A 62,316-nucleotide genomic window follows, 5' to 3' on the forward strand; every position below is an offset into this window, starting at 1 on the left:
GGGGGGGGGGGACACGCCCACCCCTGCCCTGCGCCAGACACGCACGCACGCCCCTGCCCTTCACCAGACAGGCACACAAACCCTGCCCTGTGCCAGACACGCACGCACGCCCCTGCCCTGCGCGGGACACACATGCACGCACATCCCTGCACCAGACATGCACGCAAGCCTTGCCCTATGCAGGTCATGCACACACGCCCCTGCCCTACACCAGACACGCACGCAAGCCCCTGCCCTGCACCAGACCACCCCTGCCCTGCACCGGACAGGCACGCAAGCCCTGCCCTATGCTGGACACGCATGCATGCACGCACATCCCTGCACCAGACACGCACGCAAGCCCCTGCCCTGCACCAGACAGGCACACAAACCCTGCCCTGCACCAGACCACCCCTGCCCTGCACCAGACACGCACGCAAGCCCCTGCCCTGCACCTGACCACCCCTGCCCTGCACCAGACCACCCCTGCCCTGTGCCAGACATGCCCGCCCGCCCCTCCCCTGCACTGCCCTCTGTGGGATGCAGGTCTCACCTCATATTTCTGCTGCTTCAGCTTCTCCATCAGGTCAAACTTCTCAGACTCCAGCTGGTGGATCCAGTCCGACAGCTCCTGGGCCTTCTCCCTGTCAGGGGCAGAAGGGTGGTCACGGACAGGGCCCGCCCACGGCCCAGAGGACGGTCCAGAGCCACACGGCCAGTGTCCTCTGAGTTGGGCATCATCGGCACCATTTTGTTAAGAGGTGAGGCCCCAATATTCAAAGTGAATGGAAGAAAGAGGTTTTAAGTCTCCGCCCCCTGTCTTCACATCCAAAAGTCGTATTTCCCAAGGGAGGAAAATGTCATGTCAGGGACTCAGGCTCTGGAGGCAGGAAGCCCCGGTTCAAATCCCGGCTCTGCTATCTTCTGGCAAAAGTGACTCCCCTAGGATTCTGTTTCCCTCTCCACAAAATGTACAGAAAAATCTGTGGCCACCTGCTCTCTGTCTCTTCTCCCTTTCTTCCTTAGACACAACCTTTGGCAACAGGCCCAGTTAAAAAGCTACTTTCCCGGGCCACGTGGGTGGCTCAGTTGGTTAAGCGCCCGACTTTGGCTCAGGTCATGATCTCGTGGTTCGTGGGTTCAAGCCCCGCGTCGGGCTCTGTGCTGACTGCCAGCTCAGAGCCTGGAGCCTGTTTCCGTCTGTGACTCCCTCTCTCTCTGACCCTCCCCTACTCACACTGTCTCTCGCTCTCTCAGAAATAAATAAAAACATTTAAAAAAATAAAAAAATAAAAAAGCTACTCTCCCAAATCTCCCTGTGCATGCTGGTGGGCGCGGCCAATGGGGTGAAGGCAGGCCATGGGGTATGGCTTCCAGGCAAGCCTTTGGGGCTCCTTCTTTGCCACTTCTTCCTGTTACTTGGATGTGAGACCTGGAGCTCCAGCAGCCACATTGGACCGAGAGGTGATTTTGAGGATGGAAATATCAGGCTAAAGATGGCGGAGGAGGCTAAAGTGGCTTTGCCACTGCCCTTTCCCCCGGGCACATTTTTATTGGAAAAATAGGAGTCTGGGTCTCCAGTGATTTTTTTTTTTTAATGTTTTTATTTATTTCTAGGAGAGAGAGAGAGAGNCTCCAGTGATTTTTGAAGAGGTCCCATGCCAGCTGTGGACTACCTGGTTGCAGATTGCTTCTGAGAAAAATCAGCCTCTGTGTTTTAAGCTGCTGTGAACAGATCTTTTTACTAGAGGCCAAACTTATTCTTTTTTTTTTTTTTTTTAAGTTTATTTACTTTGAGAGAGAGAGAGCGCGCGCGCAGGTGCACGTGTGAGAGTGGGGGAGGGGCAGAGAGGGGACAGAGGGGATCCCAAGCAGAGTAAGACGTGAGCACAGAGCCTGAGGCTGTCTGTGCTGACAGCTCTGAGCCTGAAGCCTGCTTCAGATTCTGTGTCTCCATCTCTCTCTGCCCCTCCCCTGCTTGTGCAGGGGAAATAATAAACAGACATTTAAAAAAGAAGAATTGAATGCTCAACCGACTGAGCCACCCAGCTGCCCCGAGGCCAAACATATCTTAACTGATAAAAATCTACTGCCTGGAGCTGTTACAGGATGAACTTCTGCCTGCAATGTGCTGGTACGCAGTTAGCCCTCAGTGAAGCTAGTGTTACTATTCATCTGATCATTGCTAGCCTTGCCCGTCTTCTCTCTCCCTAGCTACTGGCTTAGCCACTGCCCTCTCCTCCGGGGCACATTTTTATTGGAAAACATTTTATACACCCTCATACGACCTTTATCTAATGATACAGTGAGATAATGGGGCCTCAGCATTAGCGGACCCCAATTACAGGTGGGTGGGTGCCAGCGGACAGGGGCCAAAGGGCACAAGGGAAAACGAACGCCCGCTACATGTGATCTTACGCCCGGTGATACCGCGCTCACACGGGCAGAGCAGAGCGTGGGCTGTGGGCTGGAGCCATTCAAATGCCTCCCAGAGCTGACCCAGAGCTCTGTCCTCACACTCGTGGGAAATCCGCATGCGGAGAGTGGTTACATCAGGGAAATGGGCAAATGCTACAGTCTGGACTCGCCGCCCGTGGAGAACCTGCTGCTAAATGTCTACCATCACACCATTTTTTTTTAATGCTGTATTTATTTCTGAGAGAGAGACAGCGTGAGGAGGGGAGGGGCAGAGAGGGAGGGAGACACAGAATCTGAAACAGACTCCAGGCTCTGAGCTGTCAGCACAGAGCCTGACGCAGGGCTCGAACCCACGAACCGCAAGATCATGACCTGATCTGAAGTCGGACGCTCAACCGACTGAGCCACCCGGGCGCCCCACCATCTCACCATTTTTAACAGCAAGCCCTGGGGTCAAATCCCAGCTCTTACGCTAGCATGCTGTGCAGCCCTGGAAAGGTTACTTAACCTCTCTGTGCCTCAGGTGCCCCATCTTTAATGTGAGGATAATAATAGTCTCACCTCTGGGTCATAAGCCTGCAGCCATTCCCATCACTACCGTCACCTCACTGACCTTTCCCAGTGGACCACGTAGACTATCCTCCTCTCGTCGTTTTTACCAATAAGGAGAGTGAGGCTCAGAGAAATTACCTAACGTGCCTACGACCACACAGCGGGGGAGCGGGGCCCTGTCACCGAGCACGTGACATCAGAAAGTGAGTTCCAGACCCTCACTGTGCAGCCTCTGGGGTGGTGGGGGCGCCTGGCTTTACGAGCCCCGTCCCAGGCCAGAGCACAGCAAATTACCCATGGTGCCGCAGGAGGGAAGGTCCCCCGCAGCCTTCCCCCGGTGGCTTATCATGAGCGTGGGCTGCCCTGTGAACGGGAGGTGAAGCGGGGGTAGAGTCTGGGGGGGGGGCAGAGACGTGGCTGGAAAGTTCTCACCAGCATGTCTGGCTTCGATTCAGAGAAAAGACGGGGCCTTCCTGAGTTTCCACAGGACATCAATAAGGCAACATAATCTCCTAAATTTGGGTCAGCTGCTCTGTCTGGCCATGTTACCTCCCACACTCCACAGGTCCTGGTACCCACGAAAACGGGTCCTTATTGGTGACATGTTTCACAGGGAAGACAACAGGGGCTCAGAGAGGGGGAGACACTTCCCCAAAGTCACACAGCGTGAGGGCTCAGACCTGGGCTTCTGCCCTCCCAGAGGGGGGAGAGGGTCCCCTTATCTCTCTGTCTGTCCCCTTATCTCTCAAGCCCCTCCCACCCTGAGTCCCCCAGGCCACCTACCGGAGCTGGTCTTCTCCCATGTGGTCGATGTTCAGAGGCTTCTTACGCTCAGACAAGATGCGCAGTTTCATCTCCCGACCTGTCTGGCGCTTACCACGCTTTTGTTCTGCCTGAGGGTAGAGGGGAGGTGCTGAACTGTGGGACAGATCAGAATCCGGGGGGCTGAGCTCCTCACCTCCTGTCCCTACACCCAGGAAGCTGGATCCCAGGCCCCTCCTCCCTCAAGAACCAGGGATCTGGGTCCCTAGCCCCTCCCACCTCAGACCCAGGAGTCCTGACCCCCAGCCCCTCCTCCCTCAGACCCAGGAGTCCTGGCCCCCGGCCCCTCCTCCCTCAGACCCAGGAGTCCTGACCCCCATCCCTCCTCCCTCAGACCCAGGAGTCCTGACCCCCAGGCCCTCCTCCCTCAGACCCAGGAGTCCTGGCCCCCAGCCCCTCCTCCCTCAGACCCAGGAGTCCTGGCCCCCAGCCCCTCCTCCCTCAGACCCAGGAGTCCTGGCCCCCAGCCCCTCCTCCCTCAGACCCAGGAGTCCAGGCCCCCAGCCCCCTCTCCCTCAGACCCAGGAGTCCAGGCCCCCAGCCCCTCCTCCCTCAGACCCAGGAGTCCAGGCCCCCAGCCTCCTCCTCTCTGGGAATGCAGACCTAAGTCCCAGCAGACTGGACTCACCTTGACCAGGTAACCCCCAAAATGGGCTCCCATGTTGGATAGAACCTTCTTCTTTTTGGCATCATCCTCAGCCCGCTTCTTGGCCTCTTCCTCCTCCTTCCGCATTTTCTCCTCCTAAGGGAAGAAAGGGGTTAACCCCAAGGCCACCCTCTGGGGGAAGGGGTCTGAGATGGGGGTGGGGGAGGGCGGATCAGGTATGAGCTGATGGAAGCAACAATAAGACCCAACGCATGAGACAAAGTCCATGTCAAGAAAGGCAAGAATTCAGGCATTTTGCTCCTGGCCCTCCAGGCCCAGCCGTATGACCGCCTGCGAATTGAGGCCTTCTCCGCTCTGGTCCTTCGTGTGCCCCAAGCAAGAATTAAAAGCAGAAGGGATGTGCCTGCTTTTCTCTACATTTCTGTATCCTGAATGGCCAATGGTGAGCGTTGCTGTGTGGCCTCAGTGCAGATACTCACCCTCTCTGGGCCTTTGTCTCCCTTATGCTCATGAGACAAGAATATCGGTGTCAGAACATGGAGGAGGGGAACTGCTGATGGGGGTGAGGCACTTGGGCCGCTAAAAGGGGCTGAATGGCCTTGAGCCTGAGGAAGGGCCTGGAACGTCTAGTGAAGGTATCACCGTGTTTCAGAAAGTCCGCACTGCCTGCTCCAGAAAGAGTGGCTTGCAGAGCAAACCGTCTCNGCTGGCGAGGTGGGCACGGTGGGTTTTTGCACGGCCAGCACAGCACGCCCCACCCGAACCGCTTTCCTACCGCTGCTGTACTTTACCGACGGAGGGGCTTACACAGCGCACATTTATCACCTTACAGCTCTGCAGGTCAGAAGTCTGAAATGGGTCCTTCTGGCCACGTGTAGCAACGTGGATGGACCTTGAGGGTGTTAAGCTGAGCGAAGAAAGTCAGGCAGAGAAGGACAGATACCATATGTTTGCACTCGCGTGTGTAACAGGAGAAACTTAATGGAGGACCATGGGGGAGAAGAAGGGGGGAGATGGGCATGGAGGAGGGCACTTGTGGGGATGAGCACTGGGTGTTATATGGAAAGCAACGTGACAATAAACTATATAAAAAAAAAGAAGTCTGAAATGGGTCTTATGGGCTAAAATCCAAGAGTGAAGAGGGCTGCTCCCTTCCTTCTGGGGCCCCAGAAACACATTTTTAAAATGTGTATTTTTGAGAGAGACAGAGACAGAGCACAAGTGGGGGAAGGGCAGAGAGAGAGGGAGACACAGAATCCCAAGCAGGCTCCAAATTCTGAGCTGTCAGCACAGAGCCTGACACGGGGCTCGAACCTGCGAACCATGAGATCACAACCTGAGGTGAAGTCAGACGCTCAACCGGCTGAGCCACCCAGGCGCCCCTCAAGATCCCTAACTCAGTGGCACCTGCAGAGTCCCTGGGGCCACGCGGGGTACCGTAATCACAGACCCTGGGAACTGGGACACAAACATCTTCAGGAGACCAGTACTTTGCCAACCATGTCACTCTACTATTAATCTTTAAAAACGGTTATATGAGCCAATAAAATTCTCTTTCTGCTGAATCCAGTTTGGGTTTGGGTTCCAACAGGCAGATCCTTGACCAACAGACCACAAGGACCTCCTCGGGACCACAGAAAATATCACGACTGGGAAACAGAGCCTCCAGCTGCAGGGGTAACATTTGGTCTCCAAGAGGAGGGGAGGCACGCACCGCCAGCTTAGCCTGCCGCTCGCGCTCCTTCTCCGTTCTGAAGCGCTGTTGTTCAGCCCTCTCTGCCCTGCGCCGCTCCTGGGGGAGAGAGAAAAAGGAGGGGGTGTAGGGACCCCCCCCAAAGAAGGTCAAGAGCAGACATGAGCTAGTTTGAGTGTGACCACCGACTTAGGCACGGTTCCCAAAGATTCAGCCTCGAGTCTGCACCGGACGGGATCCAGCCCTGGCCCCCAGGGACGGCCCGGGCCCCCGGCCCCCGGGGTTGGGGGCGAACCCCACTTCCCTCCACTCACAATGCGCTCTTTCAGGGCAACGAGTTCCTCTTCCTCCTTCTTCCGCTGCTCAAAATGCACGTCGATGAGCGTCTGCAGCTCCAGCAGATCCTTCTCCATGCGCTTCCGGTGGATGTCCTGCAGCACGGAGGGGGGGGCGTCATTCCCAGGCAGTGCTGGGGAGGAGACGCCCCCCCAGGGCACCTCTGAGCAATGTTGGGGACGGGGCCCCTCCCGGCAGGGACGGGCTCGGACAGTTTAGGGAACCAGGAGCGCTTTCGCGATGTTTCCAGCAGGTGGCGCCAGCGGCCCATTCGGGTCATTAGGGAGCCTGTTCCTAATTTGCACAAAAGCACCCTGGGGACAGGCTTGTCCAGCCGCTTACATCGAAGTCCACACGTTCCCCTTCTGGGATCTTCGGGGGGATCAGCGGAGGGACCACAGGCCTGTTGGGTGGGAAGGGGAAAGACTGAGAGGCCTGGGCTCCCCGACGCGGCTGCCGGGCTGCCCACCAGCAGGTGGCTGGTCCCAATCCGGTGCGCCTGCCCGCGAAACACGCGGGTTTCCGAGACTTGGTTCCAACCAAAGAATGTAAAATAGTTCACTCACAAGGTTTCCTACCGATTACATGTTGAAATAATGAAATTTCAGATATAATGGGTTGAATAAAAAACGGTATTAAGATTAACTTTACCTGTTTTGCTTTTTAAAATTGAGCTGGTAAAAACTATATAGTTACATATGCGGCTTGCATTGTATTTCTANACTGGAATTGTCTGCTTTTTAAGACAGCACCTTCACCTGATTTCTTCCCCCTCCCCTGGCTGTCCCACCTCTGAAGGGAGCCCTTCTAACAGTTTTGCCCTTTCATTAATTCACAGGACACTCACGATCCATGTCCCTCACTCCTGTGACTTTGTCATTAATTACAGGGGACTCACCAATTCCGCCTCCAGCCGCGACTCCCTTCTAGGTCCCAGACTCAGGCTAACAGCAGCCTGCTGAACATTCCCGCCTTCTCACACATACGCCTTCACTGAGCTCATCGACCTCCCCAGGAAGGAGTGGGGTGCGCAGCCCAGATCCCAGACTGTGCTCCTTACCTCCTCCCTGCCTTTGCCCCAATGGCAAGTCCTGGCCCCTGTGCCTGGGAATCGCCCCAGTCTCCTCCCTCCTTTCCACCCTCTGTCCCCTGCCCCAGCTCAGGCCTCGGTCCCTCTCATCTGAACCTTCATGCCGGCCTCTTCCTGGCCTCCCAGCCTCGCTTCATCTTCCTTCCTGGCTTTAGTGGGGCATTTCTAACACCCAGACCTCACCCTTAAGACAAAGCCCAAGCAACTCAGCACTTGAAGCCCTTCTCCATCTGGCCCAGTCAACTCCTCCAGCAACCTCTCTCCTCCCTCACAGACATATGTCATGGTTCCCTGGCTACGTCATGTGCCTATTTGTACCCCTGGGCCTTTGCATATGCTGTTCCCTCTGCCTGCACTGCCCTTCCCCTGATATACTCCACCCCCCCTGAGGCCTTCCATCCTCCTGAAGCACACCTGTGCTCTCTCACTCAGGTTTATCTCCTCGGCTCAAAACCCTTCCAAGGCTCCCCAGGGCCCTGCCCCTCATGGCCCCGCCCCGTCTTGGACTCAGGCTCTAGCCACAATGAACTCGGTACCACTGGCCGCACCAACCCAGAGAACTCTACTTCTAGGATATTTCTTATGCTCACATTGCTGCCTCCTTGCATCTCCAAGCCCCAACGTCACTTCCTCCAGGACCCTCACTTCCTCCAGGACCCTCTGCCCCCACGAGCTTTCATGGCCTGCAGGGATCTGCCTAGTTTAGGGCCTCACCATCAGAATGAGCTGTCTCATTCTGTGTCTGTCCCCTGAAAGCCTGGCCTAGATCCAGCTGCCGCATCCTGTGTGCACTACACAACTGTCTCGCCTATGATAACTCTCCCGCCTCAGTCAGCCAGTGAACTCCTCATCCCCTAGGACTGGGGCACCACCTCCCCTGGGAAGCCTTCCCTGACTACCTAGGGCAAACACAGGGCCCTCTCTGTGCTACCATCACTGTGACAGGGTCTGACTCGCCAAACACCGCAGGAAGGTCTCTGGGATGAACGATGAAAGAAGGAAGGCCTATCCTTTCCGGTTTCAGTCGCCCTAGTTGGTTCCCTTCCTTTCTCACGCCGTCTCTGGTGGGGACACGTGTAGGGGGATAGACTTGGGACCCCCCCGAGGACCAGGAACACGTGTAGGGGGATAGACTTGGGACCCCCCGAGGACCAGGGACACGTGTAGGGGGATAGACTTGGGACCCCCCGCCCCAGGATCTCACCTTGGTTTAGGCCGCTCCTCTTCTAATGGGGAGAGACAAAGAAATAATTAGCACGAGTTCATGGGGGCAGGCCTGACACGCCCAGAGAGGACGCCCCCCTCAAGCTCCGCCCCCAGGAGCAGCTCTGGGGGAGAGGCATGAGTGGGGGGAGATGAGGGGGAAGGGAAATCAGGGTGGCCGTAATGGAGGAAGAGGGTCACACGCATCAGATATACATTCAGAACTGGTATGGGGATCCCCCTCCCACTTTACTGGGAACCCAGGGGTCCAAACCTCCAGACCTTCCTCCTACCACCGCCCCCCCCCCATTAAACCTAACACTGCACGATGTCCCCAGTCCCTCCCCCCTGGGGACGCGGGAATCCGGGCTAGCCCCCTCTGCAACTCAGGCCCCAACCTTTGAATGTATATGGAGGAAAAAATTAACAGACAGGGTCGGGGGCGAAGATGGGCGAGGTGGGGGTGCCTGTCCGCAAACATCCAACCCTTCTACAAGTATTCCTCCAGGCTGGGGAAGAAGGCTTGGGTGTCGGTCCCTTTAAGAAGGAAGGGAAAGGGTTAAAGCCTCAGCGAGGCCATTTCCCTTCGTGGACACCAGAGGGCGCGCGAGCTCTCCGGGGCTTAAAGGACCGGGCCTGGGCGGGTTACGGGGGCGCAGGGGGTCCTCGCTCGGGTCAGGGCCCGAGGAAATCGGTCTCGGCAAGCGAAGCAGCCGCGGTTACCTCGCTCTGCCACCGGCTCCGGCTCCCCGGCGGCCGGGNCCCCGACCAGCGCCCCCTCCCCACCCGGCCCCGCGGGGCAGCCCCAAGGCTGCAGACCCGCGGAGTCCAGGCCTCACCTTCCTCCTCCTCTTCCGCAGCCTCCTCCGCTGGAAGGGGTGGGGGCAGAGAACGCAGGGTTAGGGGGCCCGCGGAAGGCGCCGGAACCCCGGAGCGTGGGTGGGGGGCGTGGTAGGCCCCGCCTGCTCTCGCCTCCCGCGGGCGGGCGTGTTCCCAGGCCACCAAGGCCGGCCCACTCCGCACTCACCTTCGGGCTGCTCCCTGAGGACGGGGTAGGAGAGAGCGACAGGGACAGTTAGGTGTCTTGCAGGTGGGAGAGGGTCCCCACATCTCCACGCCCCCAGCCCTCCCGCCAGCCACTCACTCCTCATATTCCTGCTCCTCGGTGTCCGACATCCTGTGTGACCTAAGGAACAGAGAACATGGGAGTGAGGTGGGATCCCGATGGAGGGGGGGCTGGGGGCCTGGACTCCAGGGTCTGAGGGAGGAGANAGGGCTTTGGGCGGTGTGGTGGGGCACAGCCCCAAAGCCACAGCTCCTGCCCCTCAGTCACCACAGCTGTCCTCTTTTGTCTTATGACATGTCCATGGGAACCTGATCCGAGCAGGGATTAGGAGAAGGTATTTGGGAAGGGACCATGGCCTGAAGACAATAGCTGCCCCACCCCCAAAGGCTATTTTGGGGGGATGTCGTAGATGGTGAAACAGAGGACATTTCCTAAGAAGGGATTCAAGGGGGGAGACTCCTGGGTGATTTAGTCACAACCTCTCCCTCTCCCACCCCTCCCCCTCCCCTCTGGCTGGTTACCTCCCCACCTGTCCCCTCCTTTCCCCACCATGCACAGCTGTCCAAAGCAGCCCTGTGCACAGACCTCATCCTGACCCCAACATGGACATCACTCCATCTTTGAGATCCTCCAGGCCCCACAGTACCCAGGTTAAGAGCATCCCTAAGTCCTGATCCCCACAGACCCTGAGGCCCCAATTTATGATGTCCCTGGTTTCTGGGGACACACAAGTTCTCATGTGTCCGGATTCTGAGGCCCCTGTACTTGAGACTCCAGACTGTGGGCTCAGACATCCTCAGATCCTGACGCCCTGGGTCTTCAACACCTAAATTCTGAAGCCCCCAGTTCCAGACGTCCAAGCTCAGAGGCACAATTCATGATGTTCCGAGTCATGACATTGTCAATTCCGACTCCTGCAGTCATAAGGCCTCAGACCCCGAGACCCCAATTCCTGAACCCCCTAATTCCAAATCCCCAGTCCTCACACTCAGATTATCTAATGTCCAAGCCCATATAACCCTACATTTCTGAGGGTCTGAAGGAGTTCTACTCGGGGACGGCCCAATCTCGGCACCCCCAGATGCTGTAATTCCCAAATCCTAAAGCCTCCATCCTCAGTCCCCATGACGGCCGAGCCTCCCAAATTCCCAAGCCTTCATTCTGTGCCCCTCCACCTCCGTGGCTCCTCTTCACACCCCTCCCGTCTCCCACCCCTCCAGTCCCCTCCTCCGAGTCCCAAGTTACCTAAGGCTGGGTCTGCAGGGGCGGAGAACAGCGGGGCAGAGCCTGGCTGACCTAGCGGAAGCACCCCCGGGTTTATAGCTGAGGCTCAGCCCCGCCCCCCAGGGGAGAGGGAGGGGGAAGAATTCCTTTCTCCAACCAGGAGTCCCAGCTCAGGGGCTGCCCTGCCCCCATTCTGGCTCCACATTTAGGATCCTGGTGCCTCCTGGCTGCTTGAGGACCCCCTCCACCCCATCAACACGGCCCTGAACCCAGGCTGGGCCAGGCGACCCCCGATCTCTGGGCTCCCCACCTCCCGTACAGCACGCTGCATTCTCTCCTTTGCAGTCCCTGGGCTCAGCACACAGTAGGTCCTTCGAGAATACTTATTGACAAAAGGGGACCATGGGACACTTTGTCTAATGTGGCTCTTGTTCTGGTTTCTGGGTCTCTGGGCCTCCATCTGACACTGTCTGCCTCTCCTTTGTCTCTGTGGCTCCCATCTGTGGATCTCTGTCTCTGTCCATCTCTCTGTCTCCCCCCCCCCCCCCCCGCCCCTTTGTCAGCCACCAGGATTCCACGCTGGTGACAACAGACGCTAAAGCGGGGAAGCAGGTGTGGGTGGGGGGAGGGGAGAGGGTGTGGTGTCAGGCCCGCACGACCTCACACTCCCCCACCTCCATCTGACACTGATCTGTTTTGGGACTCCTCTCCCTGCCAGGCCGTGACCTTGAACTCTAGGGGAGCCAGCCCAGAGGGCGGGATTCCTTGCCCCTCCTGCCTCTCTCACTGTGTGCCCTCTCTGTTTCTATTTCTGTGCATTTCTCCGGGTGGGAGGGGGGGTGTCTGCATCTCTGTATTTTTCACTCTGCGCGTCTCTCTGTGCATTTTTGTCTCTGCATTTCTGTGGGTGTCTCCGCGAATCTGCCTCGCTTGATTCGTGTCTGTTGGTGACCTCATTTCTGGCTCTGGCTCCGTGTCTCTATCTTTCTAGCTCTTCCGGGGGTCTCTCTGTGTCTCTGCCATTGCCCCTATTTGGGGCCCTATTTCTGTCTCTTTCAGTGATCTCTGTGTTTCATTGAGTATGTCTGCCTCTACACCTTCCCTTTCTTTGCAGATCTTGCTAGGAATGTCTGTCTTTTCTCCCTCTCTTTGGGTCTCTGGCTCTGTGTGTCTGTGACTCGGTCTGTGTGTGTGTGTGTGTGTGTGTGTGTGTGTGTGTGTGTTTGGGCCTTGGTCTGGGCATCTCTGTGCACCCCCATTCCCACTCCCAGAGGAGTGGAGAATGCCCTGCACTGCACGCCCCTGCTGCCCCTGCTGTGTGGTGTGGCCCTAGGGGGCCCTCTCCTCAGTCTTCTCGCTTCCTCACACCGAAGCCCCCCCCTCCCCCGGCCCTGATCATAGACATGCAGCCATTCTTAGCTCAGAGAGAAGCTTTATTCCTCAGGGACACCTTCAGGGCCGGGGATGGCCGGCCCGCTCAGCCCTCAAACTTTTTCTTGCGGCCCTCCATGCCGCTCAGCGCATCGATGTTCTTCCGCCAGTCTCCCACCTCCCGGTTCTCCTGGGGGTGGGGGTGGGTTCAGAGGTTAGGGTCTCTCAGATCCTCCACCCACCCTGCAGCCACCCGGATCTCCTTGTCCCCTCGGGCGATCCCTCCAAACCTGCCCCCACGCACATCCTGTCTCCTTCACACACTCCTGGCCTCCTTGCTTCCTTCTCTTCCTGTTACACCCTCGGCTCCCCTTCTGCTCTACTCTTCTCTCGCGCGGACTCCCTGGTGTAGACCTCGGGCACTTTTTGACTCCTTGCTACTTCCTTCCTTCCCTGTGCAAGGTTCCTGCTGAGGACCCTTACCAGATGCTTCTCCCCCTGACTCCAAGTGCCACCTGCCCCGAGCTTAGGCCCTAGGAGTGNNNCCCCACCCTCTCCTCTGAGCACCCCTTTTCCGGGCACTAGCCACACTCACCTTCTCTGTGTCCTCCTTCTTCACCTGCTTGAGGTGGGCCCGCAGGTCTAAAGACTCCTTAGCCCTGGTACCCAGCAGAGCCTGCATCATGGCATCGGCGGAGATCCTCACCCTCCGCAGGGTGGGCCGCTTAAACTTGCCCCGAAGGTCGAAGATCTTCTGGTTCAGATCTGCGATCTGGGGGCAGCCAGGGGGGCAGTGGAGACACCCCCTCTTCCGCTACTCTTCCACCCTGCACTTCCCTCCTGTGTCTCTCCAGGCCTCATCCAGGCTCCCCCCGCCCCCCTGCTGCCACCGCCTTCAGGAAAACATCCTAGCTCCTCATCCAGGACGAGTCAGCCATCCTCGTCGTGGGCCCAGCCTCTCTCTGAAAACACCGCCACCGCCGGGTCCAGCCGCTGCACGCCTCCCACCGGATCCCGGCGCCCTGCCTGAGCTCACTCATCCACCCTCGATGCTCCGGCCGCACATTTCCACGAGCACGACTTCTGCCCTCCCGCCTCCGGCCTTCTGCATGCTGTTCCCTCTGCCTGGAACAGCCTTCCCTAACCAGTGCGTGCTCATTCTTCTGCCCCTCCCTGCCAGGCCCGCGGGTCTCTGGTGTCTGCCTCCTGAGCAGCTGCAAGAGAGGAGGCTGAGCCCACAGCGCCAGGTCCACACCCTGCCCTGGAGGCAAGCAGGCCGCCCCATGCCTCCCACCTCCGTGATGTTCTTGGTGACTTTGGCCTCCACGTCGTATCTCTCTTCGTCCACTTTGTCCACGCGGGCGTGGAGTTGTCGGCACAAGTNAGATGAGTAGTTTGAAGCTAGACTCTGGGGCAGTTCGAACAAAGGGTGCTAGGAGCCAGGGGTCCCGAGAATCTGACAGAATCGGGGCTGGAGAAACCAACCTCTAGAGCTCCGGGGGCTGCAGGCGGCTGCAGGCCGTGTTTCCGAACCCCTGAGGGGAAGGATTGGGACACTGGACCCCAAGGTCCTGAGCAGAAGTGGGAGGTAGTGAGTAGGCCTGTAAGTCATCGCAGGAATGGAGAACGGGACACTAGGGACCTCGGACCCCGGGCCGGGCCGCAGTCCCCGAGCGGCGGTACCTGCAGCTCCGCGAAGCCCAGCCCCGCCAACTCCAGGGGCGGGCAGCGCGTGCTCAGAGCGCGCCCCTTCTCCCCGCGCCGCTCCTCCGCTTCCCGCTCCAGCTCCTGCTTCGCGATCTGCAGCATCAGGGTCTGCGGAGGGGGGCCGGGGCCGGCAGCCCACCCAGGCGAGCGGATGAGGGTCGCGCAGTCCCGGGGAAGCCACGCGGGCCGGGACAGCCCTCCAGGCCCGGGCTCCCGCCGTCTTCTGGAGACACGCCCCCTCCAAGTCCTGTCCATCATCCCAAGGCTCCGCCCCCTATGGGAGGGGTCTACCCGCCACAAGGCCACGCCCACCACGCAAGCACAGCTCTCCAGCCCTGCCCCCAACCCGAGGACACCTACGCGCCCTCTCCAGGCCTATCCGCACCTTCAGCTGCAGCTTCCTCGAGGCGGAAATCTTGGACTTTTTCTGCCGGGGTGAGATGGAGCGAGGAGCAATCAGGGAGGGGAGGGGAGGCCGGGCGGTGGGAGCGGCCTCACAGCCCCTCCCTCAAGCCCGGCCCAGATTTGGCCCGCCTCCAACGCCTGCCCTGAGTCTACCCGGAGCCTCCCCCTCAGTCTCCTTCACCAATCCGAGCTTCTGACTGATTAGGCACCGCCCCCCATACCCCAAGCAATCGCAGTTCCCATGGGCAACGGTACTTGGCCCGTAGCTCTCACCGTTCCCGGCCCCGCCCCCTTATAAGCTCCGCCCCGAGGCACTCCACCCTCCTTGGCCCCTCCCGCGGCCAGCCCCCCGCCCCCGACCNCACAGTGTTTCCAGGGGCTGCAGCCTCCCGCCCCGGGCCCTGCCCGGCTGCGCCCTCCCCTGCCGCGCGCTTCCGGCCCGCTCCTGCTCTCACCGCATCTCCGCTGCTGGAGGAAGAGAGCCGAGAGCGGGGGGTCAACGGTGGGCCTGCGTCCTGTCCTGCCACACCAGCTCCCCCGTCCTCGGGGCCTAGGCGGTCTGATTCCCAAACTTACGTCGTACAGACACCCGGGAGTACTGTCCCCACCACCCTTCTCAGGCCGTGGGTCCAGCCTCGCAGGTCTCAACCTCTCAGGACCCCGGGAGATCGCCCCCCCTCCCACCGCCTCTGGCCTCGGATGTCCGGTTCCCAGGCTGCACTCACCCGTCCGCCATGCTGAGACTCAGGCCAGGGGTTGTAGGAGGCAGAGAAGGGGCAAGGGGCCCTTGGAGGGTCAATAAGGGGGCGTCCGGGGTGACCTTGAAGGCCCCCAGGGCCTTTGATCTCCTCCGGGCTGCTCAAGCTTCACGGAGGACGCTGAGATGAAGGGCGAGAACTGAGACTAAATATACTGCTGCCGCCTCCTCCCCCTGCCCAGGATGCGAGATAACTGGGGCGCGTGAGGGGTGGGGTGGGCCATGCTCCAGCTGGATCACCCTTCCACCTTGGCGGCCTGGGAATCCAGTCCCCTCTTCCTTCTGATCTAGGAGTCCTGGCCCCCAGCCCCTCCTCCCTCAGACCCTGGAGTCCAGGCCCCCAGCCCCTCCTCCCTCATATACAGGAGTCCAGGCCCCCAGCCCTCCTCCCTCAGACCCTGGAGTCCAGGCCCCCAGCCCCTCCTCCCTCATATACAGGAGTCCAGGCCCCCAGCCCTCCTCCCTCAGACCCTGGAGTCCAGGCCCCCAGCCCCTCCTCCCTCATATACAGGAGTCCAGGCCCCCAGCCCTCCTCCCTCAGACCCTGGAGTCCAGGCCCCCAGCCCCTCCTCCCTCAGACCCAGGAGTCCAGGCTCCAGCCCCTCCTCCCTCAGACCCAGGAGTTCAGGCTCCATCCCCACACTGATGTACAATCTCCGTGAGAGCTATGGTCAGTTTCAGTGCCCCAAACCTCTTAGCCACTCAATAAATTTTTATTTATTTGAGGATCCAGGTGTGGCCCAGACTCTCACAGGCAGCAGCACAGAGACACCCACTTCTAGTTCACTTGGAAGTAGGTCTCCTCTTGACTGCCCTAGGGCTTCCCCTCTCCCAGCCCTGGAGACAAGACTGAGGTCAGGAAAGCTACATGGGCACATGGAGAAGAGGACCCCGCTCTCTACTTGGGCCATGTGGGTGCTGACCAGCCCTGGAGAGCAGACTACCCCATTCCCCAGTTAAAACAGGACCTCTGGCAACAAGGGGACCACACGGAGGGCCGGAGCCTCAGGGCCAGATCTCCAGGCTCTGTGTAGAGGCTCAGGAATGGAATGTAGAACTCTGAGAGAACAATCTAGAATTCTAAGAACAGAATGTAGCATCCCAGGAATGTAATCTGAAATTCTAGCAACACCTCTGAAACTGATTGAGAATGTTGAGAGTGTTACTGAGTATTCTACAGGCGGGCTCTATTTCCGGGACCTGACTTTACAAATCAGAGATGGGGGGCTGGGTATCTGGTAGTCGGGGCAGACTCTCTGGTTTTGGGGTCTGAGTCCCTGGGGGCACAGCCTGAACCTCTGGGAGTGAAGCCCGGGACTCTGAGGGCAGTTTGAGGTGCTCAGAGGGTGGGGTCCTGCCTTCCGAAGGCTGAGTCGGGTCCTCCGGAGGCTGGTTCCCTGCCTCAACGGGCGGGACCAGGACGTCAGGAGGAGGGGTCACGGATTGCACCGCGGGCGGGACCAATACATCAGGGGGAGGGGTCACGAGTTGCAGAGACGCGTGACGGCGGAGGCAAGCCGAGTCCCCGGCCTTGTAGAAGCGTGCGAAGGTCTCTGAGGGCATGGAGGGCGTGGTCTGGGTGTGCGGGGTGAATCCAGCCGCCTGAGCCAGCTCTCCGACCCGGGCGGAAAACCCCTGCAGCTGCTCTGGCCGCAGGTCCACCAGGTACCTGCACCCAGGAAGTGGTGTGTTAGCGGTCCTGGCTGTTGGCCGTCAGCCAGGACTTTCCCTGCCCTCTGCTGGCTCACCGGGCTAATTCCACGATCAGGTGTCCTCCGGGAGCCACGCAGGCCCCGAGATCAGGGCTGAGAAGATGCACCATCCTGGGCAGAGAAGAGGGGAGGGGTCAGGCTCAGACTTTCAGGTCCCGAGGGAAGAGTGGGGCTGGGGGATCGGTACACTGATTGAAGAGGGGCTGGAGGCCAAGATTCCTGGGCCTAAGGGAGGAGATGTTGGGGGAGAGAAGTCTGGGAACCTCCCTCTTACCCACAGGCCACGTAGAGTAGCTGGAACCGTCCCTTGTAGCAGGTCTTGTGGTGAAGGGTTTGGGCAGAGCTGAGAGGCAGGAAGTGGACGGTGAAGAATTCCGGGGAAGGGACAGCTGGGGAAGACTCGCAGAGTTAAACACACAAAGCTTGGAGATAACAAACACTCTTTGCCTGTCTTGAAGCCCTTCCTCATAGGTGGATTCCTGGAAAATTCTGGGAAAGTCAGCCCGGCAGGCAGAGACCCATTTTACAGACTAGGCAACTGAGACTCAAAAGAGGGCAAGAGGGGTTGGCCCTTCCTGGTTCCAGAGGACATCCAGGAAGAACCAGGTTGGGGGATGGTTAGAAGGAAGCAGGACCGGAAGTGAGGTGTGTGTGGGGGGGGTGTCTCTCCAAAATTGAGTTGAGACACAGCACCTTGTTAGAATGTTCTCGTCTCGGGGCGCCTGGGTGGCTTAGTCGGTTAAGCATCCGACTTTCGCTTAGGTCATGATCTCGCGGTTCGTGGGTTCGGGCCCCGCGTCGGGCTCTGTGCTGACTGCCAGCTCAGAGCCTGGAGCTTGTTTCAGTCTGTGACTCCCTCTCTCTCTGACCCTCCCCTGCTCACGCTGTCTCTCTCTCCTAGAAATAAATAAAAAATATTAAAAAAAAAAATGTTCTCGTCTCTTAGTCTTCAGCAGGTAGGATTAAAATTCTATCTGAATGACGATAATAGTGTCCGGATTTAGGAAAGGGAGAGAAATGCAGAGAGAAGAGAGAAAAAGAAGACTTAATGACAGGAACGAGAGACCATTTGTGCAGGCACTGGAAGCCAGGGTAGCACGCACTCTGGGCTGGGAATCCCTGGAACCTGAAGCCCAGGATGGGGGTCCGGGTCCCACTGCTCCCCGGAGGATGATGTGCCCAACTCGCATTCAAGGGGGTGAGCGGAGTCGCACGCTTACCGCGCTGCGGGCTTCCTTCCCCCTCGCCGTGCACCTGCTCAGGGTGTCCCTGGCTGGCTCTCGGGCGCCCCCAGGCGGCCACCTCTCGGAACAGCTCCGTCACGTTGTGCTGAGTGATCTCACTCGCGGTCTGGGGAGAGCAGGGGCGCAGCCCGGGTGTCGCGGCCACCACGCCTTCCCCCAACGCCCAGTGCGAGCGTGCGGTGGCGGACGGGATGGCGGCTAGCTGAGATTTCCAGACTGGGCTTGGAAAGCACGGAGGCGCGGGGCCTCGAAGACCCTCCCCCAGAACCCAGCGCCGTCAGGCACTCACCTTGACCGGCTGTCCGTTGCTGGTCCGCAGGAGGCTCTCATCGTCCGCTTCGATGCCAAAGGCCACGAATGGCCCCGTGGCGATGTCCCCCCAGTACCCGCGCGCTGCGACGCGCTCCCCGTGCTGGGAAAGCAGGGAGCGAAGAGGCAGGTGAGGTCACCGTCGAAGACCCCGGTCCCTATGTCCCAGAAAAGAAGGATCGGCCAGGGCAGGGCGTGGACACGCACATGGCTCAGGAGGCGGCCGGACGCAAGGGTCCGGTTGGGCACGTGGTAGGCGCTGGAGTCTCTGAGTTCAAAGGCGACGCCTGTGTCCCTCCAACGCCGGAACTCGCGAGTGTGGATGACTCGGGCCTGGGTAGGAGGAGGAATGAACAGAAGCCTAAATTAATCTGGTATATGGGTCCCCAGCCCCTCCTCCTCAGACCCAGGAGTCCAGGCCCCCAGCCCCTCCTCCCTCAGACCCAGGGGTCCTGACCCCCGGCCCCTCCTCCCTCAGACCCCGGAGTCCTGGCCCCCAGCCCCTCCTGCCTCAGACCAGGAGTCCAGGCCCCCAGCCCCCTCCTCCCTCAGACCAGGAGTCCAGACCCCCGGCCCCCCCTCCAGCCCCCTCACCCCGCGGTCGTGCAGCTTCATGTGCAAATCCCAGTCGCTGACACCGCGCCGGGCGTCGTAACGGGAGCCCAGGTAGTGGCGCAGCCTGGAGTCCCAGAGGCGGCTCATGGGGAAGACCTCAGGACCCTTCTCCCCGCCCGCCCAGAAGCGGAACACGGCCTCCAGCGCGTCGCGCTCGCGGAACTGCACGGCCAGCACGCGTGGGGAGAGAGCGAGGGAGACGCGGCTGCAGAGAGCGGTTTCTCCCGCTTTACCCCCCCCGCCCCGCTGCCATCCCAGGGCGTGAGAATGAGTCTCCCATTTCTCAGACGAAAAAACTGAAGTTCTGGGAGTAACGCCCCAGGTCACATCCCACAGTGGGAGCCAGGGAGCTGGGGTTCGACCTCCAACGGGAACCCTTTTGGATTGCCCGTGTCCGGTCTTCCCGCGGCCATCCAGGTCCTGGGCGGTGATCGCACCTTGAGGGCGCCCAGGCTGAGCCAGGGCAGCTGCTCCGCCAGGCGGTCGGGCTCCGGGACCAGGTGCGCCAGGCGCTTGGCCTGGGCGCGCACGAAGGCGGCCACCTGGGGGCGCAGCAGCGCGTTCCCCCACACCTCCAGGAAGGTCTCGCTCCTCTCTGGGGAAAGGTGGGGCTGGATTAGCGGAGAGAGCAGAGGAGTGAACCCAGAAACGAGACCCGTGTGGGTGACGCACAGCCTCTTCATAGCAGCCGCATTACTTTACAGTCACACACGCATAAGGGCCACTGGCAGACTCCCCACCCATTCCTCAAACGGGAAGAGTAACTTAGACCTAACCTAGGTCTGCTCCCAGTCTTCCCCGCCCTCCAGGTGAGCCCAATCCTGAATTTCATGTTTAAAGTTTCCTCGCCTTAAAAAAGAAAAGGTTATATATCCAGATGGAAATGGAGATTTATGCGTGTTAAAATATCATGGTGTCAAATTGTTCCACTTTAGGAATCTTTTTTTAAAGGTTTCTATTTATTTATTTTTGAGAGAGAGAGAGAGAGAGAGAGAGAGAGAGCGTGAGCATGGGAGGGGCAGAGGAAGAGAGAATCTTAAACAGGATTCACACCTAGCGCAGAGCCCGATCCCAGGGCTCCATCCCACCACCAAGAGCTCATGAGCTGAGCAGAAATCAAGAGTCAGAGGGCTTTGCGGACTGGGCCGCCCAGGTGCTTCTAGTTAAGAATTTTATAAGACAATGGTATGCCTTTCGTTGGATACACATATACATCTATATCAATGTATCGGTGTCAGTATATAAATTGTTTAAGGATCTTATCATAGAGAGCTGTATATCTTTAGTTAGGATAGATTAGATTAGTTCTAGTTGTTCCAGAGCCTTCTACAAGGTGCATTGTGAAACGTGTGTGCTCTATTCTGAAGGCTCTGGGCTGTTAGTGACAACTGCCATTTCTAAGTATGATGACAAAGTCTATGTGATAAGCCAGGAGATGTGCATTTTTTTAAATCTTCACAAAAATTCTATGGGGAAACAACTTCTAGGATCCTCATTTGGTCACTGTAGAAACTGAGGCTCAAAAAGGGGCAGAGACTAGCCCAGGCCACTCAGGAAACAGAGCTGGGGTTTGAACAGACTGTCTCAGTCCAGACTTTGCCCTAGGCACTAAGCCGATTGTTACTGAGAAATCATCCTTTCTGCCTCCCCACCCAAATCCTCTCCCGTCTTGTCATTTCCAAGGCTGCCTCCTCCAGGCAGACTCCCTAGGATTCACTCTTCTAACTGAGGGGACTGAGGCCTGTGGGAGGCTCTGGATGATTTCAGCCAAACCTTCCCCAAACCCCGGGATGGACTCGCTACCTCTTAAGAAGTCCTTTGATCTCTTTTGGCCTTCTCCTGTGGTAAGGAGGGTTTGAATGCTTACCCTGTGTCAGGCACTGTGCAGAGAATTTATGCAGATTTTCTCCTGGAATTCTTTCAATAGCTCTAGGAGGTAGTATATTTAGCCCCATTGTACAGGTGGGTAAAGATGAGGCTCTAAGACTACCAAATGAATGACCAAGTGGTGTAATAGACATCAATGACACAAAGGTTTAATTGCACCATTGAAATGCCAGAATCCTTGTGAGGTGGGGAAGACACGCAGGGGCCAGAATGTCTGGGTCCTTGTAACTGACCTTGCAGCCCCATCTTCTCAGGTTCCTCCAAGGCTAGGCTGAAGATTAGCATGTGTCGGGCCACAGCTTCCAGATTATTCTCAAGCACATAGAACTGGAAAGACAGGGCAAAATGATTCCCTGGCTCCTAGGAGACCCAGGAATGGGAGACACCCTCCTCCTCCCTCCACAGGACCCAGAACCCTGTTCACTGGCTTGCTTCAAACACAGGAGTCCGGGCAGTCATCTTCATTCTCCTCCCTCCACCACCCCAGAACCCAGCTCACATGTAACCTCCTGCGAGGCCAGAGCGCTGCCCGGGCCAGAGTCCGAAGCAGGTGCCGCCCATCCACGGAACCCACCAGCAGTACATCTAGCTCGGGGGTCGTGTGCTCTGCATCCTCCCGCAAATCTGGGTCCACAGGAGGACCTGGCAAGATGACACAGGCTGGGGCTGGTGGTCTGGAGAGCGTCCCCTGCAACCGCCCCAGAACGATGGACTACAACTCCCAGCAAGACTCGCACGCCTGGCCTAGGTTCCCAAGGGAGCTGTGCCTCTACGCATTCTGGGAATCGTAGTCCGCAAAGGCCATTTGGGCTGCCCCGTGAAGACAGCGCCACCGTTGGAGCCTCAGAGAACGTTAGCGCGCCCCCTGCCGGCTGCGGAGGCAGCTGCCCGGTCAGATGTGGTCCTGGGTGGCGACTCACTCTCAGCCTGCAGGTCCAGCGCCGGGGACAAGCCCCACCAGGACACGGAGCCGAAGCCTGTGCCAGAGCCTGCCGGTGTGGTCATCGCCCTGCAGGACAGACGTCCTGGGAGTCCCCAAACTTCGTCCCTGCGTCACCCACCCATTCCCCTATCACCGCCCCTCACTCCTCATTCCTCTCCTCTCTGTGACATCCCCTCACCTCTATCCTTCCAGAGAGTCCGGGTCGCCCCCTCCCTCCCTGCTCGGTGCTGAGCGGCAGCAGTTCGGCACCCACTACACACAACTACCCCTCGCCCCCTTCCTTTTTGAACAATCACCCAATGAGAGTACGTGGGTTGGCCCCGGCGCGATCAACTGACCAATGAGAGCGAGCGGGACCGGCCAGCTGCGAACTTTTGGCCAATGGGAGCGCTTGCGGGGCGGAGAGCGTGTGGACGCGGTTGTCATGACGACGGCGCTGGCGAAGGGGCGGGGCTAGGATGAGCTGGGGCGGGGCCTGGGGAGGTTGGGGCGGGGCCTGGGACAATTCACATTTCTGGGATGGGGGACATGGAGGCAGATTCAAACGGACACAGAACGGGAATGGAATCCTGATTAATTCAAATTAAAGTGAGGCGGCCTAGACCTCCGTGTCCCCTGTCCCTTTCACATCGTGGTTCCACCACCCAGGGCTTCTCAACAGGCGGGAAAGAGCGAAGCGCTCGGTCTAGCTAGCGCTGGCCGCTGGTCAGGTTTGAGGAAATGTGTTAAACACAGTCATTGCTAAGAATTAACTTTTTTACTAATTACTAAAATTAAATTCCAGTTAAATACATTACATTAAAATAAAGGTAATACAGGGGCGCCTGGGTGGCTCAGTCGGTTGAACGTCCGACTTCAGCTCAGGTCATGATCTCACAGTTTGTAGGTTCGGGCCCCGCGTCGGGCTCTGTGCTGACAGCTCAGAGCCTGGAGCCTGCTTCGAACACTGTGTCTCCCTCTCTCTCTCTGCCTCTCCTGATCGTGCGGTCTCTCCTCCTCACTCTCTCAAAAATAAATAAAAACGTTTAAAAAAAGAAAAAAAAAGAAATTTGTTAAATCACATGGACATCGCAACCTGTGTAACTGATCAGATCTCCCTTTTCCCCTTGGCTATCAGGAAGCTCAGTGCAAGTTAAAGAAAAGTGCCTTTTCTTTAGTACATGGGGGAACATTTTGCCTCATTTTCCACTTAACCTGCTGGTCAGAGAGCTTTCTTACCAAATTGCATGGACCTTTGTCTACCACCTGAAGTCCTGTCCAGGATAAGAGGAAGGAGAAGCCAATCACCTTTCCTAGACACAGATCAGGAGACAGAATTTGTTGAAGGAAGAAAGGGGGATAGTTGGAACTGTTGGCTTTCCCTGCGTAACTGTCCTTTCTTCCAATTGCTGGGAACTTCATTCCCAGACTTTGCATATCTATTTTGTTTCCTTGATGAGAGCGAGTCGTTCGGAGGTGAAGTCTGGATTTGCATCAACTTGGGGTTCCCAGTGTCCAACAGAAGCTGCCACACTGAAGACCTCAGGGAAAATAGAATGGATAAATAGTGGAAGAAGGAAAGGAAGGGAGGGGAACATGGGCATGGAAATCTAAGTCATAGGTGAGGGAGCGGATTAAATTCATGAGCAAGTAAGTGATTCGCGGACTCCTGGCAGCAAGCATAAAGTAGGTGTTGTTATTATTACCACAAGTTTTTCAGGTGAGGAAGTGGAGACTTGCAGGGGTGAGTGAATCAAGAAATGATGGATGGTGGGTGGCTGGGCCAGTTTCCCTCGGTGTGCTGCCTGATGGCAGCCCTATGCTTGCCTTCGTGTGATCCTACCCTCTTGCCCCGCCCCGCCCCTGCCCTGCCCTGCCCACACCCCATCAGTGAGCATCAGGTCAAGCCACCCAAGTTGCTGAGTGTTTATTTGGTCCCAGGAGCAGTGCAGGAATCCGACTAGGGACAGGAGCGGGTGATCCTGTGCAGGAAGAGGGGCGCTTGGGAGCGAAGAGGGTAGTAGCCTGGGTCACTGATTGTCAAAGCAGAGCGTGGGAGCCTGGGGTTGGGAGATGCCAGATGGCTCCCCTCCCCCACGGGTCCTCGGGGCTTCTGGGTCTGTGCTTGGTGGGAGAGTTGACAAGTCACCATGATTGGTGTAATGGGGGATGAGAAGGCAGGAATGTGTCACGTGGGGGGTGAGGTGGGGGTGGTTAGTGGTCGGAGAAGGCTTAAAGGTAGACCCGGGCCTGGCTTTGGCCAGGAATCTGAGGTCAGAGGCCGAGTCCAGGCTTGGCAAGGGGCTTGAGTTGGGGCTTAGGGTGCAGGCAGCGGCCTCGCTCGGTCAGGGGGCCGCAGGGAGTGCCACTGGGCAATGGGCCGCCGGGGGTTGGCCAGCATGTCTGCCCAGTGCCGCAGGCCAGCTCCCCCGGCCGCCGCCCCCACGGCCACCCTCCCGATGGCCTCGTTCTTGCCCAGCTTGTCGTAGTCCAGCACGGTCAGCTCCACCTGGACCTTCTGGAGACAGGAAGGGCAGGGGGAAGAGAGAGGAGTTCAGGAAGGAGGCTTGGCGGCGCGGCGCTGGGTACCATCGCTAAGGAGATCCTCTCCCCAGCAAGCAGATTCCAGGGGGACTTGTTAGAGCGCTGGGCAAGGCTTTTCAGGGGACTCGGAGGGGGCATGTGGTGGGGAGTGAGGGGGCGGAGAGCCTCTGTTAGATGCGCTAGAGGCTTTCTTCCTCTGGAATCAGCTTTCAAAGAAGATACATCTTAGGACCCCCTCAGGGAAGAGCCTCCCAAGCGGCGGCAGACTTTCAGGGACTCTTAAATGCATGGAGTGGCCAGGCCTGGGTCCTGGGTAGGCCCTGCTCCTGAAGAGTGTTGTGGAGGTATCTCTTTTTCCTAGCACCCGTTACTCCTGAGGAGGCGGAGCACCCTGGTCTTGCTTGGGGGCGGGGCATCTGGTCTTGCTTGGGGGCGGGGCACCCTGGTCTTGCTCGGGGGNGGGGGCGGGCACCCTGGTCTCGCTCGGGGGCGGGCATCCTGGTCTTGCTCCGGGGCGGGGCACCCTGGTCTCGCTTGGGGTGGGGCACCCTGGTCTCGCTTGGGGTGGGGCACCCTGGTCTCGCTCGGGGGCGGGCACCCTGGTCTTGCTCGGGGGCGGGGCATTCTGGTCTTGCTCGGGGGCGGGGCATTCTGGTCTTGCTTGGGGGCGGGGCATCCTGGTCTTACTTGAAGGCGGGGCACCCTGGTCTTGCTCGGGGGAGGGCATCCTGGTCTTGCTTGGAGGCGGGCATCCTGGTCTTGCTTGGAGGCGGGCATCCTGGTCTTACCTGAAGGCGGGGCACCCTGGTCTTGCTCGGGGGCGGGCATCCTGGTCTTGCTNTTGGGGGAGGGCATTCTGGTCTCGCTTGGGGGCGGGGCATTCTGGTCTTACTTGGGGTTGGGGGGCTCTGACCCTCATAAGAGGAAACTGAGCGAGGGAACGCAACCTCAAGCCCCCAGGACCTGGAAGTTGCTGAAGAGTCTCCCTTCCCCTAGCAATAGGGGTTTCTAAGGGCCTGGGACTCTGGGGGAAGGGCTGTTCTGGGAGGGGCTTTGGGTAGGTCTGAGCTCACCTGCACCTGGTCACAGGGCACCTCGAAACTGAAGGCCTCATTGTAATAGGGGTTCAGAGTGTTCTTCTTGATGGTTGTTTTCTTCTTCCGTACCTTTTTGCCGCCTTGAAGCAGGTGGACCTTGACATATGGATCTGGGGAGAGAAAGGAGTCTTTTAGCCCCACTGTCAAGTCTAGGGGGTCACCTTGAGGAGAAGGCATGAGAGTCTTCTTCGGAACAGCAACACTCTGCGCACCCCTCACCCCTCACGTCTCTCTCTGTGATCAAAGCAAATCTATAATCTTCCATGGCAGCCTGGGCCTCCCCCTCCCCTAAGGGACCCTCAGAACCTAAAAACAGAGAGATCCTTTGCTACTGAGCCTCCCACTACCACCACCCAGACCATTTCCTTGCTTCCCACACACCGGAGAGCCCTCCTACATCCATCTTCTTCAGGTTCTTAGCCTCCAGGACAATGACGGTGAGCTTGCCGGCCGTAGGGACGTAGCGGAGGGAGAAGCAGATGTCACCTAGTTTCTCCTGCTAAAAGAGGGGGGAACCATCGCTGGAGCCCCTGCTTCCCGTCCATCCCCTGTCGGACCTTTCTTCCCTCCCCCTCACCTTAGAGCGGAATGGCCCAGGTAAGACCACAGAGGGACAACCCAGGGACTGGAGAGGTTGTACCGGAGAACCCCTGGGGCTGGCCCTTTGCTGCAGTGGAATGGCTGCTGCCCTGAAGGTCCAAGAAGCCTGTGATCTGCTTGGCCCAGGGTCGCAGCGGGCTGCCGTAGGGTCGTGGCCACGCATGCTCACCTCCTCCCGAGGAGCAGCCTTCAGCTCTCGCCAGGCCAGCACTGGCCGTCCCAAGTCGACGGAACTCATGGGGACCCGCACCTCCCCAATGGCATCGTTTCGGGAGAAGCGATCAAAGTCGTACACCGCCATGACCAGTACCCTGCCCCCCAGCTCCACGTAGGGGACCTAGGTGAGGGGGCCACAGAGGAGAGAGCACAAGGTGGAGAGTAAGAAGTCAGAGAGACAGGAAGGAAGTGGGGTGCAGCGCGTTCAGGTAGAAGAAGGTGGGTGGGGCAGCAAGGGTTCAAGGGAACAGGTGTGGGGAAGTCTATGGAACCCAAGTAGGCAGCCCAAGGACCAAAGGCACAGCCCAGGGTCAGCAGTCCCCACAGGGGCAACCCAGGGTCCAGTGTCACAGTCTCCAGATCTGATAGCTGCCACCGGAGCTGTGGTTGCCAGCAGAAGAAGCTGAAGGAGTCGGTCCCCAGGATTCCAGGTACGGGGGGCAGGTTGCCAAGCCTGGGGCACGGAGGCCAGGAGCTCACCTTGAACGCAAAGTTCTCCCCAAAGTGTGGGTTGAGCGTCTGCCGATGCACCTTGGTCTCATACCGCCGCCGCTTGTCTGGCAGCAGGTAGACACGCACGTAGGGGTCGGAGGAGCCACCCAGGTCTAAGGCTGCCAGTCCCTCGGCTTGCAGGATGCCCACTAGCAGCTGAAAAGTGACGGTGTGTGTGTGTATGTTTGTGTGTGTGTGTGTGTATGTGTCATCTTAGCCTCCTTTTGTGGAGCCTCCTTGAAAAAGGGGCTAGAACCCTCGGACCCTCCGCTCCACAACATCCCCTCCTCCACACCCACCTGTCCACTCTGGAAGTCGTAATCGAGTGAGTACTGCAGTCGTCCTAGCTCGTGCTTTTCTGCCACCTGTGACCCTGGCCCAGACGGGGCTGGCTCCAGCTCCTCCACTTCCGGCTGCACCTTTGGGAGCCGGGGGCAAGGGCAGGTGAACCCTTCCCCCTGACAGTGGGATCCTCCACGCCCAGAAGCCAAGGGAGACTCACAGACCCCTCAGGCTATACCTGGGCACTTGCAGGGTAAGCAGAATCAGTGTTTGATTAGTTATGTCTGACACAGTCAGGGAACAAAGTGTGATTCATGATGTCTGCTATGGGAAAGAACAGACGTGGGGACACACGTGCAGCGTGTTGTGCCTACACTAGAAAAACAAGCGCTCCTAGTGCCTCACTGCCTACAAGAAGGATGCAGAAGATTCTGTTTCACAGGTTAATGGACTATTGGGGTCATTGTCCAACTTGATGAGTTAACTAGTGATCTTGCTATAGAGAAACATGGAAGAGAAAAGTATATTTCACTTATATTTGCCATTCTAAACTGGAACAAGGCTTTTTAACCTAATCCATCAATTTTCAAAATTCAGTGTGAATCAGAACTCTCCTGAGACATCTCACTTCAGAGGTTCTGATTCAGCAGGTTTGGTGCAAGATGCAGAATGTATGTTTCCTCAAGTACGTGGGGGTGATTCTGATGTAGATGGTCTTTGGACGTCAATGGCTAAAGTGATAGGGATGGAGGCCGGCTACCAGGACTCTAAAGGTCATGGCTTATGGGTAGATTTATAACAGCTATTTGTTGACAAGAGAGGAGGGGAAATATCAATTACAGACCACAAACTTGAGGCTCAGAGAAGGATAGTGAATTTCCTTAGGTCACAGAGTGGGGAATGTTTCCTCTGGGTTGGAAACCGAGGACTGCCTGGCTCCCAGAGCCTTACACCTGTTACCTTTCATTTTCCCTCCAAGCGCCTCCTTCAACTTACGTTTCTTTATTCTCTTGAGAATGCCACACCAGCCTCCCCGCTAGCCTCCTTGCCTCAAATCTGTCCTCCACGTGGGTTCCAGAGGATTCATTCCAACACTCATGTGACCCTGTTCCTCGCCTGCTCACAAATCTTCCTTGGCTCCCAACTGCCCTTGTGACATGGATACTACTCAGCTCTTCAGACACACACTCTAGAGTGCAGTATATTTGCACTCTATACTCCAGCATAGAGTGAAAAGTGACTCAGGGTTTCTCGAATATGTCTCAGACTCTGGATTCCAGGCCTCAGCACACACTGTTTCTTCTCTCTGTTCTTGGCTAACGCTGTGTGTTCCTTGGGTTTCAGCACAGAAGATGCCTCTATTCGGAAGCTTCCTTAGACTCTGTGGGTTATCAGGTGGTTTTTCTGAACCCCCGTGTGTTCTGTGCTGCCCCTAATGTGGCACATAACACCCTGAATTGTGAATGTCTGTGTGAGTGTCTGACTTCCCCCCCAGACTGGTTCTCATGAACAGGTCCCCAGGGTCACAGTTAGGTAGCTAAACACACAGGGGATGTGAGTGGGTAAGATGGGCATAGGAGAGGGGAGAGCAGGGACTGAGGCTGCTAAGCCCGGGTGCAGGAAGGGCAGGGCTGAGGGGCTGGGCCAGGCCACACCTTGTCTATGTAACTCCGACCCAGCTCCTTCACTTCCTGAAGGTGGACCTGGGCTTGGGCCTGAATCTTCTTGCCCGACCGCCTCCGACAACGCTTCCGGTAGAGGCAGAAACAGCAGCTGAAGACGAGGAGGGCTGAGGCCAGAATGATTGTGGCCAGGGCCCAAGGGGGTACTGCAGAGGGCATGGAGAAAACACTCACTGAGACCCTAGGAAGCAAGCTGGCGGATTCAGTCTGGGTTACACGTACAAGCCGAAATCCTGGCCAGGTTTTCCCTCCAGCCACTTCCATTCCATTTTATTCCCGTGTTTTCCTTCCAACTGATCTCACCTATAAAGCGATTTGATGCCCTTATTCTAGGCTGACACCATCCAGATTTTCTTGCCTGTTAACTGCACCTTCCCTTAGACCCCCTTTCTAATTTCTGCTCCACACACTGAAATATTTAGAAGCCATGCCCCTTCCCTGGCCTCAGTTTCCCTATCTTTAAAGGAAGGGAGAGGTGGGCCTTCCAATTCACAATCCAAGATCCCATTCCACTGCACATTCTTTGGCCTGGTTCTCGATTTTCTTGCAAACCCGCTCCTCTTGCATTTCACTCCGAGTCGAGTCCATAATTCCAGCCGCAGTCCCACCCGGATTTTCCAGCCCGCCAGCCGAGCACACCCTTCTGAATCCGCTCCTGAGAATCCTAGCCGGGCTTTCCCTCCGCTCTGGCCCCGAGTCTCGCTCACCAGGGCTGGGGCCGATGCGACTCGAGTCCGGAGGCGTGTCGGGCGCAGGCGGCCCTGGGGTTGGGGGCTCCGGGAACATGCCGGCGGGGTCTCACGGTCCTTTCTGCGGAGGCACCCAAGAGCCGTAGCCCCCCACGCCCACCCCGTGCATCCAGGGAAGCCTCCGGAATAACGAAAAACTCCAACTCCCAGCGGCACCCTGGGCGACCGGCCGCACGGGACTCAGCCTTCGGTCGCGAGGCATGCTGGGGGTTGTAGTGTCAGCCTCCCGCGACCGAGGGCGGGCGCGGCCGTGGGTTCCAGTCCCTAGCCCCATCCCAGAGGGATGCCCCCGCCCGCCAAGGCCCCCCAGGAACCCCGCCGACTTCTCATCCCTCAGTGCCCGACTCCACAGGCCTGAACCGGAAGTGGGCGAAGGCTGGCGTGGGAACCGGAGACCTGAGTCGCCCCGAGCAACGGGTGGCTCTGCCCGGACGGGGCAGGAGCACCGCTGGTTGCCCTGGCAACCGGCTGTTGCCGAGACAACAGGCCGGGCTGACGTCCAGATGCGGAATCCAGGCGCTGCGGGCTCGCTCCACGCGCGGTCAGGACCCCAGCCCCGGACCCCGGGCGAGGCGAGCGTGGGGAGAGGGCAGCCTCGGCCGGCGCTCCCGGCGCCCAGGGCTGACTCCTCCCTCCAACGCCCGGCCCCGCGAGCCTCTCTCGCTCCTGCCGGGGGCTCCCTGCTGCCACGGCCGGGGCAGGGTGGGCTGGGGGCGCGCATCCTTCTCGGCCTGCCTGTCTCTCCCCCGCATCCCGAGCTCTGTCTTCACACCTGTCCTCATGATCTCTCCCTCCACCCCCTATTTCTGCCTATTCCCCCCACCGGCCCCTCGCCGCCCCCCGTCGGCGTCTCGTTTGCCCTCGGCCTGTGGTCTGGTCTGTGTCCCACCCTCTCCTGGCTGCTCCTCCCTCCCCTCTGCCCTTTGTCTCCACACCTGTCTCTAAATCGCAGCGTCCGCGTTTCAGCCTCCAGCCCCTCCACTCCCGTCGGGCCCTCCCCAGTGTCCCCACCATGCCACACGCCCCGTCTCTCCAGGGGTGAGGATGAGCAGGGGGCTTAGGGAGGGGGTCCCAGAGGCTCCTACCTGCTCGGCGGCTGGACCCGACCCTCCCGGGAGACGCCCAGGCGCCGGCCCCGCCCGGACCCCGCCCCCGCACGCGGGCGGGTGGCGCTGTCCCGGGTGCTGATCACTGAGCTCGGTGGGGCGGGGGCGCGGCAGGGNGTGTGTGTGTGCGCGCGTGCGTATTAGGTCTCGAGTAGATGGAGAGCCCCGTCCCTCCCCTCGTCCCTCCCCCAGCCAGGAGCCACCAGGGTGCCCAGGGATATTCACCCTGGTCCCTGACGATTTTCTGCTTTCTGGCCCAGGCCCCCTCTCTCCACCCTTACCCCCGCCAGGATACCCGGTCCCAGGACCCCGGAGACTCTCTGGAGACTCAAGTACCCCAGTAGTCAGGTATCCAGACACAAGACTCAGTGTAAGTCTCTAGTGAATTTGCCCCAGACATCACCCCACCCTCTAGGATCTCCGAACAGCAGGCCCAGGAAGCAAGCCCCTATGTGGCTGGACACAAGCGTGGACCTCCAGCCCTCTCCGAGAGACTCAACCATCTAAACACATTTTTTTTCGGGTGCAAAATGGTGGGTCCCTCTCGCTTCCCTAGGATATTTACCTCAGTGCCTGAACATCAGGAATCCAGCCCCACTCCCACCCCAGTATTATTTTCAGACCCAGAAATCCGCTATAGCAAGCATCTCCGGGGGAGAATAGTGATTTAATAAATTACGGGATAGAAGAAAAATACATGTACATGCAGTGGGGTGTGGGGAAATCTCAGGTCCTAGAAGACAGATTTGGTTTCTGGAATACAAGATGGGATGGATCCTGTCTGCCTTTGCACCTGGGGTAGCTAGAGTTCCAGACACTAATTTCTTCTTCCCCAAAATCCAGCAGTGCAGGCAGGCCCCCAGCCTCCTCCTCCCTCCAAGTACTAGGAAATCCTAGCTCACATCCCTCCCTCCTCCAAGGAACCAGGAATCCGGGATACCCACTGCCATCTGCCCTGTCTCCTCCAGGGAAACAGTTTAGACTCCCAGGCCTCCCCTCCTCCTGCAAGACCCAGGCATCTGGGACCCCAGCCCTCTGCTCTCCCAGGGTTCCAAGAATCTGGGCTGAAGTGGGGATCCAGAGTCCGAGTCTAGCGGGGCTGGGGTCTCAACTCCTGTGTCTTAGACATTCTCATACACCGGGTTCTCATAAAAAGCCCCCTTCTCTGGGGCTAGGCGTGACTGCTGGAGACCCCGCAGGATGCACTGATGCAGGAACACGTACTGGGCCTGCAGAGAGGGACAGGGGAGGGCGGAGGGGTGCCCTTCTGAGCCAAGGCCTGCTTCACCCCCAGGCCCCACCCCTCACCCACCCTGTGCCCTCAGGAGCCCCATCACCTCAGTCTGTAGCATGAGAGGCCTGCTCTGCCTCATCTTCCGCACGTAGCTGAAGGCCCCTACGCGATGCTCATGCTCCAGCTGCCGCAGCAGGGTGTCCAGGGCAATGAAGGTGCCCGTGCGGCCCACACCAGCACTAGGCAGGGACAAGAAGGGGCCAGGCCACAGGAAGGGGGAGTTTTGGCTGATTGGAGAGATCTATTTTTGAAGCACCCAGGATCAGGGTATATTATTCAGCAAGATAGCATTCTTGGGGGACCCAGTGTAAGTGAGGGTTATGGGTGTCCCTGGTGACCATCAATCTGTTTTCGGGCTCTGTGGGTCTAGGTATTCTGGACATCTCCCACAAACGGGATCATACTATGTGTGGCCTTTTGTGTCTGGCTTATTTCACTCAGCACCATGTTTTTTAAATTCTTCCACATGGTGGAATGACCCAGTGCTCCATTCCTTTTTCGGGTTCAAATCAATCGTCTTAACCATTACGCAGGAGTCCCTTCCGTGCTTGGGGGGAGGGATGGCCCCCTGGTGGGGACACCTCCAGGGGCGCTGTCTTGGGACAGGGCAGGTGTTAGCACACGGTTCAGCAGAGAACTTGAGTGCCACCGTGGGCATCAGCGTGGCCACTCATTATCAGCCTTGAACCCAAGACTGAAGCTTTCTGACCGGGTTTCCACAGCTCTGCAATGGGGACTAAACCCTTTTGGTCATGAGGTTGCCCTGAGGACCAGCAAGACCATGGCTGTGGGGTTTCCATCATGTCACTGGCATGTGGTACATGCTCCCTGAAAGCCGACGGTCACTGCAACCAGAGCCCCCATTTCAGAGGCTGTCGGCCACTCTGGATCAAGCCCTTTGGTGCCCCCCCCCCCCTCCATAACCTCCTCTACAGAGCCTTCAGTATCAACGACAGGAGAGTGATGGGCGGGATGAGGTCCCGGGCGTGCACTGGAGGTGTTTCAAATGTTTCTCAAAACCTTTGGCTGCTTCTCTCTGCTACCCTTCACCCCTTCCTCCCTTCCTCCCCCAGGGCATTCCCCTCCTCTCTTCCATCTCCTGTAGAAGGTCCTGGGTCTTGAGTCCCTCAGGGGCCGTTCTCTCAGAGCTAGTGGGTCCTCACCTGCAGTGCACAATGGGGGGGCCTCCCTCTGCGGTCTGGTCGAGCCACTGCCTGACCATCTTCCAGAAGGCCAGCAGGGGGTCTGGGGAGTGGGGGACGCCGTGGTCTGGCCAGGTCATGTAGTGGAACTGACGCACAGCTAGTGTCTTCTGCTCTTGGATCTAGAGGGAGGGTGGGTTGGGGAGGGAGCCGTCAAGACCCCTGGGTGGGCTGGTTTCCGACTGGTGGGGGGATCCCTGGGCACACTGTGGTCCCCGAGAGAGTGACGGAAGGCTAGACTCCAGGAGGGGTTCTGAGGAGCCGACTGCCCTAAGGTCCTGGGGGAGGAATCGAGGTCAGCATGGGGCCGGCAGGGTGTGGCAGACTCACGTGCTGGACCTTCAGCTCTCGTACCGTCCAGTTCTCCTGCACCTCCTCACCCTCCAGAGTCACTTGGAGCTGCCCGTATGTGCAGGGCTGGGCGTCTAGAGGCCAGTAATGCTCACATTTCACCTGGGAGATGACCGGGAGGTCAGAGAACAGGAGGCCCCAGAGAGCCTGTCCTGGTGCCTGTCTACACTGGGGCTCTTGTACTCAGTACCTGGTGATGAGGCAAGGCCCACGGGCAGCTGAGTGTAGACTCATCCCAGCCAGGAGGACCCCTCCTTCTCAAGACCACTGGGTTATATGGGCCAATGGATGGACTGGGGAGGTGTCCAATGGAGGAGGTTGGGGTCATGTGGGAGGGAGTCAGCGAAAGTGGGATCAGAGTCCAGGCAGGGTCACGGGCCGGGGTCAGGGCTCAGTGCCTAGACCCCCGCGGGCCTCTCACCCGGCCAGACTCCACACAGTTGGTCAGCATGACCAGGGCCCGGCTCCGCTGCTCCCACACCAGGCGCCAGAAGTCACCCACCGTCTGGGGCAGGGGGCCCTGGGCTGCAATGAACTCGTGGGGGTCCCAGAGACTCTGGTGGAAGAAACGAGGCAAGTCACAACCCCTCCGCTCCTTCTCGGCTCAGCTGTGCTCCATGCCCTGCGGGCTCCCAACCACGGCCTTACAGGTATGAAGCTGGCATTGATGTAGTCGGAGCCTCCATCCTCCTGGAGCTTCAGGGACACCCGGGACCAGTCATCTAGAGGAAGAGGCCGGCATTGCTGAAGCAGAGAGAGGGTGGGAGACCCAGAAAGGCATGGAGACAAGACTGAGACCCAGGGACGGAGGTCACGCCGAGGGCACGCAGGCACTGGGAGCACTAAGAAGGGCGGGCTGACCTCGCCAGGGAGGAATGGGCCGGGGTGGCCCCCTCACAGGCAGCAAGAGTTTTGTGTCTTACAGGGAATAAGGGAAGGGGCCAGGCATGGCGGACTGACAAAGTCATGGCCAGCGGTCAAGTCAGCAGAGGCTTAAGACTCACAGGGCAGCACAGGGGCACCTGGGTGGCTCAGTCAGTTGGTTAAGTGTCCAACTCTTGATTTTGACTCAGGTCACGATCTCACGGTCCGTGGGTTCGAGCCCCACGTCGGGCTCTGTGCTGACAGTGCGGAGCCTGCTGGGAATTCTGTCTCCCTCTCTCCCTCTGTCCCTCCCCTGTTCACTTTCTCTCTCCCACAAAATAAATAAATAAACATTTTAAAAAAGACTCACAGGGCAGTACATTTCGGTAACGGTTCTTGGTGCTGTTTTCGAGAGCTGAGGCCACGGTTTGAGACTGGCTGATGCCCTCCAGAGCCAGTTGCTGGGGGCAGAGGCAGAGAGGGGGGAGCATTGGAGTTTCTCCATCTTCCTCAGAGGACACCCCCGTTCAGCACCACCCCACTCACCCCCGTGCCCTGGCACTCTGTAACACCCACAAAAACGTGTACCATCACCCCATAGGGCACTTGGGAAGCTTGGGGGACAGTGGGGACCAGAGAGGTAGGCGAGAGAAGAGACATCAGGGGGAAACTTTAGAGCTGACCCAAGGGCCCATAATAGTGTCAGCCGAAAACATAACTGTGCCTGAATTTTTTTGCATAAGCAAAGAAAATCGGTGGCCCTGCTTGTGTTTAACCCCAAAAGGTGCGGCGAGGTCTGGGGTGGGCACGTGGGGCTCAGCTCCGCCCCTCAGTCTCACTGCACCTGGTACTCCTTTGTGAAGCCGCAGTTTGTGTCTTCCTCATTCTTCATGACATGGGCAGCAAAGTGTTGCGCAGGGATGTTCTCCAGGAAGCTGTGGGGAAGGCAGAGTTAACCTCCCTTGGCCCTGTGCTCTTGGGATAAAAGAAAGGGCTTTTTTTTTTTTAAGTTTATTTTTATTTATGTTGAGAGACAGAGAGCAAGCAGGGAGGGGCAGAGAGAGAGAGAGAGAGAGAGAGAGAGACAGAATCCCAAGCAGGGCCCCAGCTGAGCTGTCAGCACAGAGCCTGACGTGGAGCTTGTACTCACAAACCGGGAGATCGTGGCCTGAGCCAAAGTTGCTGAGCCACCCAGGCGCCTTTTCCTTCCTTCCTCTCCCTCTCTCTCTCTCTCTTTCTCTCTCTCTTTCTTCCTCTCTCTCTTTCTTTCTGTCTGTCTGTCATTGTTTGTTTCTTTTGATTCCCTGCACCCAATTCAACTACACTCCACCCTCTGCCTTGGGCAATCAACATCTGTTCTTGGTTTCTATCAATTCAGTGTTTTTAAATTTTTTCAAATATGAGGCACCTGGTGGCTCAGTCAATTAAGCGTCAGATTCTTGATTTCAGCTCAGGTCATGGTCTCACAGTTCATGGGGTCAAGCCCCGCCCGCATCAGGCTTGGCACACACAGTGCCGAGCCTGCCTGGGATTCTCTCTCACACCCACTTTTCTCTTTCTGCCCCTGCCCTGCTCACTCTCTCTCTCTGTTCATCTTTCAAAATAAATAAATAAACATAAAAGAAAAAAGAAAGGAAGGGAATTGGGACACAGGCCATATCATGGATGAACCTGGGGAACGTTACGCTGGCTGAGATGAGCCAGTCACAGAAGGACCAATACTGTGTGAGTCCACTTCTCCGAGGTCCCTTAGAGGAGTCAAATCCACAGAGACAGAGCACAGACGGGGGCACCAGGGGCTGGTGGAGAGGGAGGGGGAGGTGTGTTCAATGGGGAAAGAGGTTCAGTTTTGCAAGATGGGAAATTTCTGGAGACAGACGGTGCGGACCTCGGCACCACAGTGGAAACGTGGCTCATGCCGCTGAACTGCACACCTGAACGGTGGGCAGGGGCTGAATGCTCTGTTATCTGTATTCTGCACAATGTCTGGGGGCTCCAATTCCCTCCAGCTTCTCCAGCATTGGCTCTGCCTTCCCTTCTGGATTTCTACCCTCGCCTCTCTCACATTGGCTGGTAAACACGCTAATCTCTCTTTTATATTTAAAAAGAGGGGCACCTGGGTGGTTCAGTTGGTTGAGCATTGGACTTCAGCTCAGGTCATGATCTCACAGTTCGTGGGTTCGAGCCCCGCGTCGGGCTCTGTGCTGACAGCTCAGAGCCTGGAACCTGCTTTGGATTCTGTGTCTCCCTCTCTGCCCCTCCCCTGTTCACATTCTGTATCTATCTGTCTCAAAAATAAATAAACATTAAAGGGGCGCCTGGGTGGCTTAGTCGGTTAAGCGTCCGACTTTCGCTTAGGTCATGATCTCGCGGTTTGTGGGTTCGAGCCCCGCGTCGGGCTCTGTGCTGACTGCCAGCTCAGAGCCTGGAGCCTGTTTCAGTCTGTGACTCCCTCTCTCTCTGACCCTCCCCTGCTCGTGCTGTCTCTCTCTCTCTCCTAGAAATAAATAAAAACATTTTAAAAAAAACATTAAAAAAATTTTTTTTTAAGTCTCTGACCCCATGCAGCTGCAGCCCCTAAAACAGTTTTATAAACACTGTCTTGACCCAGTTTGGAGGCCAGGGCTAGAGGCCAGCCCGGCCCCCTTCCTGAGCAGTGGTTAAACCCACACACCCACCACGTGATCCGTGCGGCTCTCACACTCTGAGCCTATATGCACCTGCCCTCAGCCCCCAGGGCCAGCGCCTGACGACCAGGGACAGCCTGACCAGGGACAGCCCGTACACCCCAGCGCTCACCCAAAGCATTGCACTTGCCTGGTGTTGCCCATCCCTTCCCGCGGAAACCAAAACCGTTTCCCCACCTCCCCACCCTCCCCTGCCTCCCGAGTCCCCCTGTGGCCCTGTGAGATGTACTGCGGACTCCCCTCATGGGCTCTGTGAGGAGCCTCCGGCTTAATCACACCCAAACAACAAAACCTGACAAAACAGCCCATGCACCTTCAAACTCCTCTGCGGACCGGTTTTCTCTTCATTTCTCCATGTCACCAACGCCTGGTGTCTGCAGCACTACTCCGCAGGGGAATGACCTCTTTACCCAAAGTCCCCCTTTCTTATCTGCCTCCTCATCCTCAATTCCAAGGCCACCTCTCAATCCCTCCTTGGTGTGACGGCTCAGCAGCACTTAACTCCACAGCCTGGTCCTCTCTTCTTCTTGGACCCCTTCCTCTGCGTGGCACTCTGGTGCCACTCTGTTTAGTCCCTGAGATACCCAACATCCTCTAAACACTCCAAGTATGCTCCTGCCCCAGGGCCTTGGCACCTGCTGGTCTCTCTTCCTGGAACTCCATTTCCCAAGATGCGCACATGAGTCAGTGCACAAATGACTTCCTCTTAGTCATCTTCTTAGCATGGTTTTATCTGGACATCCTGCCTACAATTTTCTCTAATTTTAACAGCCTATCTAAAATATTCTTCTAACTTTTTCTTTCTTTTCTTTCTTTTTTTAAAAGGTTTTATTTATTTCTGAGAGAGAGACAGAGCACAAGCAGAGGAGGGGCAGAGAGGGAGGGAGACACAGAATCCAAAGCAGGCTGCAAGCTCTGAGCTGTCAGCACAGAGCCTGAGGCGGGGCTCGAACTCACGGACCATGAGATCATGACCTGAGCCGAAGTCGGACACTTAACCAACTGAGCCATCCAGGCGCCCCTCTTCTACCTTTTCTGAGGTGCCTGGGTGGCTCAGGAGGTTAAGTGTCTGACTCTTGCTTTCAGCTGAGATTATGATCTCACGGTTGGGAGATGGAGCCCCACACTGAGCTCTGTGCTGGGCATGAAACCTGCTTAGGACTCTCTCTCTCTCTCTCTCTCTCTCTCTCTCAAAAAGGAAAAATAACAAAATATCCTTCTACCTTTTCTATTCCCACTTCTTGCTCTACTGCCTATTGTATCACAACCTCTATTATCTTGTTTATTAACGACTTCTTGTGCTTGAACGCAACGCCATGAAGGCAGGAGTCTGTTACCCCACTGTGCGCTCTGCACCTAGAACAGTGCCTGACAGATTATGCAGGTGCTGAGTGAATATGTTGTTGGATGCAAGTAGCCCCAGAGCTGGAGCTGCTTCCAGAGCCCCTGCCCAGGCTGGAGGGGGCGATGAAAGGCTTGTGATCCGTGGGGCAGAGGGCATTGTGTGGGTGGGTTCACTGAGCCCACCCTCTGACCTATCCAGTGACCAGAGAACACCCCTTGATGTGACCTGAGGATGATTTTTCCAGATGCTCTCCCAACACCTTCTGCTTACCTGGAGCCCAGACCCCTGGGTGCTGGCTTCCTCTGTCTCTTCCTGTGCCTGGGAAAGAGACATGGGAATGGAAGACGCAGGGAGTCAGGCTGGATCCAGGGGTCCTCACCCTCTCCCTGCACCCCCACCCTCACCCCCAGATGGTCAGTCAGCCCTGTGAGGACTCCTACCTCTTCTTCAGGAAGAAAACCAGCAGCCCCACCAGGATGAGGAACAGGACCACACCGACAATGGCTCCAGCAATGACCCCTGGGATAGGAAGCGTGGGCACCATTGGAGTCCGCCTCATCCACTGGCGACCTGTCTCTCCTACCTCTGTCCTCACCCAGACTGTGACAGAGTGCCGATGGGGCAGATGCGAGGGCAGAGAAAGGAGGGGGGAAAGCCTCTGGATGGAGCCCCACCTCCCACCCAGCTTTCCCCAGGAGCCTGGTCCAAAGACATCATTTGCTCAGGTAACCTGGCTGCCAGAGACTCCTCCCCTCCGTGGCCTGGATTAATGATTCTCGGCGCGGGCGATTTTGTCACCAGTGTCTGGGGACACTTTGGGTTGTCACCATGGGAGTGGTGGTGCACTGGCATCCAGCAGGTAGGGGCCGGGGTACTGCTCAATATCCTACAAAGTACAGGACAGCCCCCACAGCAAAGACTGACCGATCCCCAAAAGTCAATAGCGTCAAGGTTGAGAAACCACAGTCTGGCATTGACGGCATTGATGTTTCTCCCCAGACTGAAGGCTTATGTTCTCAGAGGTTCTGTTTGCTAATGGAAGGGCGCCCCTGCTGTGGTGGTGCCTAAGGTCCTGGCCCCAGCCTCTAATGGGCACAGACCCCCAGGGTGTGTCCTTAGACAGCTGATCTTGGGGCAGACACCAGCCCACAGCCTCCTCCATTAGCTGCCGTGGCCCCAGGATGCAGCTTTCCAACAGTCCTGGTTACAAGGATCTGTCAACAGGCTCTAGAAGGGTCTTACACAGCCTGGTGGGGAGGCCCATTCCCCTGATTGACCTGGTCCCACTGAATTGGACAAGGGCATCTTTCCTCACAGGGACCCTCTCTGCTAAGCATAAGAGACTTTCCTGGGCAGTAGCAGGGAAGCCCAGTTGGGAGTGGCATCCATCTATCATTGCCCCAACCTGCCATCTCTCTCCAGATCAGAGACCCAATCTTTTATTTTTTTAATATTTTTTTAATGTTTTGTTTATTTCTGAGAGAGAGAGAGGAGAGAGACAGTGTGAACAGGGGAGGGTCAGAGAGAGAGGGAGACACAGAATCCGAAGACAAGCTCCAGGCTCTGAGCTGTCAGCACAGACCCCGACGCGGGGCTCGAACCCACGAACCATGAGATCATGACCTAAGCTGCAGTCGGACGATTAACCGACTGAGCCACCCAGGCGCCCCCAGAGACCCAATCTTATAAGAGGTCCTGATTCACAGAAAGTGACAGATGGAGCCCAGTGAAACTTATGGCCATGATCAAAGGTATATGATCAGAGTTTTTTAAATTATGAGGCTCGTACTTCTCCTAAATTCGCCACTGATGGGTGGAAAATGGTGCACTCATGTTGGGGAAAAAGTTTTGGCAGTTCTCCAAAAGATAAACACAGAGTTAACCATCTGATCCCACAACTCCACTCCTGGGGATATACCCAAGAGAAATAAAGTTCCTTTTTGCACAGAAATGGTGCATGAATGTTCATAGCACCACTACTCATAATAGCCAAAAAGTAGAAACCACCCAAATGCATCCACAGACTAACAGATAAACAAAATGTGGTCTCTCCATACAGTGGGATATTATTTAACAATAAAAAGAAATGAAGCACTGATACATGCTACAACATTGATGAACCTTAGAAAAGGGTCACCAAGTGAGAGGAGCCAGCCACAGAAGACTGATGATAGACATCACAGAAGGATGATGATAGTTTTTGGAGATGTCAGAAGCAAGCAAATCTGTAGAGACGGGAGATAAATTTGAGATTACCTATGCCAGGTTGGTGGGACAGTGAGGAGATTAGGGGCTGATGGTATAGGAAGGTGAGTAATGAAAATATTGTAAGAGTAATGGGTTGGCATTGTGCTGTGGATGTACTGAAGCCATTAGTCATACACCTTAAGTGGGTGAATTGTAGGATATGTGAATTATATCTCAATAAAGCTGTTTTAAAGAAAGCAGAAAACAAAGCAAACGGGAAACACAAAGTATCCCTTGTGTAAGTAAGACCCCCTCATAACGGAGTCTGATGTGATCTAGAGAGGCTTTCAGCAAAGCTCTGTCTTGGTGGGGATCTGCTCACCTGCGTTCTCCGTGTAGCAGGTCACAGGGACAGACGGGGCCCTCATTCCATCCCAGACGGTTGTGACGGTGGCGGGGTAGGACTGAGCTGGCTGGAGATCCCACACGGACACGCCCCTCCCACAGGAAGATCCATTCTGGGAGTCCTGCTGTCCACCCACCTGCAACTCAAAGGCCTCGTAACCTCCCACGGGGCAGGACCAGGTCAAGATGACCCCGTGGCCCCCAGAGGTGCTGACGCAGGATGTGATGGTGACCGGGTTCGGGGCTGGGTGGAGAGGACAGGAGGAGTCAGTAGGAGCCATACAGGGTGGCTTTCCATCCCTTACCCCACCCCCACTTCGCACCAGTGGTGCCAGTTCTCTGAGAACTAGCCCAACCTTTCCTCCCAAAACCAAAATACCTCTTCAGTTCTCATTTTCTGTCCTCTCCAAATGGACATGCAACAGATCCCTTCAGACTACAACTCCCATGAGCCCTTGGACTCTATCCCTGCAGCTTAGCAAGGCATGACCCCATGGCCTGATGGGATTTGGAGTCCACTCCCCTCCCATTGTCCCCAGGTCTGACCTCAGCTCCCACCAGGTAGAAGGGGACCCATCTCACCTGTGGATGCGAGGAGGCTCTGTGCATAACTGGTCACATTGTTCCTGTCTGCCCACACGCTGAAGGTGTACAGAGTCCCGGGCTCCAGGGCCTGCACCTCATAGCAACTGTCGTTGGTCCTGCCTGTGTGGTTGGCCTGATGTCCCTGAGGGTCTTGCTGTCCCTGGAGATGTCCCCCAGGGGCCCAATGGACTCCGTATGTGTAGAGCTGAGACTGGGGGTCTGTGGGGACCTTCCACCGCAGGGTGATTGAGCTGTTCGTCTGGGTTTCCTTGTGCAGATCTGTGACCATGTTGGGAGCTGAGAAGACGAGAAAAGCTCAAGGGGGCGGGCGCGTCCTCAAGAGCCCTCGCGCCTGAGGCTGCTCACCTCCCCAATGCCTCAGTCACCAGAGAGTCCACTTCCTGAGAAGTGAGAACCGCAGAAAAGAGGCCAGGTGGGGACCAGAGTCACACGGGGCCCCTCTGTCCTGAGTCTATACCCCTGGGTCCCACACATCACCTTTCTAAGGTGAGCAGATGGAGGCAGGGAACTTCCCTACTTCCAGACACTTCTTTCTAGACGGAGCTGTTGACTTTAGTCTTCTTAACCAAAATGGACAAAAACTAAACAGTTCCAGGCTCCATGCGCCCACAGTGAACCTAGTTCCTGGGGTAATTTTGGTTCCTGTCATGCTTGGGACCCTTCCTATGTAGGGTGAGAGGTGGGCTGCTTGGGGATCAGCTAGTATACTGGGATGAGTTGTGCCCTTCTGTCTTCTGGCTTTGTTGGGTTCCTGAGGGGTGGTCCTGGATGGTCAGGGACTCTCTGCATCCCCAAAGACAGACCTCGTAACTGGAAAGCCATGACTGCCGAGGACAGACTTCCTAGAAGGCAGACTTACAATCTCAGGTCCAATGAGGCTACATAGGGTCACCAAATTCTCCCCAACCTTCCCCTTCCCCCATCCCAACAGTACCGGGTCAGTCTAGAACCCGTCTGAGTCTCACCAGTGGCTCCACTGACAGTCCTGGGGTCACTTCTGACCTTATTCCTCTCTGCCCAGACGGTGATGGTGTACAAAGTCCCAGCTTCCAGTTCTTTCAGTACGATCCCAGTATCTGGGGTGTCCTGGGTGGTGATGGCACTGGTACCCTCCCTGACCCAGGAGACCCCGTAGGTGTAGGGAGAATGATCTGGGCCCATGGGAGCTGTCCAGCTCAAGGTGATGGAGCTGTTGGTCTGCTTCTGCACACTGAGACTCGTCACTGCATTGGGGACTGGCAGAAGGAAAAAAGAGTCAGAATATCCTATCCCTGGTCCACAAGAATCCAGAAGACGATGATGCACCTCCTTCTTCTGCAGCCAGACTTGTTAAGGAGCACTTCCTGGAGTTGGAACCTGGGTGGGCAGTGAGGGGGGAGGGTCTGGACGCCTGCATCTCTGTGCTCAGCAACAGACTCCTAGACAGGCGTGTTGCCAGGAAAGGCCACGTCTCTCCTGTGGACTTAGGTTTTGGACTCGGCTCAGTGAGATCATAAAGATGGTGGCTGGATCCCAGAACCCAAAGGAGGTGCCATTTTTGCTGGTTCTTAGAACCTCTCACCGAAACAGAGGGTAGGCATTGATGCTAGTCATCTGCGGAAATGCTGGGGTTCTTTTCTGGAGCAGCACAGAATTCATTCTTTTCTGCCCACACAGAAAATGTGTACAAGGTCCCAGCTTTCTGTCCCTCTACCATGAAACTGAAGTTTTGGCTAAGTGTTGGGTCTCAATTCTGTCCTCCCGTCCAGTTTGCTGGACCCAATAAGTGTCATCCCAAAGGCCAGGGCCCAGGGGCACCTCCCAATCAGAGTGATGGAGCAGTTGGCCTGAGGTTCCATCCTCAAGATCATGATACAGTTGGGAGCCAGGAGAAAGGTCACAGAGACAGAGTGTCCACATTCCACAGTACCTAATGCCCCTACAGCTGAGGTAACACGCCTATGCTCCCTACACAGGTTGCAAGGAGAGACATCCCTAGTCTTAAGGTCTTTATTCTAGAGAGTCCTCCATCCTGACTGATCCCCGCTCAGAACTTATGATGTGCTTTCTTCATCTCCTGCTCCACGCGACCCAAAGAGATGGGGGGCTAGAGAGTTTGCTCAGTTGTCCCGTCAGTTCTCCACCACCACCCATCACCAACCTTTAAAAAAAAAAAGACAAACAAAACAAGTAGCAGCTGCTTGTCACCTGTGGTGGCCTCGCAAGTCGTCACGGTGCTGTTGGCTCCATTTTTCTCTGCCCACACAGCAAATTCATATAAGGACCCGGGTCGCAGTCCGTCCGCCGTGAAGCTGGTGCTGCTTGTGCTCTGGGTCTCAGTTTTGCTATCGGCCCCAGTCCACCGGATCCAGTAGGTGTAGTTCTGGAAGTCAGGGTCATCTGGCGTCTCCCAGGTCAAGGTGATGGAGGTGGTGGTCTGAGCCTGTACCCTCAGGTTCCTGACGGGATTGGGGTCTGAGAAATTAGGGAGAGGGGTCCGGTGTCAGCGAGGGAGCAGATCGGGGGACAGTCAGTGGACATTTTAGCCCTCAAAGTCCCCAGCCCTGCCTCAACTGCTGGTCCCAGGAGAGGCAGGCTGTGTGGTCTAGACCAGCGCTTCTCAAACTTCAGTGCCTGTATGTAAGAGTGGGGATCTTATTAAGATTCGGGCTCTCAGGGCGCCTCAGTGGCTCAGCTGGTTAAGCGGCCGACTTTGACTCAGGTCATGATCTCATGGTTCGTGGGTTTGATCCCCACGTCGGGCTCTGTGCTGACAGCTAGCTCAGAGCCTGGAGCCTATTTAAGATTCTGTATGTCTCTCTCTCTCTGACCCTCCCCTGCTCACACTGTCTCTATCTCTCTCTCAAAAATAAATAAAACAATAAAAAAAAAAGATTTGGGCTCTCATTCTGTCGGTCAGAGATGAGACCCAGACTCTGCATGTCCAGCCGGTTCTCGGCGCACGCTGGTGCTGCCCAGCCGTGACCGTGTTTTGAGTAGCAAGGGTCTAGCCCGGCACTGTCCAACAGAATTTCTGCAAAGACGGAAATGCTCTCCCAGGGCCCAGTATGAGAGGCAGTGTCCCTGTGGGATACTGAGGGGGACCGGGATGCCCTCATCTGGGCTTGTGAGCATCTAAACTGTGAGACTGAAATGTCCCTTCTAGTGAACTGAACTTTAAGTAGCCACACATGACAGGGGACAGGGATGAGGCTACCATATGGGCCAGTGGGGGCATATGCCCAGCTTAGAGGGGGGCAACTGTCCACGTCAGGGTGATGGAGCTGGTGATCTGGGCTTCCATCCTCAAGACTATAACACGGTTGAGAACCCGGAGAAGAGTCTGAGGGTCAGAGTGTCCACCTTGCATCGTACCTAAGGTCCTCACAGTTGAAGCAACACGCCTATGCTCCCTACACAGTCCTGGTTGCTAAGGAGAGACACCCCTAGTCTTAAGATCTGTGTTCTAGAGGGCCCACGATCCTGACTGATCCCAGCTCAGAGCCTGTGATGTTCTTTCTTCGTCTCCTGCTCCACGTGACCCAAAGAGATGGTGGGCTAGAGAGTTTGCTCTGTTGCCCTGTCACTTCTTCACCACCGCCCATCACCAATCATTGAGAGAGAGAGAGAGAGAGAGAGAGAGAGAGATGTGGCACCTGGGTGGCTCCCTTGGTGGAGCGTCCGACTTCGGCTGAAGTCGTGATCTAACAGTTCGTGAGTGTGAGCCCTGCATCGGGCTCCATGCTGTCAGTGCGGAACCTGCTTCGGATCCTCTGTCCCTTTGCTCTCTGCTCCTCCCTTGCCCATGATCCCTCCCTCAACTGTAAATGAACATTCCTTAGGAAGGGGAGAGAGACAGAAAGTAAGCAACAGGGCGCTCTCACCTGTGGTGGCCTCGCAAGTCGTCACGGTGCTGTTGGCTCCGTTTTTCTCTGCCCACACAGCAAATTCATACAAGGACCCGGGTCGCAGTCCGTCCGCCGTGAAGCTGGTGCTGCTTGTGCTCTGGGTCTCAGTTTTGCTATCGGCCCCAGTCCACCGGATCCAGTAGGTGTAGTTCTGGAAGTCAGGGTCATCTGGCGTCTCCCAGGTCAGGGTGATGGAGGTGGTGGTCTGAGCCTGTACCCTCAGGTTCCTGACGGGATTGGGGTCTGAGAAATTAGGGAGAGGGGTCCGGTGTCAGCGAGGGAGCAGATCGGGGGACAGTCAGTGGACATTTTAGCCCTCAAAGTCCCCAGCCCTGCCTCAACTGCTGGTCCCAGGAGAGGCAGGCTGTGTGGTCTAGACCAGCGCTTCTCAAACTTCAGTGCCTGTATGTAAGAGTGGGGATCTTGTTAAGATTCGGGCTCTCATTCCGTAGGTCTGAGATGAGTCCCAGACTCTGCATGTCCAGCCGGTTCTCGGCGCACGCTGGTGCTGCCCAGCCGTGGACCGTGTTTTGAGTAGCAAGGGTCTAGCCCGGCACTTTCCAACAGAATTTCTGCAAAGATGGAAATGCTCTCCCAGGGCCCAGTATGAGAGGCAGTGTCCCCGTGGGATACTGAGGGGGACCGGGATGCCCTCATTTGAGGTCTTGAGCACCGAAAATGTGAGATTGAATCTTCCCTTCTAATGAACTATTATAAGTAGCCACACATGACGGGGGACAGGGATGAGGCTACCATATTGGCCAGTGCAGCTTAGAGGGGGGCAACTGTCCACGTCAGGGTGATGGAGCTGGTGATCTGGGCTTCCATCCTCAAGACTATAACACAGTTGAGAACCCGGAGAAGAGTCAGAGGGTCAGAGTGCCCTCATCTCATAGTGCGCAGAGGGAGGCCAGATTTGCCTGCACCATCTCCTATGGATTCTCAACCAATTCCAATCCCCCTCCCCCAGCTGAACAAAAGTGAAGGAAACAGGAGGCGGGACCTGAGGAACCTTCGAGGGTCTTCCTGAAGCCAGGAGCACTGTGTTGTCTGCCCAAACAAAAAATTCACATGAGGACAGTGACTAAGTCTTGCCCCAACCCCACTTTGCAACTGGTGACTATCCTGTCTTTGGTCTCAAATCTGTCGGTGTCTCCAAGCCCCTGGACCCTGTCACTAGGTGCACCTCTGAGGGTTGGGGTTGGGACCTCCCAGTGCAGGATGATAGACCTCCTAGTCCCCCCCTCACCTTTCCCACAGGGTTGGGGGGCTGAAAGCTGGCACCGTGCGGGGTGGGGTGGGGACCCCACAAGCTCGCGTGGCTGCTGAGCACCTGTTGCAACAATGTGCTCAGACACGCACTGTGCTCCCAGGAGCGGGTATGAGGTTAAGTATGTAAAGGATCTTCTGGTCCCTTTCTATGTCGACTGCGTGTCCAAATGTTAATATTTGGGGGGCACCTGGCTGGCTCAGTCAGCAGAACATGCGACTCTTGATCCTGGGGGTGTGGGTTCAAGCCCCAGGTTGGGTGTGGAGCCTACTTTCAAAAATGGATGAAGGGCGCCTGGGGGGCTCCATTGGTTAATGGTCTGAGTCTTGGTTTTGGCTCAGGTCATGATCCTACGGTTTGTGGATTCAAGCCTCGTGTCAGTCGGTCTCTATGCTGACACAGAGGACCTTGCTTGGGATTCTCTCTCTCTCTCTCTCAAAATAAATAAACTTAAAAAATGATAATATTTTGGATCTATGGAGGTAAGTAAACTCTCACTTTATAATTAATATCACATGTTTCATTTGACTACTTTTAAGATTTTATTATTTTTTTAAAGTAACCTCTACATCCCATGTGGGGCTCAAACCCACAAACCCGAGATCAAGAGTCGCATGCTCCACAGACTGAGCCAGCCAGACATCCCTCTTTTTACTTGTTTTTAAAGTGGTTGACATTGGGGCACCTGGTGGCTTGGTCTGTTAAGCGTCCGGCTGCGGCTCAGGTCACCATCTCATGGTTCAGTTCGTGGGTTCGAGCCCTGCGTCGGGCTCTGTGCTGACAGCTCGGAGCCTGGAGCTGCTTCAGATTCTGAGTCTCCCTCTCTCTCCCCCTCCCCCGCTCATGCTCCATCTCTCTCTCTTTCTCTCTCTTTCAATACATAAATAAACATTAAATTGGTTGATAGGAAACCTAAATTTACACATTCAGCTTCCATTAGATTTCTCTTGGACAACAGAACGTGCCACGTTCTCATCGCTGCCGGCCACATTTTAGAAAAAGAAGGCGCGCGGAGCGTGGCTGCCTCTCACCTGTGCTGTTCTGGAGGGTCCCCTGGGAGCTGCTGGTCGCATCCTGCGGCGCCCACGTGGAGAGCTCACGCAGAGACCCTGGCCTGGGGCTGTCCTCCATGACACTGGCGTCGGCCAGGCGCCAGGCCTCACCTCTGCCATCCTGTCCTGGCCGCAGGCCCCAGGGGGTGTAGTGTCCCCCCTCGAGGCCGGAGGGCACCTGCCGCCGCAGGGTGATGGGGCCCGGGCTCTGGGCCTCCGCATTCGCGTCCCTGCCGGGGCTGGGGGCTGAGAATCAGGAAGCAGGGTGTGAGCAGAGAAGGTCCGCACTGCACCTTCCCCGACCCCCAACTCTTGCCTGAGGCCAGAAAGGACCCCTTCCAGGAGTGCGGGCCGTGTGTCACCGAGCCCTCCGTGAGACCGCCTCCCCAGAGCTCACAGCGGCTCGGCTCGGCCAAGCTCTCCGCCGACTCAGCAGGGCTCACTCACCAGCCGCCCTGGCCCCTGTCCAGCTGCACAGGCTCTGGGGAGAACACAGAGGGGAGAGTCAGACTCTGGGCTTCATCTCCCTTGGCCCACGGGGGAATGCGGGGCTGGCGGGGGGCTGGCCAGGGACCCTCTTCCTCTGCCCTACCCTGGGAGTCACTGGGGCCTGAGGGAGAGGAGGGACACTGTGAGTTGTCTCCTCCCCAAGGCGCTGCTCTAACAAAGGTCACTGTAAGTCCATCTATCTCTGTTGGGTGTGTATGTGCTGGGGGGGCCGTGTGGCAGGGGCGGGGCTCCAGGGACCCGGAGCAGGGCTGGCTCCACTGATAAGGCCAGGAGAGAGTGGTGACACGTCGGGAAAGTATGGCTTTGCAATTAATCAACAAAGTGGTAATGGGGGAAGATACTGAGGTTGGGGACCAGGAGCCAGACACCTAGTCTGAGGGAGGAGGGCCCGGGGGCCAGGACTCCTGGGTCTGAGGGAGGAGGGGCCGGGGGCCTGGACTCCTGGGTCTGAGGGAGAAGGGCTGGGGGTCAGGACTCCCGGGTCTGAGGGAGGAGGGGCCGGGGGTCAGGACTCCTGGGTCTGAGGGAGAAGGGCTGGGGGTCAGGACTCCTGGGTCTGAGGGAGAAGGGCTGGGGGTCAGGACTCCTGGGTCTGAGGGAGAAGGGCTGGGGGTCAGGACTCCTGGGTCTGAGGGAGAAGGGCTGGGGGTCAGGACTCCTGGGTCTGAGGGAGAAGGGCTGGGGGTCAGGACTCCTGGGTCTGAGGGAGAAGGGCTGGGGGTCAGGACTCCTGGGTCTGAGGGAGAAGGGCTGGGGGTCAGGACTCCTGGGTCTGAGGGAGAAGGGCTGGGGGTCAGGACTCCTGGGTCTGAGGGAGAAGGGCTGGGGGTCAGGACTCCTGGGTCTGAGGGAGAAGGGCTGGGGGTCAGGACTCCTGGGTCTGAGGGAGAAGGGCTGGGGGTCAGGACTCCTGGGTCTGAGGGAGAAGGGCTGGGGGTCAGGACTCCTGGGTCTGAGGGAGAAGGGCTGGGGGTCAGGACTCCTGGGTCTGAGGGAGAAGGGCTGGGGGTCAGGACTCCTGGGTCTGAGGGAGAAGGGCTGGGGGTCAGGACTCCTGGGTCTGAGGGAGAAGGGCTGGGGGTCAGGACTCCTGGGTCTGAGGGAGAAGGGCTGGGGGTCAGGACTCCTGGGTCTGAGGGAGAAGGGCTGGGGGTCAGGACTCCTGGGTCTGAGGGAGAAGGGCTGGGGGTCAGGACTCCTGGGTCTGAGGGAGAAGGGCTGGGGGTCAGGACTCCTGGGTCTGAGGGAGAAGGGCTGGGGGTCAGGACTCCTGGGTCTGAGGGAGAAGGGCTGGGGGTCAGGACTCCTGGGTCTGAGGGAGAAGGGCTGGGGGTCAGGACTCCTGGGTCTGAGGGAGAAGGGCTGGGGGTCAGGACTCCTGGGTCTGAGGGAGAAGGGCTGGGGGTCAGGACTCCTGGGTCTGAGGGAGAAGGGCTGGGGGTCAGGACTCCTGGGTCTGAGGGAGAAGGGCTGGGGGTCAGGACTCCTGGGTCTGAGGGAGAAGGGCTGGGGGTCAGGACTCCTGGGTCTGAGGGAGAAGGGCTGGGGGTCAGGACTCCTGGGTCTGAGGGAGAAGGGCTGGGGGTCAGGACTCCTGGGTCTGAGGGAGAAGGGCTGGGGGTCAGGACTCCTGGGTCTGAGGGAGGAGGGCCCGGGGGCCAGGACTCCGGGGTCTGAGGGAGGAGGGGCTGGGGGCTGGGACTCCTGGGTCTGAGGGAGGAGGGGCTGGGGCCTGGACTCCAGGGTCTTTGTGAACACACCTGACTCTTGTGAGAAACCAGAGCTCACTCTCACAGAGGACAGCAGTATCTGTGAGCCCAGGTGGAGGCTCCCTGACAACCCAGAAGCCTGCTTCCTTCTCCAGGACTCCATCAGCCCCTACTCCCTCAGGACCCCAGCGGCCCGGCCCCGTCTGGGAACACTCACCAGCAGCACCAGGCTCCTCCAGGCCCCGAGGCCCCCTCCGGTCCCCATCATGTCTCCAGACACTGCAGAGGGACCCAGGCGTCCCAGCCCTGACTTTCCACCTGCTGGACTTTAAACACAAGGATTTCCCCTTTAGCTGTGAGGCCACAGGCCAGGGTGGGAAGGGAGGAGGAGGAAGTGGAGGCTCCCAGCCCCGCCCCACCCGTCAGCCCTGGTCCTCACCTCTGCACGCTCCTGAGCTCTTGCACCCCCTCCCTGGCCATGGGGTCTCCCCTCTGGCCTCTGCCTCCCCTCACGCTACCCCACCGAGATCGCCTGGATAAGGGGCTCTTCCCCCCGGCTGCCGCCGTGAATGCACAGAGCAGGTCCTGGATGGTCGGGCCGTGCCAGCCCTGGGAAAGAGACAACTCCAGCTCCATGTCTCACGGGGACAGACCAGGCTGGGTCTAATCCCCTGTCCTGCCATGCATGGGCTCTGCCCACCGACTCAGGGCCCGTCACCTCTCCCTGCCCCCGCAGCGTGGCAGCCCTCACAGTTTGAGCCCCATCCATTATCACCCCATCACCAGACTTTGCATATGAGCCCCCCCTCCCCCACCAGGTGCACCCTCCTCCTGTCCTCCCACAATCTCCCTCCTCCCCCTCCCTTGGGACGCAGTCAGAGTCGGACCACACTGGGTCCCACGCCTTCAAACCCTGTGCTCTTTCTGCCACAAGACGCCAAACTGTTAGTATTTGCATATTTGTCTCACCCACCCTGTTCTACCTGTAACCTTGACCAAGTGGCTTAAACTCACAGTGACTCAGATTCCCCAGCGGTAAAAAAGGAGATACATCCACTTATCAACATACTGTGGATAAGAAATGTCTTCGTACGTGTAAAATCTCAGAACGATGGCCGGCCCTTTTAAAATACCTAATAAATCATAGCCACATTTATTTATTTGTGATGTTTGTTTACTTATTTATTGTGAGGGAGTGTGTGTGAGCAGGGGAGGGGCAGAGACGGAGAGGGGAGAGAGAGAGAATCCCAAGTAGGCTCCATACTGTCAGTGCAGAGCCTGCCGTGGGGCCCAAGCCCACAAACTGTGAGATCATGACCTGAGCCAAGATGGAGTTGGACCCTTAACCAACTGAGCCACCCAGGCGCCCCTATTTTTGGGTCATCCCTAAGACCTCCAGTGTCCAGAAGAGGTTTTCAGGGTATTTTTGTTGGCTTACTGATTCTGTTCATTCCTACCACCAACCACCTTGTGACCTTACCAGCCTCCTCCAGAGCGAATGATCTGAGGTCCTGGAGGTCTAGCCCATCTTCTTCTTTCCAAAATCAAAATACCTCTCTAGCTTTCGTTTTCTGTCCTTCCCAAATGGACATGCAACAGATCCCTTCAGACTACAGTTCCCATGAGCCCTTGGACTCTCTGTATCACTGCAGCTTAGCAAGGCATGACCCCATGGCCTGATGGGATTTGGAGTCCACTCCCCTCCCGTTGCCCCGAGGCCCCACCTCAACTCCCACCTGGCAGAAGGGGGCCCATCTCACCTGTGGATGCGAGGAGGCTCTGTGCATAACTCGTCACATTGTTCCTGTCTGCCCACAGGTGTGCAGAGTCCCGGGCTCCAGGGCCTGCACCTCATAGCAACCGTCACTGGTCCTGCCTGTGTGGTTGGCCTGATGTCCCCAGGTCTTGCTGTCCCTGGGGATGTCCCCCAGGGGCCCAATGGACCGAATACATGTAGAGATGAGACTGGGGGTCTGTGGGGACCTTTCACCACAGTTTCCTTGTGCAAATCCGTGACCATGTTGGGAGCAGGGAAGTGAGGGGGGTCCTGGGAATGTCCCCACACCTGCTCTCTGCCCCAAAGCACCTGTAGGCATCCTCACTTAGTGAAGGGGTATGTGTCTCAGCCTCCCAGACCCCCTTCCTCCAGTGAGTGCCCTTGAGGTTGGGTCTCCCACCTGTCACATCCTCCTAGCCCAGGGGACCCAGTAGGCAGAGGACGAGTGGAGTCTTTGGGGTGAGGCCACAGTTCAGAGCTGGCTGTGTCTGGACCAGGAACTTGGATGTGGATACTTTAGGGTATTTCTTGTCTTCTAAAGCTCTGACTCTCAGAGGTAGATCAGGAATACGTGGTGATTGCCCATCCCTGTTGCTAAGGAGAGACACTCCCTAGCAACAGGGCTCCATCCCTTGAGCTCAAATGAACTGTCCAGTTCCTCGGAATGAGGCCCAGAGCAGCGCCTTCCTACAAGCCCACAAGTGCCAAATCCTGACGTGGGTATCACTGCTGAATCCACTCCTTCTCACCGGACGGTGAAGGTGTACCAGACCCTCTTTCCAGCCCACACCATGACCCATGTCCCTGAGGTGTTCAGGACCTCACTGCTGAAACCTGGCTCACACCACCGGATCCTGCAGGTGTAAGGCGGACGGTCAGGGCCCAGAGGAGCTGTCCAGATCGGGATGGCAGAGCTCATGGCGTGGCCCTGCATCCCCTGGTTTGTCACTGGATTGGGCACTAACAGAGGGGACGTGGTCAGCATTTCCAAATCGCTGAGTACCTGCACCACATCTGGACAGACCTGGTTGCTAAGGACGTTGTTCTCTAGAACTAGGGCCCAGAAGCTAGAAGCCTGGGAGGGAATGTCAGTCTGGGGCTCCCCACCCCTGATCTGTGAGTCGGGAGGCCCATGGGCATCATTTCCTGTTCTCCTCATGGGAGCCAGATGACCACATGTCACCTGTGGACGCACCGCCCGTGAGTCTCAACGAGGCCATGGGAGTGTCGGCTCCCACAGTGCTCCACTGGAGCACCATCTTTACCACCTCCTACTCTCGCCTCAAATCTGGGAGGGGTCTTTGCTAATCCTCAACTCAGTGACTGTTGCGGGCTGAATTGTGATGTGACACAAAGGTCCCCGGTGCCTGTGAACGGGACCTTTTTGGAAATAGCGTCTTCGCAGATGTAACCAGGGTAAGATGAGCTCACATGGATTACAGTGAGCCCTAAATCCGATGACTGGTGTCCTCAGAAGGAGAGAGACATTTGGACACAAACAGGAAGGATGCCATGGGAAGCTGGAGGCAGAGATCCGCGTGATGTGTCTTCAAACCCAGGAACAGCAAAGATCATCAGCAAATCTCCAGAAGCTAGAAGAGGAAAAAAAAGATTCTCGAGGCTCCAAAGAGAGGTGATCAACACCTTGATTTCAGAATTCCAGCTTCCAGAACTGTTGCTTGAAGCCCTCAGTTGGTGGTTTTCTTGTGCCAGCCCAGGCAACAAATGCAATGAGCTTTGTTTTTCTCTTTGGCAGGGTCATCCCTAGGGAGGGTCATTTGTCACCTGTAGACATGCAGAGGGTCTCCCTGGACCTGCTCACTCTGTCCTGTTCCACCCACACGAAGAATTCATACACAGTCTGGGTTCAAGTGCACCCACAACAATCCAGGTCTCTGAGGTGCAGTGAGTACCACTTGGGATGCTCTCCTTACACAACTGGTCTTGTGCAGGTACATCTGAGCCTGGACCCTCAGGGACCTCCCTTCTCGGTGACGGAGCTGGAGTCTGAGCCTCCACTCTTAAGCTTCTGACCGGGATGGAAGCTGCAAAGTGGGGACTTAGGCCTGTTAGGAGCAAGACATCAGACAGTTCCTGGCTCCTTCATCCACCCCAAGCTCATCCACAAACCCCAGAAAGCACAGTGCCCTTCAGTTCTGCAAGGAACCCCCATGAGCCTGCAGAAGGAACCCCCAGGAGGCTCAAGGGCATGGTGACCCAAGCTCTTCTGTCAAAAGCGTGGGTGGAGGACTGAGGGGTCATCCATGAGGTTTAGGGACAACTCGTCACCAACCATGTGGATGTACACAGAATACTCCACATTTTGCTTATTCATTCACGCGTTGACGGACACTTGGGCTGCTCCCGCCTCTCGGATATTGTGAATAACACCGCTTTGAATCTGGGTGTGCAAATATCCTTTCGAGACCCCGCTTTGAATTATCTCAGGTATGTATCCAGAAGTGGGATTGCTCGATCGTATGGTGATTCTGCATTTAATTATTTTAGGAACCACCATGCTGTGTTCCACAGCTGAACCATTCTACATTCACACCGACGGCACCCGGGGGCCTCCGTTTCTCCCATCCTCACCAGCACTTCTGAGTTTCTTCTTTGATGGTCACCATCCTAATGGGCGTGAGGTGGTATCTCATGGTCTTGATTTGCATTTCCTTAATGACCAGTGATGGTGAGCATCTTTTCACGTGTGGCTCATTCGCTTTTTGTCTCTGTATTATTAACTCCTCTCTCTCATAGCGTAGGACTAGCTCGCGTGTACTTAACGGAGCAACCTACTGTATGTGACCTGTTCCCCTTTCTGCCACCAACTCCTCACCTCTGCAGAGGCCCCTGGGCCCCGCTCAATGTCTCTGACTCTGCACAGGAAGTTGCCCACCCTGTGAGCACCCCCCTCACCCTGCCTGAACTCTGACCCCCATGACGAGCCACCTCTGTGGACGCCTGCACTGCTCAGTCCCGCCAAATGGCTTCAGGACTGAAACGTCTCAAAAGGGAAGGAAGAGGGAGAGGAAGAAGAAGAAGGAAGGAAAATATCTTTGGTGGGGTGTTTTGTTTTGTTTTGTTGATGAACAAAGTTCTAAATTTTTTTAAACACTTTATTTTGAAATGATTAGAGACTCCTAGGAAGTTGTGAAAAATAGTACAAGAGGTCCCGTGTGAGCTTTGTTCCACTTTACCCAGTGGTAACATTTACACACACGTACTACAATATGGAAAGCAGGAAATTGGGGTGCCTGGGGGTGCTCAGCTGGTTAAGCATCCACCTCTTGATTTCGGCTCAGGTCATGATCTCACCGTTCATGACTTCCAGCTCTGTGTCGGGCTCTGTGCTGAGGACTTGGAGCCTGCTTGGGACTCTCTCTCCCCCTCTCTCTCAAAATAAATAAATACAACATGGAGGAAAAAGTAATTTCTTTTAAAAAAATTTTTTTAAATATTTATTTTTTAATGTTTTATTAATATTTTTGAGAGAGAGAGAGACAGCGTGAGCAGGGGAGGGTCAGAGAGAGAGGGAGACACAGAATCTGAAACAGGCTCCAGGCTCTGAGCTGTCAGCACAGAGCCCGACGCAGGGCTGGAACTCATGAACCCTGAGATCATGACCTGAGCTGAAGTCGGACACTTAACCGACTGAGCCACCCAGGTGCCCCAGAAGTAATTTCTAGAAGATAACAATCAGCCTGCCAGGTTGGCGAACACCTGGAGGTTCAGGGAGAGGCACGGAGCCCCACATCTCTGTCCTCTGTTCCTGACCTGTGTCCCTTTCATCCTGAATCCACAATCTGGTAAGTGAAATGCAATCTTGAGTTCCGTGAGCTGTTCTAGCACGTTAATCAAACCCAGGACGGGGTTCGCAGGAACCTGTGATCAGTAGAGCAGATGGTGGGGCCCAGGTGACCACCTGGGTCTGAATCGGCCTCTGGGAGGGGCGGGGCATCCTTTGGGCAGAGTCCTCACCTGTGGGCTGTGACACTGCCTCCAGGGAGGTGGCGTCAGAACTGACTTGAACTGTGGGGCTCTGGGGGGAGTCAGGGACTTGCTTGGTGGTGTGGGGGGACCCTCCGCTGGGATGCAGTAGAATCCCAGTTACCCATCATTGTGGAACGCTGGAAATCACCCGAATCCCAAGGTGTCGGTAACACAACACTTAAAGATGAATCGTGCTGGTGGCTGCCTGGGGCTGGAGGGGGCGAGTGCCGGGGAGGTGACGGCTGGAAGGCCCGGGGTCTCTCTCTGGGGTGCTGAACGCTCCAAAATTGATTGTGGTGATGGTTGCCCAAGTCTGTGAATGCACCATGAACCATTCGTGTGCACATTTGATTTTTCTCAAGTAGAGGCTCCAACACCCGCCTTAAACCCACACACTGTTATATGTAAGCACATTTCAAAAAAATTGAAGGGGCTCCTGGGTGGCTCAGTCCTTCGGGAGCCTGACTTTTTTTTTTTGAATGTTTATTTATTTTGGGGGGCAGAGAGAGAGGGAGACATAGGACCCGAAGCAGTCTCCAGGCCTGACCCTGAGCTGTCAGCACAGAGCCCAATGCGGGACTCAAACCCACATCGTGAGACCAAGACCTGAGCCAAAGTTGGATGCTTAACCAGCTGAGCCACCCAGGTGCCCTGGGGGTCCTACTCTCTTGATCTTGGCTCAGAACAAGATCTACACACAGTTCGTGAGTTTGAGCCCTGTGTTGGGCTCTGTGCTGACAGCACGGAGACTGCTTGGGATTCTCTCTCTCTCTCTCTCTCTCTCTCTCTCTGCCCCACTCCCTCCCTCCCTTCCTCTCTCTCTCTCTTTCTCCTCAAAATAAGCATTTAAAAAAAGTTTGAAGACACTCTTCAGACAGATGGAGGTGGTCATTTCCCTCCTTAGCCCTTTCCACAGGGGTGCTGTCATGGGGAGCAGAGAGAGGTCTCCTCTTTACCCCCTGCCCTTGATGGCTGACGGAGCACCCAGGACCTGGGCAGTGTGGCTGTGGCCCCCAGGGGGGCGTGAGGCAAGGGCCTAACTGAGGCCCTGCGGGCCCACGTAGCCTCTGAGGTTGTGAAGAGCAGGGCACAGCCTGCCCCCCCATCACTCACCCCTACCTGGGGCTGCGCCACAGCCCGTGCCTTTTGTGGCCCAGAGTCTTCCGATGTGGTAAGTGGGGATCCTGGCCTGAAGATGGGGCAGATTTGAAAAACAGGACTGGGCCCAGAGAACACAAAAATGCCAATTGAAAGGGACACAGGCACCTCAATGTTTATAGCAGCGCCATCGACAATAGCCTAAGTATGGAGAGAGCCCAAATGTCCATCTATGGATGAATGGATCAAGAAGACGTGGTGTATTTATACGATGGAATATTGGCGATGACAAAGAGTGAAATCTTGCCATTTGCAAGGACGTGGTTGGAACTGGAGTGTATTGTGCTAAAGCTAAATAAGCCAGAGAAGATATATATCACTCATACGTGGAATTTAAGATACAGGGGAGCCTGGGGGGCTCAGTCGATTAAGCGTCCGACTTCAGCTCAGGTCACAATCTCACGGTTCATTAAGTCCAACCCTGCAACGGGCTCTGTGCTGACAGCTCAGAGCCTGGAGCCTATTTCAGATTCTGTGTCTCCTCTCTCTGCCCCTCCCCTGCTCACGCTCGCTCTCTCAAAAATAAATATTTTAAAAATTAAAAAAAAAAGATACAAAACAAATGAGCAAAGGGGTGAAAAGAAACACAAATGAAAAAGCCGACTCCTAACGATATGACGAGAACACACTGACGGTCACCAGAGGGGAGGGGTGGGGGAGGGGGAACAGAGGGCGCACTTGTGATGTGTGCCAGGTGATGCACAGGTGTTGCATTACTCTGCTGAGCACCTGAAACTAATACTACCTTGTAGGTTAACTGATTGGAATTTAAATAAAAGCTTAAAATACTGATGGGCTCGGGGGTCCCTAAGAGCACAGGGTAGATGTAGAAGTCTCCCCACTGCTGTAAGAGTCCCTAAGCGCACAATAGGGAGCATACACTTTATTAACATAACATAATACACGTGTCGGGCATATAGGCATGTTTTCAGGGTGCGGGGATAATTTCATGGTGCTCAGCACGTGGGATCGTGACTCCCCTCTCAATATTCACCCCAAACCCTAACCAAGGGGGCCCGTTCAGGCAGTGCTGCCTTTCGAGGTGACTCTCAGGGATCTCATTCTTTGACCTCGGAGGCCCCTCGCCCCGGTGTCACCTCTGTCTGGAAATCCCAGAAGGGTGGGTGCACTTTGACCCTGGCACACTGCGGGGACTCCACATCCCATGGCCCTGGGCGCTAGGCTTGCATGTGGTCAGCATGACTACATTGGACCCTAAAAACGTGTGATGAGGGGTCCACCTCGCAGTGAGAGTTCCTACCGCGAGAATGATAATTAAAAAAAAGGTTCACTGCACAACACTGTGAATGTACTTAATGTCACTGAATCCTTCATTTAAAAATGGTCAAGACAGGGGCGCCTGGGTGGCTTAGTTGGTTAAGCATCCGACTTTCGCTTAGGTCATGATCTCGCGGTTCGTGGGTTCTAGCCCCGCGTCGGGCTCTGTGCTGACTGCCAGCTCAGAGGCTGGAGCCTGTTTCAGAGTCTGTCACTCCCTCTCTCTCTGACCCTCCCCTGCTCACGCTCTCTCTCTCTCTCCTAGAAATAAATAAAACATTAAAAAAAAAAATAAAAATGGTTAAGATGGTTTTATTGTTAACCAAAAAAAAAAGAGAACCATTTGTTGTTACCGTGAGCACCCCTCCCCCAAGGCCCCTCCCCAAATACTGGAGATGGCGCCATTTCAGTGAGCACTTTACTTCTTGGGCACAGGCTAGATCAGGGCCAGAGGGAAGGGGGCGGGGGGACATGGGGGCAGGTGGGAGGCAGGCGGGTCTGGTTGNGGGACAGAGGGAAGGCGGCAGGCACTTGGTGATACAGTGGATTCTCATGAGCCTCTGGGGGGACCGGAGGGACCCCCGCAGACAGGAGTCCAGGAGCCTGCAGGGGGCGTCCCTGGCCAGGCCGGTCAGTCTGGGAGGCCCAGGGCCTTGGCGGGGGGAGGGGCCCGTGGCTGCCCCGCCGCCCCGTCAGTGGGACTTGGGCCTGGGGATCTCGAAGGCGGACAGGGCGATGAGGAGCTGGGCGGCGTAGTAGGTGGTCATGACCATCAGGCGGGCGTGGGGCAGGGACTGGGCAAAGGCGTCCCAGGCCAGCACCGAATCCGAGAGTGTGAAGAGCAGGGCCCCCCAGCGGGCGCTCCCGCCGCGGGCCAGGCCGCGCCACAGCATGGAGGCCAGGACCAGCGAGTAGGTCACCAACGCGGGGGCCATGTCCGGGGGCAGGTGCAGCAGCAGGACGCCCGTGTAGAGCAGGAGGGCGGGGGCGACGAGCAGCAGGAGGCCTGGCCGCAGGGGGCGGAGGCCGAAGGCCCACAGATAGAGCAGGTGCGCCCCGGTGAAGGCCGCCACGCCTGCAGGAGACGGGAGGGGTGCCCGGTGGGCCGCCGTGCAGCGCAGAGCGTGAGGGAAAGGCCCGCCCCGGACGCAGCAGCACCCCATCTGCCGGGATGCGGGACCCCCTCCCCGGGGCACGTCTCCCTTCTCCCCGAGTCCCAGAGCGACCAGAAAACACTCCGCTCAGGACCGTCCGCTGGCTCCCCGCCTTGCTGGGCTCCCCGCCTGGCCCCACCCGCCGCACACCTGTTCTGACTCGCCAGCACCTTCCCACCCCGGGGCCTTGGCACTTGCGGGCCCCTCTGGACCATCCTTCCTCAGGTGGCTCCTGCACCTTCTTCAAGACGTCACCTTGGTGAGGCTGACCTTGACCAGCTACTCAAGACTGAAACACGCGGAGCCCTTTCCCTCCACGCCGCGCACCCCCCTCGGGGGAACGAGAGCTCCTCCTCAGGCCCCGCCCTCACCGCAGAGGAAGGCCTCCGGCCAGACGAGGCAGGCGTCCCCCACGGCCGAGCACAGGAGGGCGGCCTGCAGGAGCGCCCTGTAGCCCCGGGAAGAGCGCGCCGCCTGCAGGAAGGCCACCAGGCACAGGACGGGCAGGCACTTGACAAGGGCGCTGATCCAGGACGGCTGGTCTTGAGGGATCCAGAGGAGGAAGTAGACGGCGCAGGTGAGGAGGAAGGGGCTCAGCCCCCGGCACAGGGGCAGCTGCTTTGGGGGACAAGGGCTCGGGTGTGAGGGCTTCCACCTTCCCCCTGCCCCCGGCACCCAGCCACGCTGTGGGGGCTGCTCAGGAACCGGGACGTCCCGCCCCACGGGTCCCAGCTCCCCGGGAGGCCCAGGACCCCCCAGTTCCTCCAGGCTGCTCAGGCCCCCCCGGTGCCCAGGCCAGACCCCCCTCCCCCCTACAGCCGGCATCTCTTACTTGGACTGAGAAGCAACGCTTTGGGGACGGACCCTCTTCCCAGGCGTCCATGTTGGCCTATGACCCCCCAGACAGGTGCGTATGTGGGCACGGGTGGCTCTGGGGGTGGAAGGGACAGCATGTGGTTACACGTTAACCCGAGGAGCGTCCTGTGGACTCTGGGACTGATAACAGGGGCCAGGGAGATGCTGCCCCCACCCTGGGGATGGCCCTGCCTGGCACCACCGATAAGGTGCCTGTCAGGACCCGGGGTCCCTCCAGCCCACAGCACCCTGTCCTCGCCCACTAGAGCTGCCTCCTCCTCAGCCCCTGGCCTAGGCGGGGCTGGGGGGTGGCGCATGGCGTCAGTGCCCCTCCCATCCTCCCCAGGAGGGACGGGCGGGACTCCAACGCCCTCCCCTGCACCTGGGACTCGCGCGGGCCCCATCACCTGGCCTCGGGCAGCAGGACCACCCTGGATGGAAACTCCCTCTGCACCTGCCCCCCCAGCGGCCCCCAGAAGGCTGCCCGGGGGTCCCTCCTGTGCTCTGGCCTCCCTGCCACACATGGTCCTCAGCTCCCGCTCAGGACCCTGAAGCCCCCCACCCTGTGCCCTGCACGGGCCCGACACCTGCCTCCTCCTCGCACAGTCCTGCAGGAGCAAACACCAAGGTCAAGGTCAAGAGTTGTGAAGGTCATCACTGCTGTGCTGGCCTGCAGCTTTGGAAGTCACCGGGACGGAGGCTCCCGTGCCCATGAGGTGCACCCACCCCTCCCGCACTTCTGGTTCAGGAGGCTTGAACCACTGGGTGCCCACCCGGGTCGGCTGGTTGGCCGTCCCCCCGGACACCCTCTGCTCCACCGCAGGGGATGAGGCTTCGGGGACATCACTTCTGCAAGGTCGCCCAGCCACGTCGCCCTCCCCAGCCCCCCCCCCCCCACCTCGCCACCAAGGCCCGACGCTGACCTGCCACCTGTGTGGAGCAGGGACACGCAGAGACCGCGGGACAGCGTGTGGAGATCAGGTCCAGACGGTGCCGGGCGGGGCTCTGCCCTAAGCACCCCTTCCTGGTCTGAGCACGAGCGACCTGCCCCCTCCACAGCAAGGAGGTCCAGGAGCCGCACTGCACTCCGCGCTGCAGGCCGCACCTGGGGTGCCAAGGCCGCAGTGCGAGGTCAGCTCAGGCTCCCCCTCCCCGAGGCCCAGAACTCAAGGTCTCCACGGGAATCTTAAACTGTATTTATTTATTTATATTTGCAATATGAAATAGAAGCTGTGCACGAACACACACACACTCACGCCAGCCTGGGGAGGGGGAGCTGGGACAAGGTCACTTGGCAGCTGGGCTGGACCCCAAACCCTCGGGCATGGGAAGGGGACCCCAGCCGGACCCCTGCCGACCCCCCGCCGCAGGGTCCATAGGAGGTGCGGGGGTCTCAGTGAGCGCATCAGGGCCCCACGGGAATGTCCCCTGAGAGACCCCCTTGGACGGGGACCACCAGCTCCCACAGAGGCAGCAGGGCTGGGCGGGGGTCCTCTAGCCCCCAGCCCGGGTCAAAGTGCAGGGTCCAGGGCAAGGGTCTGGGCAAAGGCACGGCCCCCACTCGGGCCCTCCCCCCGAGGCAGCCCTGGGCCGAGTGTGGGTGTGGGCATCTGCACCGGAGACTGGGGGCGTGGGGGGGAGGGGGCAATGTCCTCGGGGTGGGATGAAGGTCCAACCCGCTGTCCTGCCCGCCTGGCCTCCTCCTGGCTCTCCACCCTCCCACTCTCTCTATAATATATAATATAGGTCTCTCTCTCTCCTTTCTCTCTAATCAACTCTATCTTTATTCCAGGAGACAAAACTCCATAATTTCTTTTCTCAGTGCAAATGGGGGTGGGTAGGGGCCCGTCTCCCTGGCACCAGGCTCCTGGGAGTCCAGAGGAGAGAACGTGGGGGCAGACTGGGGCGAGGAAGAGGTGATGGGGCAACAGGGCCATCGTGGGACCTGCCCTGCCCCCACTTGGGCCGGGTCCACGTGGGGTACGGAGGATTCAGCCGCCACCAGGACCAGGCAGTTACCTGGGAACCAAGAGGGAGACCCGTGTGAC

At 57.4% G+C, this 62,316-nt stretch overlaps 6 protein-coding genes across 10 annotated transcripts in view; all 6 read right to left on the reverse strand.

Moving 5' to 3' along the window:
• TNNT1 (troponin T1, slow skeletal type) overlaps positions 1-9,451 on the reverse strand; it is a 10,503-nt gene extending 1,052 nt beyond the window's left edge. Inside the window, exons 1-8 of the mRNA XM_077756964.1 lie at positions 9,424-9,451; positions 8,702-8,723; positions 6,750-6,810; positions 6,386-6,502; positions 6,093-6,170; positions 4,400-4,513; positions 3,733-3,842; positions 533-623 (exon numbers count right to left, since the gene is read on the reverse strand). Coding sequence (XP_077613090.1) covers positions 533-623; positions 3,733-3,842; positions 4,400-4,513; positions 6,093-6,170; positions 6,386-6,484 — 492 coding nt within the window. The 5' untranslated portion in view covers positions 6,485-6,502; positions 6,750-6,810; positions 8,702-8,723; positions 9,424-9,451. The remainder of the gene's footprint in view (positions 1-532; positions 624-3,732; positions 3,843-4,399; positions 4,514-6,092; positions 6,171-6,385; positions 6,503-6,749; positions 6,811-8,701; positions 8,724-9,423) is intronic.
• Positions 9,452-12,408: 2,957 nt separating this feature from the next.
• On the reverse strand, positions 12,409-14,716 carry TNNI3 (troponin I3, cardiac type). Its single transcript, XM_077756929.1, has 6 exons — positions 14,695-14,716; positions 14,454-14,575; positions 14,044-14,176; positions 13,656-13,744; positions 12,957-13,133; positions 12,409-12,551 (listed from the first exon to the last, which is right to left on the reverse strand). The coding sequence occupies exons 1-6, from the start codon at positions 14,714-14,716 to the stop codon at positions 12,468-12,470; spliced, it is 627 nt and encodes a 208-aa protein (XP_077613055.1). The 3' UTR covers positions 12,409-12,467.
• Positions 14,717-15,924: 1,208 nt separating this feature from the next.
• On the reverse strand, positions 15,925-22,184 carry DNAAF3 (dynein axonemal assembly factor 3). 2 transcript variants are annotated; one of them, XM_077756963.1, is made up of 12 exons: positions 22,119-22,184; positions 21,918-22,006; positions 21,572-21,639; positions 21,231-21,324; positions 19,548-19,705; positions 19,090-19,272; positions 18,703-18,828; positions 18,476-18,598; positions 18,163-18,292; positions 17,217-17,331; positions 16,979-17,053; positions 15,925-16,899 (listed from the first exon to the last, which is right to left on the reverse strand). In XM_077756963.1, the coding sequence occupies exons 2-12, from the start codon at positions 22,000-22,002 to the stop codon at positions 16,437-16,439; spliced, it is 1,620 nt and encodes a 539-aa protein (XP_077613089.1). In that variant the 5' UTR covers positions 22,003-22,006; positions 22,119-22,184; the 3' UTR covers positions 15,925-16,436. The 2 variants fall into 2 exon arrangements, with proteins under 2 accessions (XP_077613089.1, XP_077613087.1); XM_077756961.1 differs by having other exon boundaries at positions 21,497-21,639.
• Positions 22,185-23,830: 1,646 nt separating this feature from the next.
• Positions 23,831-30,731, reverse strand: SYT5 (synaptotagmin 5). 2 transcript variants are annotated; one of them, XM_077756966.1, is made up of 9 exons: positions 30,667-30,731; positions 29,540-29,642; positions 28,806-28,978; positions 27,168-27,287; positions 26,857-27,024; positions 26,330-26,497; positions 25,942-26,056; positions 25,537-25,670; positions 23,831-24,437 (listed from the first exon to the last, which is right to left on the reverse strand). In XM_077756966.1, the coding sequence occupies exons 2-9, from the start codon at positions 29,616-29,618 to the stop codon at positions 24,237-24,239; spliced, it is 1,158 nt and encodes a 385-aa protein (XP_077613092.1). In that variant the 5' UTR covers positions 29,619-29,642; positions 30,667-30,731; the 3' UTR covers positions 23,831-24,236. The 2 variants fall into 2 exon arrangements, with proteins under 2 accessions (XP_077613092.1, XP_077613091.1); XM_077756965.1 differs by having other exon boundaries at positions 25,942-26,059.
• A 624-nt stretch (positions 30,732-31,355) lies between these two features.
• Positions 31,356-50,324, reverse strand: PTPRH (protein tyrosine phosphatase receptor type H). Its single transcript, XM_077756930.1, has 19 exons — positions 50,274-50,324; positions 48,285-48,318; positions 47,817-48,083; positions 45,492-45,758; positions 43,816-44,082; positions 42,594-42,863; positions 41,605-41,904; positions 41,000-41,266; positions 38,871-38,949; positions 38,708-38,748; positions 37,451-37,467; positions 35,243-35,323; positions 34,769-34,859; positions 34,183-34,256; positions 33,956-34,090; positions 33,514-33,636; positions 33,145-33,305; positions 32,025-32,160; positions 31,356-31,916 (listed from the first exon to the last, which is right to left on the reverse strand). Exons 1-19 carry the CDS (start codon positions 50,322-50,324, stop codon positions 31,809-31,811), a joined length of 2,769 nt encoding a protein of 922 aa, XP_077613056.1. The 3' UTR covers positions 31,356-31,808.
• An 8,447-nt stretch (positions 50,325-58,771) lies between these two features.
• Positions 58,772-62,286, reverse strand: TMEM86B (transmembrane protein 86B). 3 transcript variants are annotated; one of them, XM_077756967.1, is made up of 4 exons: positions 61,192-62,286; positions 60,246-60,944; positions 59,785-59,955; positions 58,772-59,334 (listed from the first exon to the last, which is right to left on the reverse strand). In XM_077756967.1, the coding sequence occupies exons 2-4, from the start codon at positions 60,790-60,792 to the stop codon at positions 58,952-58,954; spliced, it is 1,101 nt and encodes a 366-aa protein (XP_077613093.1). In that variant the 5' UTR covers positions 60,793-60,944; positions 61,192-62,286; the 3' UTR covers positions 58,772-58,951. The 3 variants fall into 3 exon arrangements, with proteins under 3 accessions (XP_077613093.1, XP_077613095.1, XP_077613094.1); XM_077756969.1 differs by lacking the exon at positions 61,192-62,286 and having other exon boundaries at positions 59,785-60,028; positions 60,246-60,381; XM_077756968.1 differs by lacking the exon at positions 61,192-62,286 and having other exon boundaries at positions 59,785-60,031; positions 60,246-60,381.
• Positions 62,287-62,316: the final 30 nt, after the last annotated feature.

Source organism: Crocuta crocuta, unplaced genomic scaffold, assembly GCF_008692635.1.
Source record: "Crocuta crocuta isolate KB4526 unplaced genomic scaffold, BGI_CrCroc_1.0 scaffold142, whole genome shotgun sequence".
Taxonomy (NCBI): domain Eukaryota; kingdom Metazoa; phylum Chordata; class Mammalia; order Carnivora; family Hyaenidae; genus Crocuta; species Crocuta crocuta.

Coding starts and splice junctions, on each gene's coding strand:
- PTPRH (XM_077756930.1), bottom strand. CDS start 50,324: ATGATGGGGACCGGAGGGGGCCTCGGGGCCTGGAGGAGCCTGGTGCTG. Junction 48,084..48,284: donor GACAGGGGCCAGGGCGGCTG/GTGAGTGAGCCC, acceptor CCTGATTCTCAG/CCCCCAGCCCCGGCAGGGAC. Junction 33,637..33,955: donor ACTGTGTGGAGTCTGGCCGG/GTGAGAGGCCCG, acceptor GTCATCTCCCAG/GTGAAATGTGAGCATTACTG.
- DNAAF3 (XM_077756961.1), bottom strand. CDS start 22,002: ATGACCACACCGGCAGGCTCTGGCACAGGCTTCGGCTCCGTGTCCTGG. Junction 18,829..19,089: donor TGAAGCTGCACGACCGCGGG/GTGAGGGGGCTG, acceptor CCTCCTACCCAG/GCCCGAGTCATCCACACTCG. Junction 17,332..18,162: donor GGAAGGAAGCCCGCAGCGCG/GTAAGCGTGCGA, acceptor AGTCTTCCCCAG/CTGTCCCTTCCCCGGAATTC.
- TMEM86B (XM_077756967.1), bottom strand. CDS start 60,792: ATGTGTGGCAGGGAGGCCAGAGCACAGGAGGGACCCCCGGGCAGCCTT. Junction 59,956..60,245: donor AGCGTTGCTTCTCAGTCCAA/GTAAGAGATGCC, acceptor GGATCCCTCAAG/ACCAGCCGTCCTGGATCAGC. Junction 59,335..59,784: donor GCCGGAGGCCTTCCTCTGCG/GTGAGGGCGGGG, acceptor CGTCTCCTGCAG/GCGTGGCGGCCTTCACCGGG.
- TNNI3 (XM_077756929.1), bottom strand. CDS start 14,716: ATGGGAACTGCGATTGCTTGGG. Junction 14,177..14,453: donor CGAGGAAGCTGCAGCTGAAG/GTGCGGATAGGC, acceptor CCCCCTCCGCAG/ACCCTGATGCTGCAGATCGC. Junction 13,134..13,655: donor TCACCAAGAACATCACGGAG/GTGGGAGGCATG, acceptor GGCTGCCCCCAG/ATCGCAGATCTGAACCAGAA.
- SYT5 (XM_077756965.1), bottom strand. CDS start 29,618: ATGTTCCCGGAGCCCCCAACCCCAGGGCCGCCTGCGCCCGACACGCCT. Junction 26,498..26,856: donor GGGAGAACTTTGCGTTCAAG/GTGAGCTCCTGG, acceptor CCCCTCACCTAG/GTCCCCTACGTGGAGCTGGG. Junction 25,671..25,941: donor GGATGTAGGAGGGCTCTCCG/GTGTGTGGGAAG, acceptor TTCTCTCCCCAG/ATCCATATGTCAAGGTCCAC.